Source organism: Pollachius pollachius (assembly GCF_949987615.1).
Source record: "Pollachius pollachius genome assembly, chromosome: 6".
Taxonomy (NCBI): Eukaryota; Metazoa; Chordata; class Actinopteri; order Gadiformes; family Gadidae; genus Pollachius; species Pollachius pollachius.
In genome coordinates, this window is record NC_136939.1 from 11865691 (window position 1) to 11936153 (window position 70463).

A 70463-nucleotide genomic window follows, 5' to 3' on the forward strand; every position below is an offset into this window, starting at 1 on the left:
TCAAGAAAAAGAAAAAAGTAAACGGTTTAAAATCGGTTTCCGTCATGAATCACACTACCTCTGGAAATTATTTATATTTTTCTAATATGATGTAACCTGGTGCTATTTTACACATTTGTGTATTTGTGTGCGGGAGAGTGTATTTGGTCAGGGAGGGATGGGTAGATGTTAGACAGTCTGTCTGTGTGAGTTTGTGTGTGAGTGAGTGAGTGAGTGAGTGAGTGAGTGAGTGAGTGAGTGAGTGAGTGAGTGAGTGAGTGAGGAGAGTGAAGTGTATGCAGGGAAAGAGGGGTTGTCTTATTTGTTACAAATTTATGATACTATGATGATACTACTTCATTATTTTTAAAACACTAATCAGGAGTGGCACCTTTAATTTTGTTGGGTTAATACACTGAATTCAATGACAATAAAGCTTCTATTCTATTCCACCTAGATCGATAAGGTCTACGCAAATATGTAGACCTTATTCCATTGACATATTAAAAAGGAACGCACAAAGAACAACAAAGGGACTTCTAGGGCACCGGCCCACACAGACTACTACATTCAAACCGATGGACTCTCCGGCTCTTGAGTTTCACTCTGAAGCGCTGAGTGAGCCGGATCAGGGTGGACCATCCAGGACCTGAAAACTCTGGCATATTCCTTCCTGTAATCCTATCGTCCAACATTCAAAACGGTGGCATGTGAGAATGATGACGCTGCTGAGGGAAGGAGCTCTGCCAGGAAATCTCAGCAGCACTATTCACCCTGTGTGCAGATGGGAAGGCTCTTCCCGGTCTCATGGCCTGGCTCAGCAGCACCACCTCGGCTGTACGCTACATTTTGTTGACATCACTGGCCTGGGTCAAGCACCAAGTAGACCTATATAACAAACCTAGAGCAACACACTGACGTAGTGCGAGGCCGGGTTCCTGTTGGGGGATTTTGGGGGATTTTAGGGGGGCTAGATGGTATTTTAGTAGGGTGAGGACTCCAGTGAGACTAGACTGGTCACTGGCACTTGGCAGAGACTTTTTCTTGATAAAATTCGATAATGTCTAGGTTTTATGAGTTTTACATTAGAGGAAATATTTAAAGAAAACAGAAGTCAGTCTAGGTAGCCAAATGCCCACATTGAAAAACATTATTTTTAGGACATAAATTGCTTTATACAGGCTACAATAACATCACAATGCTAAAGGTGAAGTAATTCACACTTTAATAATGAACTCTTACACTATAATCCAAAAAAAAAAGGTAAGAAATAACACAAAATGAAAAAAAAAAAAAGAAAATCTACTAATAATTTCTCTACAGAATGGTGAGGCCTCCTCTTAATGAATAACGTTGAACATTCCAGCTGCTTGCACTGATGGGCCGTTCCCAGAGCGCCTGAGAGCACCAGTGGTACTCTGGCCCATTCAGGCCAAATGAGCTTTAGTTTGGACACTTGGGTAGGTAAGTGCACTCTTCAATGAAGGCAGTTACGCAGTCCATTATAAACCTTTTACGGTCCTGCTCGGTCACAACCCCTGGGAAAGAGGGAGGAGAGGTTGATACTGGGACCTGCTGGACAATATGTTTCCCATGTCTGGACTCTTGCCATACATTCCTGTGTGTTGGGTCTGTAAGCTTCAATTTCATTTCTAGCTAGTCATCAAACATGATGCGGCAAAAGACTAAAGGAAGAAAACGCCATGAATCACAATGCAGAAGCATGTCTTACGGTGTTCAGAGACTGAATATATACATAATGGGCAATAAAAATGTGGCCAAAAGCCTACAAAATAACTGTTATTGTAATTGCTAGAAAAACTGCAATAAAACACAACATCTTCAACTTTACTGTAACGAAAATCATCAAATTTATAATTGAATAATTATCATTCCAATCAGGGGTATGCATTCTCATCAGCGACTCTGGCTACGGTGTGATATCCACCAACGTGTCTTCCTTGCACCAATAAAGCGAGACACATTTCTCGTAGCCTATGGGTAACCTACTTGGCACTAAATCAAATCCTGATTACGATTCCTCTTTAGCAGTTAAAAATAATATCCACATGCCACAAACGAAAAACCCTGCTCTCAGATCCACCGACGCAAGTAAAAAAAACAGAGGCATACGACCAGGCAGACAACGTCAAGTACTGCCCCGTCAGCAGAGTTAAAAATAACACAGAGAGTCTGAAACCTGGAATTATGCTGCGCCAGAAAAGCTAAATAAACAATTATGGGACACACGACAATGATGGTTGTTGTGACGTATTCGCTGGCCTTGACGGCACTATTGAGCTGTCCCAACAGATGTGGTAAGACACTAAAAAAAAATCAAGGCGTCTGTTTCTCCATTACCTGCTCTTCAATTCAATTTTGAGGAGTAACTATTGACGGGGTAAGTCCTACCCTGTTGGTTGTGAAAACTCTTTCTAGTTTTTTATTAAACCAGTGGGAACCCAAGTTCCCAATGATGCTATCTATTATAACCAAGTGTAGTAATAATAGTCGCTGTTGCATATTTTGTATTTCTTTTCACAGAAGCGTTAATCGAAAGACGAACAAAGGTGTTGCTCAGAACACTAATTATGGGTCTGTAACATTATGTACAAGGGCATGGATAGTGGACTTCACTATTGACGACAACTCACATTCGCTATTGCTGGTGCTTTGACGCAAATCAATTCAAAACAACTACCTCCAAAATTGTAATGTTGTGCGCTACACCCGTGTCTGCCCTGTTAAGATGGCTCTGTGAAAAGGGTCCATGTTCTTCTAATCACTAGTTCACTAGTTTAGTGTTCCAGCTATGCCCTGGTATATGACAGTAGCAGAGTCCTAATTAGTGTGATGAGCGACACCTGTGTCTTTCCTACCATGACACTGTAAAAAGGGTCTGATGTGATTATAGATAGATATCCCTGGACGCAGTTGTTTTGAGAAACCAACACCACTGAATGGAAAATAAAACAGGGAAGGGGACAAGGGGGTGTGTGTCGGGGGGGGGGGGGGGGGGGGTTGCCACGGTGCCAAGCTTCCCACAACTTACCGAGAAGAGCCTCAAAGAGGTTGCTTTTGAAGATCATCATCACTCGTTGGATGGCCGTGCGGAGCGCATCCTCCTCTGGCTTCCCTAGCCGGGAGCAGTACTCCTCCAGAAGCCCCAACGCCCGGGACGTGTCTGCAAGCAATAGGGTGGGGCGGGGGGGAACAGACAAGGCATAGGTTGTTCACTTGGAAGACTCAAGCACTTTCAGCCGCCTTGTCAAATTGGTGGGGACATGTTACTGATGCCACTGTTAATATTGATTGGCTGGTCCTTGCAGGTATAATGCTGACATTTGGATTCACATTTTTGTGTGCACATTTTTGTGGGCTGGAAACAGAAGTCTTTTTTCACATTGTCACATAGAATATCAGCAATTCAAAGAATCTGGATAAAACAGCATTTTAAAAAGACTGAAACTTCAGAAGTCATCCAGCTCACCCTCCTTTTGGATAAGCAATCAATCCGAAGTCATGAATCATCAACATCATTATTTATATCCCAAGACCAAAGAGAATCTCACCTACTGATGCATATAGGGCTAAGTGTGTAGATCCTGCTCGTTTTACAAATGTGTGGATTAAACATGTGTAGAATGTTCGAGATCTCTTAGAAAAAGTTACTTCATGATCAAAATTAATTCTCCTGCATATATGAACGTAAATAATTCCATAAAATACCAACTAGTCAGGAAGGAAACGAATGTCACATTAGGGAGTCAGATTGCTTTGTTTTGTATGCTACTAGTTGTGGGTGGTGAATGTAACTTACCTTTTTTCCTAACAGGCATGATTGACTCCGTACGCCACTTTTGCTTTAAAAGCACGCCAGTTCAATCCTCAGTTCATACTCAACAACTTCATTTCGTCTGGAGAAGTAAAGTCATCGGGGGATCGAGGGGGAAGTGTGCAATTTGCAGGAGGGAAGTTCTACTGCAAAACAAGCCCGTCTGCGGTAAGACGAGCGGCGGATAGGATGGGGTGATGAAGGTTATCCACTGCCATGACTCTCCTCGTCAATAGTCCACAAGCATTTCACCAAGAAACGAGGATACAGGCAGCGAAGAGACCGGCGAGTGCACACACCACAAGCCGTAAAATCCTCCTCATAGTTGACCCAAAAGTAAGCTGCAGCTGGTTGTGCTATTCCATGACGAGGGGTGTGTGTGTGTGTGTGTGTGTGTGTGTGTGTGTGTGTGTGTGTGTGTGTGTGTGTGTGTGTGTGTGTGTGTGTGTGTGTGTGTGTGTGTGTTGACAGGTGCAATAGGCTTGTCCGAGGTATGATCCGGCTGATCCTGGTGGCTCACTGTGCACAGTAGGAGTTATTGATGGTGTCGCCCGTACCGCCTTTCATCCACACCACATTTTGGTATTGAATCGTATTGGCGTCGTGCCAAAATCGTGTCTACACCTGAAACTTGTTATATTCTGTTATCCGAATATTCCCCACCCTCCCCTCAAGAAAAAAAATGTATATATAGTATTGTGTACCACGCCCCAAAAAAAGCCGCAAATCCAAGCAACTAAACATTAAAGTTCACCCACACGGAGAGCTGGACGATCAATAAGAGAAACAGAAACAGCGTCTTTTTCGGCGTGTTTGCTTCAGAAAACGTCTTCGACACGCCAGCCTCCGGGGCTGGTCGGGCGCCTTTAACTTGTGCTGGAATGCGTTTTTCGCTTCAGACAAGTTATTCTCATCTTTTAGATACAACATTTACAGTGACTAACTATTGTCGCTTCAATTTAAAAAAAACATGCATGGCCCAATGGGAGAGCTAGCCATCATCATGCTAAACAACAAGGCAACATTACAAATGAAGAGATAGGCTTTCCCGGCAGTGCGACGCCTGTAGGAGAATACCTGCCTGCCAACAGTGGGAGAAACACAGCAAATGCATGGTTCTCCAATGTAAACCCGTATTTACATGGTCCATGTATTTATGTGTATTAGCTAGACATGTCCCCAGACCAAAGCGGTGTTCCCCGGCGGGTCGCTGAATCCTCGCACTGCCACATTTTTATTCCTTAATAACGTGCAGCGGCATTGGCAGTGGGAAGTGACAGCATCACTACCAGTTTTAACTTACCTTAGCAACGACGCACAGGCTGGTCGCTCGTTATCTGTTGCCCGCCTCGATTGACAGGAGGCGACGGCCAATCGGACGGCGGGATTTCTTGTCGCATCGTGAAGTCTTAGCCAATCCTAAGAGCTGGCCTGTGGAGAGGTTAGAGTTTAACCGTAGCACACGTGTTTGGCTGCATAGTGCATCAGAAAGGAAAGGAAAATGGGAAGGAGTAGGATTTGCCTGGAGCACAGCTGTCAGATTGAAGGGAAAGTCTGCTGAGGAATAAGGGCCGACGTGTAAAAGATAACAAGACATTTTACCTTTTCAAAAATCATGAACCGTCATGAGAATATTTTCCTCATAATATACTTAATTTGAGAATCTCCCATACTTCTCTGAACATGGTAGCCGAAATAAAATATATAACTTTGATTAGCTGTTTAATGTTGAGCACTAAATATTGACCCAACCTGTTACCCATGACGATAAATTCCTCACTTGAATACTCATTTCGAATATTTATTCAAATCGCGATTATTGAATGCCCATCATGAATTGTTCAGTGGCTCCCTATTTCAACAACCGAATCAACAAAACACAATATTGATTCCATTGTATATGATACTTTTATTTGGCATTATGGCAGATGCAGGTTCATCATGAACATGTTCAAACCATGGACCTAGGACCTATAACGGTTAAAACACACGCAGTGCATTTGCCTACTTCCTGTTTTGTATTATTTCTGAACAAATATACATATATATATATGGATTTATCGTTTAATGATTAGACTATTATTGTTTAATTTTATGAATGTAAACTGCTCAATACTGAATCCAAAATTTATCGTGGCGATGACTTTTCTCCTGATTGTCAGGACCACCACACTGCCCCCAAGTGGATATAATCAGAACTTCAAGGATTCTGAAACGGGTATCAAACAGTATAATAATCTCATAATCAGGTCTGCAGAACACTGTGATTAGCACTTCAACCAATTTTACCCAGGACACGGCTGTCATGAACCTTTTTAGCAAAAAATGTCTGCTACATTTAAATACCAAAGTCTGCCAAAATAAATCTTAAAATCACGAAGAATGTTAGAATGAAGTTACTAAGATTACACTTCAGTGAAGACTGTTGTTTATTTTAGGAAGAAAAAGGCCTCACAACAACAAGAAATCATCCATATTTTTTCTATAGTACAAATAAGATGCATATTGTGCCCCTTGTGAATAGTACAACTGCATTATCAGATTTAAAATTTGGAAACGCATTAAATTGCTTTCGAGTTCCTAGTGTGGGTGAAAACCTTTACCAAATTTCCATTTAGCCCAAGCTCTTCTCCCCCCTTTGCAGCTTTCTGAGCTAGTCAACCACCAATGTAGAATGAGTTGCCAATAAAAAAAACCTCACCAGGTAGCATGTCTAATGCTTCCCCGCATTACTACCGACATGTTTAACCATACCTGGATTATTTCTGTGTGTTTGATTTGAAGATTATTAAACAGAATTTTCTTGTTTTGCCCCTTCAACAAGCAGCTAATCCTAATCATTCCCCTAGGGGTGGTTGTTGGTGTTGTCACTTAATGCTTGGAACATCCCAAGTTATTACTAAAAGCTGATAAATCCTTACTAGAAAGCTCGCACCACAGCACATGCATACACAATTTTGTCGTCTATGCAGTCTCATTTAATGGAACTTGAAAGTTTCTTATCATAGCCATGAGGTAACCAAATGTACATGTATTTCATTCCATATCTTCACTCCACTTGGAAATTGTTTTCATGTACTGTTTATTGAAGTCATGAATCGTTCAAATAAGGAGTATATGACAATGGTCTTTAAACAAATCATTTATGATCATAAATCAGTGATGTTTTGATTCTAGATTAAAGTGATTTGTCAATATAAAAATGGTATATCAAATGGTGTGTGTGTGTGTGTGTGTGTGTGTGTGTGTGTGTGTGTGTGTGTGTGTGCGCTCTACTGGAATGTTAATCATGCAAGTATCATACATAGGAATGACTCACTTTGCCTTGTGAAACAAATTAACAAGATGCACATTACAGTCTTTAGTTAATGGTTCCATCTGTTATGTTCCATATATATTATTGCTTCCACACACGTATTTTTTAACTTTCCATTTAGTTTAAATTCACTTGGCCCGGCTTTTTGCCACAACAAATGTTCTCAGAGGCAGAATGTCTTCCACCCATTCTCCCTCGGAGCCCATCATCTTCTCCCATAGGTTGGTTTCAAGTTCAGAAGAATCCATCCAGTCTACTTCTCCTCCATAACTTTTACCTGAATGGGCCGACAAAGGAAATGGTATTGTTGCGACTTTATGATCAAAACACTATTTCATTACAATTTAACAGTACATTACACAGACATTTAGAAACACATTAAAAAAAGCCTGCATACCCATAAACACACAGTACTTGCTGCTAACGTGCCTATACAATAAAAAAAGTCACCTCGCTATAATGGTTTCCATGATGGTGCAATAGCATAGCTTTAGAGTCCAGTAATATATGGTTAAGGGTCCGTTCACTGCGATTCATAGGCTAGTAACCTTATGAACATTAGCTCAATGTCACAAAATAACCCTCGATCAATGCCCTCCGGACAGGTTCTGGTCAGAGAAAGGCACGTCAAGAACCATCTAGCAGTGGACCAATGGACGACCACAGTCAACTGCTCACCTGTTCCAAGACCCAGCCTGAGGCCGCCGATGTAGTGGTTCTTGAGCCGATCGTGGTCCCACACCGTGATCTCGGCGCAGGCCTCTCTCAGGTCCTCGGGCCGGAAGCCGTCGTACACCATGGTGTGGTTGAACATGGGGTTGGCCGTCCGCTTCACCACGCGGGTCTTCTGCCGGCTCTTCTTGCTGGTGTCAGGAAGCACAGTGCTGCCGCAGTGGGGGAGAGGTGATGCCTGGTTAGCCCTCGGTCACACTTTACCAACAGTGAATGTAGCATGGCGGTATTTGTGTCAGATCATGTAGTAGGGGCACTAGGGCAGTGGGATTGAGTGGAAACTAGAGTGCTCCACTTTCAGCGGAAAGGTCCTGGGTTCCATTAATCATTTCTGCAGTCTACCCGTACCTCCTTAATGACATGGATCTGGATTCACTATTCGTCGCTTTGGATTAAAGTGGTTAATAAAATAAATTAAAAAGCCAATAAAAACAGTCAAAGCAGGTACCGATATTGATACTACATTCATAAGAATATGATATAAATCTTGGGAATCTAACAAGTAAGAAATGTAAAAACCACACCATTTCACAAACGGGTCGATGATGACCCCTCGGGCCGGCGGGAGGTCTTTGCAGTCCTTCACCCAGATCTGCACCTCACCCGGCTCCATCTTGGATGTCTTTTTGCCTACAGGTAGAGATGTGAGGTCAAAACGTAAACAAAACACTAGTGAACCTTCCAGATGACAAAGAGTATGGAGTTAGGCTTACTGTGGGAGGGCTGGGGGAGGTAGCGCAGGGCCACCCTCATCTGCCCCGTCTTGTTGGTGGGCTTGGAGCGAACAGCCAGCGGAGAGGGAAACTGTGTCAATGGCTGGAGAAACACATTGTAAAGGTAAATTCATTTAATTGTAAATATTAAAAAAAGGTGAAGTAACGCCGATATCCAACCTGAATTTAAATTGCTAGATCACCCATACCCGTGGTGTAAGTGCATAGTCGTTTATTTGGGTGTTTGCAAAGTCCCACTCGGATAAATCCAAGCTGATCTCGCCAAGGAAGCTGTTCCGTCCAAACGTGTCGTTGTGCCACACGGAGATGTTGAGGTTCTGCATTTTCAGCACTTCCATAAGGATCTTAAACTGCAGGAAGAAGAAAACTGAATAAGAACAGGATGAATAGGATAAAGTACAGTGGAGAGAGTCTTACCAATGAGTTTGATACTCACCACTGTGGTTTTGCGTTTTACAAAAGACATACTATAATGAAACTTCAGTTTTATTTCACCCATTAATATGATTTAAATTAATTTGAAACATATGTAGTCTACAGTTGTTGCTAATCTTGTATCGAATGCCTTGTTCTGGCCTTTGGCAAATCATAGCATAGTCGTTTCTAGTTTTGTCAAGTTATTTCAATGATGTTCTATGATATCCAGCCAATCTATGGCTTTAATGTCATCACACTTTAGAAACAACTGGCAATATTGTGCCTGGAGTGCAAGCAATACCAAAATTAAATTAAGATAATTTTGATTGTTGAAAGTTGATCTTTATTTCAATAATATTTCTTTGAAAAAAAGGGCTGAATATGATCATTTCCCACATCCTTTTCGATTTTTTTTATGACAAGACAAAACTCTCCCAAGGATATCATGAAACATGATTGTATCAACAGCCTCACAAGAAGATATGTTTGTAACAGTCTGTTGTCTACAGAGGAGTGTATGTGTGAAAAACTTTGTATGAAGACAATTCAGGATACATTTCTTACCCTGAGTATTTCATTATAGGAGGGATTCAACGTCCTCTTCTTCACTGTGGTCTTTCTCTTTCCCAACTTGGTTTTATCAGGGACAAGGTAGCACTTTACATACCTGAAATTAAAAATAAATCATGTATCTAACATAAATTTGTTAATACTATATTGCACTGTGATGATATATATACAGTGGGGCAAAAAAGTATTTAGTCCGCCACCAATTGTGCAAGTTCTCCCACTTAAAAAGACGAGAGAGGCCTGTAATTTTCATCATAGGTAAACCTCAGCTATGAGAGACAAAATGAAAAAAAAAAATCCAGAAAATCACATTGTCTGATTTTTTAAGAATTTATTTGCAAATTATGGTGGAAAATAAGTATTTGGTCACCTACAAACCAGCAAGATTTCTGGCTGTCACAGACCTGTAACTTCTTCTTTAAGAGGCTCCTCTGTCCTCCACTTGTTACCTGTATTAATGGCACCTGTTTGAACTCCTTATCAGTATAAAAGACACCTGTCCACAACCTCAAACAGTCACACTCCAAACTCCACTATGACCAAGACCAAAGAGCTGTCAAAGGACACCAGAAACACAATTGTAGACCTGCACCAGGCTGGGAAGTCTGAATCTGCAATAGGTAAGCAGCTTGGTGTGAAGAAATGAACTGTGGGAGCAATTATTAGGAAATGGAATACATACAAGACCACTGATAATCTCCCTCGATCTGGGGCTCCACGCAAGGTCTCACCCCGTGGGGTCAAAATGATCACAAGAACGGTGAACAAATATCCCAGAACCACACGGGGGGACCTAGTGAATGACCTCCAGAGAGCTGGGACCAAAGTAACAAAGGCTACCATCACTAACACACTACGCCGCCAGGGACTCAAATCCTGCAGTGCCAGACGTGTCCCCCTGCTAAAGCCAGTGCATGTCCGGGCCCGTTTGAAGTTTGCTAGAGAGCATTTGGATGATCCAGAACAGGATTGGGAGAATGTCATATGGTCAGATGAAACCAAAATAGAACTTTTTGGTAAAAACTCAACTCGTCGTGTTTGGAGGAGAAAGAATGCTGAGTTGCATCCAAAGAACACCATACCTACAGTGAAGCATGGGGGTGGAAACATCATGCTTTGGGGCTGTTTTTCTGCCAAGGGACCAGGACGTCTGATCCGTATGACGGAAAGAATGAATGGGGCCATGTATCGTGAGATTTTGAGTGAAAACCTCCTTCCATCAGCAAGGGCACTGAAGATGAAACGTGGCTGGGTCTTTCAGCATGACAATGACCCCAAACACACCGCCCGGGCAACGAAGGAGTGGCTTCGTAAGAAGCATTTCAAGGTCCTGGAGTGGCCTAGCCAGTCTCCAGATCTCAACCCCATAGAAAATCTTTGGAGGGAGTTGAAAGTCTGTGTGGCCCAAAAACATCACTGCTCTAGAGGAGATCTGCATGGAGGAATGGGCCAAAATACCAGCAGCAGTGTGTGAAAACCTTGTAAAGACTTACAGAAAACGTTTGACCTCTGTCATTGCCAACAAAGGGCATGTAACAAAGTATTGAGATGACCTTTTGTTATTGACCAAATACTTATTTTCCACCATAATTTGCAAATAATTTCTTTAAAAATCAGACAATGTGATTTTCTAGATTTTTTTTTTTCATTTTGTCTCTCATAGCTGAGGTATACCTATGATGAAAATTACAGGCCTCTCTCATCTTTTTAAGTGGGAGAACTTGCACAATTGGAGGCTGACTAAATACTTTTTTGCCCCACTGTATATATACATATATATATCATCACAGTCTCTTCTCGATCTCTTTTGTTTCCTATACTGAGAACTTACGGGTCGGAGCGGCTCTTCTTGGGTTCTGCCAGCGCCAGGTCTTTGCACTGGACCACGAAGATCTGCAATTCACCCAGCTTCTGGACATAGTTCAACGCAAACTGCATTGTGCCCTGCACCTCAATGTCTCCAAAGTCTCCATGGCTGATACTGTTCATACTGCCACTGACCTGTCGTTGGAGAGCCAAACAAAGAAGGAAATATATTTATGTTATCACATTCAGGACGCTAATGGTGCGCTTTGTGGTGGGGTTTTACTGTGTTCACATGCGTATAAGAAAGATGATCGTTAATTTATGTCACGTTTTACTTTTCCATTGGTTAAAGTCGCAATGTGGGAAATTTCAATTAGTTTATTGCTTACATTTACAAATCTGTAGTCAATGCTGTTCGATATTGATTTCATTAGTGTTATATATTAAATCCCATCCTATAACTGATACAAACTATAAATAAAAAAAGGCTTATCAGCCTGACCTCTCTCTTTGTTAACAATAATCTTTACTATCGACACGCCCAGTACCCCTACCACTCAGGAACTGCAAATTCTGATCTTATATATTGCAACTTTAACAAAGCAATGACAGCCTGTAATAATTGAAAATAATTAAATAAAATACGAAAATACATATTGAAGCTGATTATGAATTCAAGCTAATGTTAATTATTCAACAGACGTAATTACCGGGACATTAACCTATTCCTTAGGATATTAATGAAATGGTTCAGCAAAATGATTTATGAGAATGGGTTTTTCTCATCTGTCCATATGATCATGTGACCATTTTAATAGCTACTGCTCCATAAAAAGTGAAAACCCCAGTGGTATAAATGTAAGATGGTGCTCCTTTTTTGCCTCTACTCTATTCATCAAACATAATCAATGGACATTTCAGATACATCAATAAAGTGCAAGCATTGCAGTAGGGCGTGTCAAAATGGCGTGTGTCGGGTGGAGGATATACAGAGGACATGGAAGCCAGGCCCGAGGAGAGGCTGAGGTTCGACACAACGCTGGTGGTCCTCCTTCTGGGTTTGGTGCCAAATGAGTCGTCGTCATCGTCGTCGTCGTCCGTCTGCAGAGTAAGGGACAAGATGAGCACACAGGGACTCACAAGCAGTGCAGCGGTGAACAAAGCCATTGAAGTCGGTGTGTGTTGGATGAGTCGCGTGCTATCACCACTTCCAGCTGCAGCGCGGGCACAGATTTACTCATCCTCCGAGCCTGCAGGGGGTCTGGGTGGAGAGAGGCAGGCGGCACTGCAGCCCCAACTGGGGGAAGAAAAATGCTATGTTTAAAATCAGTATGTTTTTTACCGGCTGGTGACAATGGTTCACACCACTGTGGTATTAGCATATGTTGTCTAGCAAACATACGTTTACATGAAATAACGTTTGTAGGTGCAGTTTCAACAGAAGGGGGGTTCATTCTGGACATGCACCAAACGTCAGATACTGAAACTACAACCGCTCAGACAAACACACACATCAACAACCATATTTTGATTGTGTCCCTGGTTGACCTTTTGTTTTCAATGTGTATTACAACATTGATATGATGGTTCATTCTTACCATCATCCATACTCAGATTCAGCTGTCCCAGAGAGCTGCCTTGGCCTTTGTCTTCTTCTAAGAAAAGTTTATTAGGGATTAATCTTGGTATACCAGGCTCACACAAATCAAAGTCAAAACAGGGCATATTTTACCTGTGCATGCGCCAAGATTCTCCATGCTTTGGGACATAGACATTTGTCTCTGTTTTGAGGCTGACCTGACAGGGCTAGAATCATCCTCATCATAACCTGCCAAAAACAAAACACAATCAACTTCGGGAAAACGACACCTACAGTTTGAGATTGCACTGAACTGATTGATGTCGTCTGTCATTGAGTTCAATTGGTAATCAGTTGTTTTGAAAAATATATATTGGAATGGATATATACATTAAATTGAAACTTTTTATGATTTCTTACTAAATATGTTAAGAAAATAGGTACATTTCTAAATCAGGGTGAGTTTATTTGCAGATATATATTCACATAAGGGGTTAACCAGATGACCTCCATTGATGGTTGGATTTCTGAAATCACACTGAACAATAAAGTAGAAGAAATTAAATTTCAGGAGTATAGAGTATCTTTGAAGTAAAGAATTTGACCATTTACACTCAACAGGTTGTTAATGGGTTAGCCTTGAAACCTTGCAGTTATTCAAAGTATGCGTTGCTGGATCCATCAAGGCTATTATGATTTGTGTTGAAAATTAACACCATCAGCGGGAGTTAAGTAACATCTCTAAGTTATATCTAGAGGAATTGAGCATAATAGTTTTAAAAGCTCACTGCCTGAACTTGCCCGAAATTCGGACTGGGCGCTGGTGGTTTTGTCTTCGTGAGAAGAGCTTCCAGCGTTTTGTGCAATCCAAGATCTGATGCGAGAATGATTACCCTCGATCATAGCCTTGCCATAGGTTGCCCCTTGGCGTTTAAGAGGACGTCGTGCCTTACTCTTAACATCAGCCACAGAAACAGGACTGGAAAGGTTCTTCTCTTCCTCTTCAAACGGAGCACGATGGGCCTTTTCGGGGGAACCAAGATAGTGCTGATAATCATCAGGAACAAAAGATCTAGCAAGAGGGTTGGGCGTTCCAGCTGGTGTTTGCTTCTCAGAATCCTCAGGAGATAGTGGGAGAGATCGGGAGATGATATCTTCGCTGGGTATGCTAGTCGACACCGTTGCTTTTGCTTCATGTGATGGATCTGTTCTACGCCTTTCGCCCTCTTTCTTGTTGTCATTAGGTTCCAGAGCAATGTCAATCGGAAAGGTTTTCAAGGGAGAACCGTCAACAGCAGATCCCCTGGGCAGAGAGGATTCCCTGACTAGGACCTTGGGATGACAAGCCTTGGACGGACTCCTTCTGAGTTCATCGTCAGAAGAGTCTCTGGATCGTGATGACTGAGACAAAATAGGACTAAGAGGCCTTTTGGAAGACTCACTTTCTTGGCTGAGTTTCCTCAACTGTGATTTCCCAAAACTCTTAGTAACAAAGCCCTTTCCAATCATGGGTTTAGTGCTTGATATATTATTAGGGTTCTCTACCTCTTCATTCAGGTCTCGTTGGGAGAGGCATACTTGGCTAATGAGGTCTTTTGATTTGTCTGGACTAGAATGATCAGCACCGCTTGATGCCTCCGTAACATTTGCAACAATGATCTTTGGTGTGGTGTACTCTTTCTCACAATAACCCTTGAGATCTGTAATCGTCGTGGGCTTGTCTTCAAGAAGTAGTGGGGAACACATCTCAGGACCAGAGAGGCTGCTTTCCTGGAAATCTTTAACTGATCCTGCAAGAGAATCATCTGTCTCGTCATTGATGAGGATTGGATGTGCGCGATATGTGCCATCTTCTTTAGGTAAATCCAATAAGTCGTTACCACTTTCATTCTCTTGAAAGACCGTCTCGTCATCAGATTGGGCTGTTCCATGGTGCCGGGTCAATTCTGTTATAGACCCTGCGTTATCATGGGTTATGTCTTCGGCCGAGATCTTCTTATTGCCATCAGTCATAGCTTGCTCTCTGGTGAAGATCACTTTCGGTCCACTATTTTCTTTTTCCCAGAAGGCCTTGAGGTTGGATAATTTCCGTGCCACATCTTCTTCACTTTCGGTTGGTTCCTGTTGTGGATCTGAGCCTGTGTCTAATGATGACGCATCGCTGTCTTTAAAAGCTGTGTTTTGGAAGGCTGTGGGCTGCAGTGATATGACCTCTTTTGGCACTGGAGTCTTTACTTCTTCATTGATCCAATCAGGGTTGATTTGATTGTCCAATGGAACACTGTGGGCTGATGTTGGGGAGATCCGGGGTTTTATTGAATTGTCAGCTATCTCCTCAAGGGAATCCTCTTCTTTAGAATTGTTGTCCTTGGCTTCTGCTTTGCTAAATGTCCCAAGCAACCTGCTTCTGGGAATTGGCAAAATGGTGTGCAACGGCTCCTTTGAGCCATCATTGATCTTGGGCATGATATCTGAAGTGGCCTCAACAGCAGGCTGTGATGTTACGTTGTCTCCTGCGCACATTTTGAACCATTCTCTGGCTTTGGCCTGGGAATGGGCATCCTCTTCAGTACCGTTCTCCAGGTAAGAAGCCTTACCTGACTCCTTCTCAGTTGAAAGAGGCTTGGACACTTGGGGGAACTGGTCATGATACTGCTCTGTTAGATCTGCAAAAGATGGGAAGTCATCGATTGGGTGAACATTTTATTATCTAAAGTAAAATAAATACCAGATACAATGTTTTGATTATCAAAAGTATGGTCAAAGCTAAATCAAAACAGAAGTTTAGGTAGGTCTTCATCCGAATAGAATATCACAATTAATTTCACATTGATATATTAATGAAAAGATTCTACGTGTAAAATAAATCAAACACAAACAATTCATAAAATAACTGGCAAACGCTATTGTAAACTGTCAATACCACTTAGTCTTATACTAAATGATGATGTCTGTTTAACAATAAATCAGCAAAAATCAGCGAAGCAATAAGGAAAGTGTGTTAGAAAATACATAACACGGAAGAAAAGCACCAATATGAAATTCGCATGGCAATGAAGAATAGGTGCACATATAAAGAAGGTTAATTATAGTTCATGCAGAAAAAAAAAAAAAGGTAATAAGTAGGGAACAACCATCGTAAAAGGAAGACTTTTTTTGTGATTTTGCGAAATGATTTATTCAAGCTTTTAAATTGTACTTGATCTGTAGTTGAGTCGGCGGCAGATGGGTTTGAAGGAAACTCTTACCACCAGGGATCTGATGTGCACTGAATTCTGGCATCAGGACAGGCATCTCCTGAGAGCCCACAGCCACCTGTCTAAGTAAAGGCCTGCACACGCCCGCGGTACCACCATCATTGTTGTCCTCCGCTGACAGGGAACCCACCACATGATCCAAATCCAGCAGACTGTGTTCTCGGGGCTCCATCTCCCCCTGCTGGGGCTCACCTTGGCCCACCGCAGGGCCGAACCTCACCTGTTTCCCCAGGGCGTCCCTCCCCGTGGGGGAAGCGTCCTCAGCAGCAGAGCCCCGGTCTGGGGAGCTCTGGGGGACTGCGCCGGTGGAGACGAGAGAGTCTGTGGAGCCCTGGTCGGACATGACCTTAAGGATGCCCCTAGGGGTTGGATAGTGAGCCTGACTAGCACCGTCCTGCGATAAGTAAAAGAGTGATGTCCTTCTGTACAGGGGGAAGGGGCTGGACGTGTGGATGTCCTCTTCTGGGATACATTCAAGGGGCTCTTGGTTTGGGTTAGCAGAATGAGATAGGGGAAATTCAGCCAAGGATAAAGGCTCTGAAACAAACGAAAGGGAAACCAGAAACCACATTACTTTGAACAGAAACCTTTACTTAAAAACAAAGTTAAGTATCCTCCGGTTTCTTTTAGTTTCTATTGTATATTTTATTATGTTCTTTGCCTATATGCTTTGTTTTACATTATATGGCTACTACTGTAATTAAGTAACTAAATACAAAACAAAATAGCTCTGTGTTTCAAATACAAACACAGACTTTTTGTTACAATGTCTTCCTAGAACGCTTTCCTGCAGAGAAAAGTCATGCAGGGGAGATTATGCCCCTGGAATGTATTTCTGTGTAATCCCAGCTAATCTTGGACCTCTGCGTATTAGAATATGCATTAACGACAATCCCTGGGAAACTCTCACTAACAATCAACCCTCTCCCACTCCATTGATCTGATGACCTGCATGAAAACACAGACTTGAAACTCTAAAAGATTGTCCACAAAATAGTGAGGCCACTACTAAACAACATTTCCCAAACTGTTGAATTGACACTTTCAAGCTACCTTCAGTGTTAAATGATTCCACCAAAAGCTACGATTGCAAACTGCGGATGTCAAAACTATTTGTGTATCCCAGACAGATTAAATGCAGAGGATGTAATGGTCCCATGTAATCATCTATGTAAGCCTATTTTGGATAAGAAAATAGAAAACGAAGACAAAAACATTTCAGGGAGGATATATCAGAGACGAGGGTAATGTACATTAGAAATTGCAAGTATATGCTTGTCAACCGCCATGCAGTTAATTTTCATGCTAGCCGTCGCAAGTTAATATGTTAAATATTTAGCAACAGCTAAAGCACCCATAGAACCAGCCATGATACCACTATATTACTTACACTTGTTTGCATAGAAAATGCTCTGACCGTTTTGACTGTCAAGATGCCCGCTTTGTCCAAAACATAAAAGATGACATTTGTTACAATATATCTGAGCAAATGATGGAGTGCAACCACATTGATGTTCTTCGGTTGTCTGAGTTCATTGATCCAATCAGGGTTGATTTTAGCGTTGGCATTGCAGAGAGCTCACCCGCATGACGTGCAGGCGTGGGGTCGCGGGGTTCGTCCACCGCTTGCTCGTTGTTTGCACTCGCTGGGTCCCTAGTCACTTCTGGGGCCTTAGTAGGGGCAAGGGCCTCCTGGTTGAAAGGGTTCTTTCTTAGCTGCTTGGAGACAAGGGTGACGATGACGCAAGAACAAAGGTGACTGTTGTTTTTTTGTAGTTGTTTATGTTTGGCAGAACTGAATACTCTACCTTTGTGGGGGACTGTATATTCGATTTGGGTGTCTCTTTTGAAGATTCAAATGAACTCCAGTTTTCATTTCTTTATGAATAGACAAAATACAATCAAATGACTACAAAACATCAAGTGTAAAACAATAATTATCAGGTTCTTCCTGCAGACACTCACGTGTCACTACTCTCTGTAGACTTAGATAACCAATCAGATGCTTTAGGCCTGGTTTAAATCAATATTCAGGCAAACAAGTCAGGCTTGTTTACGAAGTGGCGGGTGGGTCCTTTGGAAATTGTAATCGCATGACCCAAACAATCAGTGCTTTCTTTTGTATTTCCAATGCACAGTAGTTAGGCGTAAAAAGTAGGGTACCAATCTGTCTTTCTCTATCCTGCTTAAATGATCTTAAGGGTTTTTGTTTGAACAATTTCCGGAAAAGGCTAATACTACGAACACCTGACACACACACACACACACACACACACACACACACACACACACACACACACACACACACACACGTCAGCCTTAGATGACTAACCAAATACAGCATGAACTTTATACTTATTTTTTACCCTTTTTTACACACATGCACGACACACTTTGTGCGTGCATGTGTGTCATGCATGTGTGTGCATGCATGTATGCATGTGTGCGTGCGTGTGTGTTTGTGCATGCATTTCTGCATGTGTGATTAGGAGTATGTCTGCTCCTCAAATTCTGTGGAAAAAACCCAGAGCATGTGAGTTTGTGACCTTACAGGCGGATTAATGAGTCGAGGGCTCTTACAAGTGTATCGTTTCTCTGCTCTCTCACTGATAGCTACAGCCATGTCATTTGCTGTTATGTGAAACAAAACCAGTAAAACTCGTGATGGACTTTACGACAACATGACGTTGTTTGTTGCATATCATTTTTTTTTGCATGTGTCTCAGAACAATTAACATAGTTTTTAGCAGTTGAAACTGATAGTTGACGCTCTGATTTCCTACTAGCACAAGAAATGTAAATAAATATGCAATATATAAATGTAAGAACTAATATGTTAATAAGAAATTAAATATATGTAGAATTGCACGCACCACTTTGGATCGCTTTCACAACTTTCATAACCAACGGTAAAAAACATTGAATCAATCTAAAAATCTATAAAGCTATTCATTGTGGATGGTGAGTGATGAATCGAATTGGGTTCTGAATAACACAGTCAAAACATGTCACACACCCTAACCCATAAAGAGGGAAAGTCTCACATTCTCCAATCATATCCTGTTAAACACACAACACATTTCGGATAGGTTATAAGGGTGTGGATTCTTTTTTTCTGGATGCATAAAAACAGCTTTGTGTTAGCTTCTCACGAGGGGGCCGGTAATTGACTACAGAGGGGTATGGGTCGTCAGACCCAGCAGTTTTATTGCACTGATGACCGGTTAGGAAGGCATTACATCAGCAGTCAGGGCCCCAATGTACCAGCCTGCACTATAATGACTGTACAATGCTTTTAGTTTTCTACTAGAACCTGCAATAATCGCATAATTATCCTTTTTGCTCTGGATATTATGCAAGTGTTGATTGCGTTCATGGCTAGGCCTCACAGTACAAAGCTCAATTTTTTTTTTTGCTTTTCTAAACCAATGTAACTTTGAATGCTTGCGTTCAAATAATCGGTCCGGATAATCCAAAACCAATCCGTAAACAACAAAAAACGTGTTTGGCTCTTTTGAGAACATGGCTGAGCGTAGGGCCAGAGGCTCACCTTCTGTTCTGAGGGTCCTCCGGGATGAGACCACAGAGCTCAGGGGGAATGTACACCTCCTGGTTAACACTGGCTACAAAGCTCGGTTTCTCAGGGATCATCTGTGACAGCTCCACTGAAACACAGGAAATAAACCCATGCACACACCAAGGTTAGTAATAGTGTACATTGGTCTATACTTTTGGCTACATATTGTTCTATTTCAATGTATTTAAAAAAAATAGATATACATCCAAAAAAAAGTAATTCTAATACTTTTGCACATCCCATATCTCATGAATAAACGAAAAAGCTATATTTCCACTGATGTTTTTGGAATAATGATGAGATGTTTAATACATTTCTGAAATGAAAAACAGGGACATTTGTAGTTTGGCGGTCCATATATCAACAAAATATCTGATGATATTAATTCTGAAATAATAAAAGTGGACATATTAACATTTTGCCTATTCTTGTCATGGTAAATAGTCAAATATTTGGCAGTACACGTCCATTGGTTTAGTAGGATGTGTTTTAAGTGTTGGTGAACAAGGAAAAAACAATCCAAATTTGAGCCCTCAAATACGGAATCATTCTCTTCCATTCAAAAATGCATTCCTATATTTTTCCAATCACATTTTTATTGAAGCGGGGACATTCCCGGGGACAGCCCCGGCCAGGGACAGGCCATCAGCAAATTGGACTGTCCCCAGAAAACTGGGTATTTAGCAACATACAACCAAGCCTTTATGCACTTCAAACAATAACCTGTTTTTCAACAGCAACATTTGCATGCTAGTCTAGTTGGGTTAAATGAGTAGGACTACATTAGTAAGTTTATTTTGCAGAACAAGAATAATCAATTGGCTCAATCTATGAGGTAGGCGATAACATTTTAATAAGGCTCAACATTGTAATCCCAGGATTTGGAACTCACCCTGCCAACGGCCGGCTGCATCCTATACACACATCATTCTAACCGGTCAGCACTTGTTTTTATATCCCATGGCTTAGCTTGATGACTTACGATGTCATTTAGTAAATAGCGTTCAAGGTATTTTTTTATAAGTGAGCAAATCTTCCTTCACTTACACTGCTGTTCCAGACAAAACCTCGTGCAAATCCGTAGAGCTCTTTAATTTTAAAAAGAAAGCAAACAAACACCCATATGCTTTCCAAAACCTGTGTGCACATGCCCAAAAGGTGTGTGAATTTGTGTGTGGGTGGTGTGCACGTTCACGGTTACTCACGCAGGGTGACGGGTTTGTGCTTCTGCCTTATCGAGGCCCGGATGATGTCACAGCCGTGGATACGGTCTCGATGGCGCAGCAACTTTCTCTCGTAGAACCACTCCCCGCTCAGGTACTTCAGCAGGCCCCTGTCTTTCACAGAGCGTTGGAGGCTCCTAGGCACCAGGTCGGGAGCATAAAGCGCTATTTATAGCCGCTTTGATGTGGCACTAGTGAAATGTGCGCACAGTCCATGGTATTCATAGTCATTTATAGTGTTGCTGCGGTTGGCAGTTTTTTATGCATGCTGTCTTCAGGGCAGCAACATTTCAGAGGACTTTAAAAAGTCATGTTGCTTATTGTTATATAATTTAATTCATGATGGAGATACATCTCAATGACAGTCTCATAGGGCTTCAGATTGACATTTTAATTAAAACTCGCCAATATGTTGCTCAACAAGAAAAACAATAAACAAGCACCCACACCCATACACCCACAGGCACACACATTTTGTCATGTTCAGCAACTACCGTAATGTCGTATTTTTAACCCACTTCAGCATGCTCTTCAAATAAGGCCACACTTGTTAGTTTGAGACCTGTTTTTCAATGCTTTTAAGTGGAAAGCTCACAGGCAAGTAATCCGTCATCAACAGGAAACGACACAGGAAGCAGCCGGTGTAGATATTTGCTAATATCTACACCGGCTGCTAATGTCAATCATTGATGTTGCGTCATTTGTAAAATTGCAAACACAGGGGCTGTTTGTATACAGCCACTGCATACAAACAGAACTCTGAGACCACTCTGATTGGGCTACCGGGAAGTTTATTAGGTTAATGTGGAAATTAACCTTTTGAGTGCTTAAGGTATAAATTACTTGTTATACCTGCACTTTACATTACCTTGCAATACCTGATTGGATGCTAACTACATTTGGTTGCATTGCAATTGCACCGTGAGGATGAATCCTAAATCCCTAAATCCCCTACTAAATCCCCCAGAAACTAAAACATATCTGATAAAAATATGTTCACAACTATGTCTGTTCAGAGTACAAATAGATAGATAGATAAGAACTGTATTAATTAAAAGCTATTCTAAATGATCTTCTACATAAAATAATGATAATAAATAAATAATAAACATCTATATATAAAATAATAAACATCAAATCAATTGATAGCCAGCCGATAAGTGGCATCAACATGGCGGCGGGCGAGCGGACGCTTACTTGATGCGCTTCTCCTCGGCCTGCTTGAGCTGGGCGTCCCGCTGCAGGACGCAGAGGATGGTCTCCTGCTCCTCCTCGGTCAGGAAGCTCAGGTCAATCATGGTGCTGCTGGTGGTGCTGCTGGTTAGGATGGGGAACCTCCTCTCTGATGTCCTCAGCTCTGCCTGCTGCCCTGAGCCTCCTGATCAGGTTCTCCTCACTCTGCGTCCCTCTGGAGACAACGCAGGGTGGAACATTTTTGAGGACACAGAGGAGACACGGATCGTCCGTCCCCGGATTGGAATCGGAGTGTGATTCACACACTTCCTAGTTATAAAAGTGAAGTGAAAGAGAAAGGGAACGTCAACCCCAAAGAATGAGGCCCGGGGAAGTGGGCCTGGCTGACTGGGACTGTGGTGTTTTGTAGTGGGCCTGTTATTCAGAAAAAGACTTCAGTGCACGGAGTCAGTATTCACAAATGTGTGGCGAGTTCCCCAGGGCACACAAAGGCGTCTGTTTTTGCTGAATGGCTTGCAGTCATACTAAAACATGTTGTAAATATTCATACATTCATTGCATTCATATATACTCATAATATTTGTTCAATATTGTTTGTTTGATTTTGCATAAATGCACATTATCTGAGGATACTAACATTGACTTGTATTATTATATTCCGATTTTGACTTTACGCCATGTGATGATTCAGAGACATGTCATTTATGCCTGTTACTGTCTAGGGCCCCTCATAAAATTTGCAACAGCTTTGTAGCAATGTATAAAAATATCTTGTTTGTTATGCATGTTCCACGTTGATCACATGGCCATAATAATCATTTGCTGCTCACCTATCAAACTTCATCATTTACATATGTTAAACAATCTATTTCTCTCTTCCTCTCTGTGTCTGGATTTGACGTCAGAGACCTTTAAACCACATCCCACATCTTAATCACTGTTAGCCTGCCATTTAACCTATAAGCCTGCCATTAACCTATAATCCATGGTACATGAACAGCCTTTTGCCCGACCACTGCAGCGGCTGTTTTGGTCATGTGGAATGTTCCCATGGCCTTGTGATGAATAAGCAGTAGAAAAAAAGTTTTCGGCTCCTGCTGCCCTGCAGAACCTGTCCATCCGACGTTATTGATTCCATAACATTGTGTCCACAATCATGCACAGCCTTTTCACTGGGTCAGCCTCTCTGCAGTCCTACACAGAAGGATGTCTTGAAAGCCGGATCTTAGCAAGCCTGCATTGACCTCTACAAATATAGCCATGACAGTGAAGACATTATAAATTATCGGCTAATGTATTGCCCATCAAATGTTTAGAATAATATACCTTTGGTAGATTATTCGGTTGTTAATGGAAAGACAAGCAGCATGCTTGCGAAACAAATCTCTATCCACATAGCCACAACAACCACCCAAAGTAAACGGTGTATTTCCTAGGTAATCATAGAACATTTCCTCAGAAAGTAAGAAACAGCCTTGTGTGTACAGTAGGCTCTTTGGAATGCTTGCATGTTATAACAATGTCTCTCCCCCCCCCCCCCCCCCCCCCCCCCCCCACTAAAATTATTGTTCTCTCTCGTCCAACTATGTGTGAGTTTATGATTAACGCATAAACAAGTAAGATAGGAGAATTCCACCTCAAGTCAAGGAATGTTGCGAGTCTTCATTTCATTTCACAGCAAAAAAACATTTCCTTGTTGGCGTTTTACTTCCTTTAAAAGGTAAACAGAAATGTTGGTAGAGGCTATTGCTTGCTGTAGGCGTCGGGGCTGCAGTGGGAGAAAGATTATGGTAGGTAGTTATTCAATCCTGATTAACTTGTTGGCTCCTAGTAGACAACTACTGTGAACTGTGTTCATTCACAGTTCGATTGAACCGTTTGTGAGAAGCACGCATGTACCCCTTTCCCAATTAATAGGTAAACACTGAACAAAAAAGACAATTGTTCAATGCAAATGGTAACCGAATGAATTGATTATCTAATTGAATGCAATATTAAAGTATAGATTGTTAAATCAGTTATGAGGATTAAAGAATATAGGAACACTTTCTGCGCTCAATTTAACATTTGCAGTTTATCATATTCCAAATTCCGTGCTACAATTTGAAAGATTACTACCTTGAATGTCAGCTTCGAAATAAGTCCGTACAATACAATACATTTTAATATTTAGCATTAAAATAAAAACGTACCGTGCCGAAGTTGTCACCAGCAGACATCCAGTTGAACCTGAAACCAGTGGGACGTCCGGTGCGCGTTTGGTACAGGAGTGCATATTACCATCAGTCGAAAGGGGCGCGACCTAAACTGCCGTAGGACCTTATTCAGAAAGGGGTTTAGGTAATTCACTTTGTATTCTCTCCATGTTGAACGTAATATAATGTTTCAAAAAGCGTGAAATGTCCTCTCATATTTAAATCGTAAAATGTAAGAAGGAATGAGATTTAAAAATAGATTAGAAAAAAAGCAATACATATAAAAGTAATCGGAAAATTAAAGTAATGATGGCTAAGTTAAATATTATTCATGTCAAAGACGGCGATCACCACGACAATGAAAGGAAAAAAGAATGACCCCGACGTGATTTGAACACGCAACCTTCTGATCTGGAGTCAGACGCGCTACCGTTGCGCCACGAGGTCTGTGCCGAGAAAACCGCAATTATTACATTTTGTTTACTTTTAGTTACGATTAGTATTTGGTGTTAGGTTTCACTAGCAACGACATAGCAACGAACCACCTGACATCTAAATGAACCAGTACACGTTATAACATTATCGCCACTTCAGGTATTAACCATAGCTGTATCGGAAATGTCCGAACCATCGGTTGACGAAAAGAACACGCCTGCAAAGAGTTACATTGAATTTCGGTAAGTATACGTATTGAGGTTGGAACGTGAAGTAAATGCAAACATAGTTAACGTTATTATGACGCTGTTTTTCATACAGTTTTCTTTCCAGTGTACAGTTAAAAAGAAAAGACATTCAGGACCTTCTCGGAGAGATAGACCAACTAGAAACGAAGAAGCTCAGAAACGTCAAGTTGGTACGCACATTAATAAAGACATCATGTAAATTATTGTTTTCAAAGATTGTTTAGCGCAAACTCCTTTATTTAACGACCTCTATCGGTTTATACCACTGTTGAATGAATGACCTTCCGAAACACACGCTGTTTAATAAATTGAGCGCATAAACAACATTATTCCCTCTCATTCCCTTTCATGGTTGAGCTTGACTGTGACCATTCTCTTAATAACTTGGTGCTGAACATTGCAATGAACATTTTTGGTGATGTTGTGGTCAGCTGCAGCAGCTGAAGTCGGAGCAGGACAACCAGATGCGTCTGCTCCTGAAGCAGGTGAAAGAGCAGGAGAAGGAACTGGCGCAGAGAGAGCTGGCACACCTGAAACAACTGGAACAGGACAAAGACGCGGCCCTGTCAAAGAAGGCGGAGGTGGAAGGTAAACAGGCCTTCAAGTCCCCCAGCCAAACACGAGACCACCAAAACCACTGACCACGCCTTAATGATGTTTTCAGAGGCGTCTAATTAGAACCAACACATGGGATTCCCATAGCACTTATTATAGGCCTCCCTCTTTTATGTGCCAGGGCACGGATAGTAGACTAAACTAGAGAAGGTAATACATATTGACCATTGCTAGTGCTTTGACATAAATGAAACGCCTTCCTTCACACTACTTACCTCCCCAATGATGATGTTGTGGGCTAAACTTGTGTTTTCACTGCTATGGCAGCTCTGTGTAATGGGTCCATTTGTGAATCATCTTCACTAGTTTCCTAGTTTTCTAGTCTACTACTACCCGTGCCGTGGTACATTAAAGGGGCTGACCTATAATTAGTGTTATGAGCAGCACCTGTGTATGTCCTACAATGGCTCCACTGGGACACGGACTCTTATGCTTAATAAGCAGGTGACCAGCAGGTAACCACATCAGCCAATCACAGGTTATGCCTGCCATAGCATGTGTTCAACCAAGAAGGGAGTCATCTAATGCAAACCAATGCACTGATGGTGTTGGTTCTCCTTTCAGTACACCTACGCCATCACAACCTCAGTACAACATCCTCAAATCTGCTCAGTACCTCTCTCCCTTGCGGTCGAACAAGTATCTAAGGACTCTTACTTCTGTTTTTTTTGTTGTATTTGGAAGACGTCCGGAGGAGGCTGAGCGACGCGGAGAGGCAGGTCTCGGAGCGGCTGGCCCAGTGCCAGGAGCTGCGGGACTACAAGGACCGGGGCGTCCATGAGCACCAGGCCCAGATCACACAGCTGGAGGAAGAGCGGGAGCGCATGCAGCTGGACGCTGCCGCCGCCGCGGGTGTTGTATTTTAGCTAGCAGTCAAAGGGGCTTAAGGCGCCTTATTCACCTCCCATCATGGAGGGGGGGGACTCGCCTGTGTAGGTTTTGCATGGGAGAGTATTGGGATGGAGGTGACTGTGAGAAAATAGTAGTAGTGCGCCGTCTCCTTTAAAGTTTGTCAATTATAGTCTAAGTAGCCCCTTAAAATACTGTCAGCACTAATGTACATTAGCGCCACACATATGCATTCAATAGATATTGCTACAAATATGGCCGATACAAGTCGAATGTAGATTTGAATTATATCAATTACACACAATTCTGTTAGGGTTACAGTAGCACTCTGCGCTAACCTTGTACAAGATGAGGAAGTCATTAGTTTAGTTTTAGTGAACATCCTGAATAGAACCCGAGGTGTGCAGTATGTAAGAGCCGCTTTCTCATGTTACAACTGATGGCATGGGAGGTTTCCAGTCCGTGTTTCACAGCACTCACAGGCTACTGCTGTTATGAGTGGGCAATAATGAATGCTGATGTTGTGCAATTGTAGAGCACATCAAGAGCCAGCTGTCCCTGACCCTAAGGATGATAGAGATGGGGACGGCCCAAGCCATCAAGGACAACAGACTGGCTGAAGAGGTAAACAACTGAAGATGGTTGACCTCTGTGTGTAGCGCTGACACACAGGTGTCGCTATTTCTGAGGTTATCTTCTGAGGTTCTCCCTGCCACGTTTGGTCTTCCCATTTTTTCAGATGAAAACTAAAGAGCTCAACATGGACGAGTCGCAAAGAGCGGCCCACAGAGATAATGAATGGCTACGAGAAAAGGTAGTGCTCCTCTAGGGAATGTCTAACGCTGTTCAACACTTTAGAAACCAGGATTTACGATATTTATTTTGACACTTTATTTCGGGGGCCTAAGGTCTAACCCGCCTACTCTGTGAACTTTGACCCCAGGTTTCGGCCTACAGGGAGGAAGTGTCGGCCCTGGAGCTGTCCGTGCAGGGTATGGAGGAGGAGAACGTTGGCCATTGTGATTGGCTGTTTGACCAACGCCTCAAACGCCTCAGCATCTCCCGGTGAGTGAGGCATAAGCGCCAACCTGCCATTACTAGGTTTAATACATGCAACAATTAGGTTAAATACATGTGATAATTAGGTTTCATACATACAGTATACAATTTAATACTTGCTTTATTAGGGTTCATACATGTAATATAAGGTTTAATACAGGGAATATAAGGTTTAAAACATGCTTTATGTTTCATACATGCAGTATTAGGTTGATTGCATGGAGAGAAATACATTGTTTTCCTCTAAGGAAATCCGAGAGGAGAAGTATATATTTGGCGGAACACAATGAACAGGGAGGTGATAGGAAGAGGACGATGGCATTAACATTGTTATAGGATCTGGCACTGGGAACAGAACAACGAGTGAAGTAGAGAAGGTCACCCGCCGGTGTCCAGGGGCCTTGGAACCCTCCAGGCTACGTGCAGGTTGTAACGTGATATTTGTTTTTGTGTATGATGCTTTTTTGCATCATTACGCAAGTCATGATAATGGTCGAATATAGTATTGTAGAATATACTATGGTAATATTATGTCAGGTTGGTCCTGTTTGGACATCTTACCATTTCACCCTAACGCATCCTCCATGCAGACTGGGCGGCGCAATCTTGATTAACTTCTTCTGCATTCCTTTGAGTGTGTATTATTCAATATATGTTATTTTTTTTAAATGAGGGGGATATGACAGGTTACAGCGTGCACAATGCCCTGACATGTAGCAACTCCTTTGCACAGGAAATATACTGCTAGACCTGGGTCAAAACCGGGTTCAGACCTGCGAGAAAGCCCCATTGTGTATCCAAAGTCAGGTGGGTTGACTATGTACACATTCTTAAAGGAATATTGAATTTAAAGTGGAAGACATGAAGGGTAATTGTCCATGCACTACCATCTAAGTCCACAGGGTTGCAGCAGAGTTTAAAGAAAGTGTGCGATGTAGTCACTTTTGGGCAGACATACTCAGAGCAGAGGGCCAGGGTTACCCTAACCCTAACGTATAACTATTAGGAAGGTAAAACTACAGGTCACACTGCCTCCCAGCCTTTCACGGTTAAAGATAAAAGATTTACCTTTACAGGCCATTAACAGTATTGTCTGCCCAGAACTATGTTATGCAGGAGACAGTGAATCTTCAACCAAAGAAAATCTTCAACTCACCGTATAGAAACAAAAGGCAGTTTATTGTTCATGCAGCTGTCATTAAATGAGTTAATTGGAATTATAGTTAAACGAACAGGACTTAGGAAGAAACTAGCGTTGTTCATATTTAAGAATGTGATGTTTATTATATTTTTTTAAACACCTGCACAATTCCAAACATCTGATGTCCATGGTTACCAGTTGCAGGATGTGGCGCCGTTGCAGCCAGCGACCGTCTGGAAGGGGATGAAATAGACAGCAGCTGCATTGGATCAGCGACTCCCGACCAGCTGAGGGTGAGGGGAGAAAAAGTACTGTCTGTTCTGCAGGTTCAATAGACGGCTTCCTGCTTCACTCATCCAAGATGACTCAAGTCTGCGGTTTATCAAAAGGTTCTCTCATTCCAGAAATGGTGTGAAAAAAGCTTTCCAAAAATATTTGTTATGCCTTCCATGGCTCGAGAGCAATGCTTACTAGCATTGACTGATGGCTGGTATGAGCAGTGAGAGCTTTCAATCAGAGATTCTGGTTTCCAGCCAAACACACGTGGCTAATTTAGCCATCTGAGGGCCATTCAAGCGATGTTAACCATCTATAGATCACTGAGAAGGGGGAACAAGACCCAATTCAACAGAGAGCCCTTGATTAACTTGTTTTAGTACGGATCACGCACACACAGACTAGTGTCTTGTCCCAGGCAAGCTCTCTACAAAGAACCCTGTTGTTCAGTGGTTGACTCTTTGGTGTGAGCCCTGCTGCATCCTCCTTCCTGGCTCTCGCATCAAACCTTTTTATTTCTTGCCCTCAGGCTTGTTTGTGTGTGTTTGCTCATGCGTGTGTGTGCGCACTCGTGTTTGTGTTGGTTAGCCTCGACACAACCTGAGTGTTGGCGAGCTGCAGCAGAGGCTTCTGACCGTGGTGGGGCAGACTGTGCCGCTGCACCTGCCTCCCACTGAGGACGACCGATGGGACGAGGGCATGACCTACAGCAGCACGGAGGTGGCCAGCTCACCCCTCACCCGCAGACCGCTATGAACCTAATACACTTGGTCATTCATTGGCGCCATCTAGATCGCTTGAATTGCATTTCATTCTTTAATCAAACATTTATTAAAAACATTTACAATTTTGACTTGTTTTTAATCTTGAATATCAAAATGATATGGCAACCATGTTGCCAGATCAGAACTAAAACATGGGACAGACAAAATAAATACCAAGTCTTCAAGAAATATATATTTGAGAAATAACTACAGAAAAAAGAGGAATTGTGGAAGCTTGCACTTTATTAAAAAAACAACCCAAAAAAACATATCTATAAACTGCCGCAAATGTGAAAAACAAAAGAAAACAAACAAATCCCCATCGTGTCACCTTCGTGTTCGGACCATAGTTTTATCATCAGCCCCGTCTCTCGTGTTGCAGGTCCAGATTTTATATACACAGAGCCCCGATCAACAGCGCTCCACCCTGCCTGCAACACACGTTAACCACTGCAACCACACAGTCTCTCACACACACACACAGTCACTCACACAGTCACTCACACAGTCACACACACGAAGGCTCCCACATACTGAGGTTGGACAGCCAAGCAGCGTTGTTAAATGAAAATACATGGTTTGCTGAAAGCGTTGAAAACATACATGTGGATTCCTTTCAAATGCAACTCATTGTTTATTTTTTTTATTCTTCGGGTTGGTTCGTTTTATTTACCTGCGATGAAATTCTTCCCTCACCCAATTGTTTAATATTAAACTCACCGGATCGATAGTGAGCAATTTTCTTTTATATAGTATCTTTATACATCCTCAACGTGACCCAATAGAACTATACAAGGCATCATGCGAATACAAGGATTATTTTGTGCCTTAACAGCAAAAAAGTGTCATTTTTCCCCTCCCTCAAACATTATATTATTTTCTCTTTTTTTAACACTCAAAATATTAAATTCCAGAATCATTCATACCAGAAACCTGATGCCCTTCCTCGATGCATCGGGAAAGGGTGATGTCATTTGTTCAATTGAAAAAAAGAAAATAAAAATAATCTCATGCGCTCTGCAGGGTAATCATAAATAAATACAAACAAGGAATGTTTACTGCAAAAAAAATAAAATACATACAAAAACCAACATTGTTTACACTGGAATTTCTTTTTTTTCCTCCCACAATAAATCTGGGTAAGGTAATCGTGATTGACAATCAAGAGGCGGCAGAACCTGGTCGATTTACCAGGCTAAAAGGTCTCTCCCTTTGAAGGGAGTATTCCGTTTCCCCCTTTGTCCGGGGTCTTACAGTGAGTTGGTGGGAGGTGGAAGAGGAGGAGGCGGCTGGGATGCACACAGTGCTCCCTGTCCAGATGGTTCATGTGTGGCAGTGCACAGCCCCTGCCACTCCCCTCTCAATGACAAGACACTGGATCTCCATTGGCACAATGCCCACTTTTAAGGGCTTCTCTGTATGTATCGTGGGACTGCTCAACCACATCCCTTGCCAACTTACTCCCTCACTCACTCAGCATCCAACGCCCTCCGCCCCTACCAAAGCCCATACAGTCTTAATCCAGCCCTACTTGGGAATAAAGAAAGCGATTGAGAGATGCAAGGGGAAAAACTGCAAACACTTGAGGTTTGCTTCGACTTCTGTGGTTTTTCATCATTAATGTGGCAAAGGTCAGGCTGGACCGCTAATGCCTTTACATGAACTGCATCTGAGGACGAGAAAAGAAAATAGAAAACCAAATCAGCTGTGGGAGATTGTTGTTCTTCAAAGAGTCAATTATAGGGCTGCTCGATTATGGAAAAAAATCATAATCAAGATTATTTTGGTCAATATTGACATCACGATTATTCAAACGTATTTATTCAGCATGTCTCTCCCAAAAACACTTTGTAACTGAGAACTTTGAAATTCCGTCTTAAAAAAAATACACAAAATGGTCAAAAAGAAAATGTTCAAATCTAAACTAATGTACAGATATGTATCCAGCTGTTCAGCTACACTTTCTATAAAAAAAGAAAAAAATAGAAAAATCGATATTATTTTTGTGATCGTTTGACGCTAAAATCTAAATCAACATCGAAATTCGATGAATCGCCCAGCCCTAGTCAATTAGAAATCATCTTTGACAAACCCCTCTCCCAAAACGTGGCTGTACAAGTTAACGGTCACATGGGAAGGCCTGTGCTCCGAAACCCATTACCTGTGCTCCGGGGCCGAAAGGGTTTGCGGGCCTCATGGCTGCCTGGTTGTACATCATGGTGGGCTGTGTCGTGGTCATCATGGAGCCCATATTGGGAGGCTGAAGGGAAGCACGGAAGAAACCTGTTAGTAAGAGGAGGTGGAGGAGGACGACAATCGTAACAGCCTCCACGTCACCACACATGGCAACTTGGTGCGTATAAACGTTGGTATTGGGCTACCATAGTGAGCATCAAAGATGAAAAGAGCCTTATTATTAGGTTGAGGTGCGAGTCTTATTCCCTGGGAACAAATGATTCATATAATATGTATTCATTCCCGGCCTGAATGCTGCAAGTGACCCAGTGAAAAAATACATTGTGTGGCAACGCAAAGGGGTTAGTCACCCCGTGCGGTGATTCATTAGACCGCAGAGGTGTAGCGCAGAATGTCGTCAGCATCCACCCGGCAAACACAGCAGCCCTGCTGTCTTTTTTGAGGGGATTTCAGCTTTGCGTGGGCGGTGGCAGCAGTCTAGTCACACAGTGACTACCAACACCAGCCAGATGGACCAAATCAACACAGACAATCCCGTGTTCCTTATTTCTGTGTTGAGGGTATGTTCAAAAACATAGCAAGTGTCTCCACTTTCACCAACAACTACCCTGTCCAAAAGGACTTGATCGTTGTGATGGGATCGCTGGAGAAGCCCCCCCCCCCCTCCTCACCACCCCCATGTATCCTAAGGCTGCATCATGTTTCACATGGCAGTGAAGAGGCGCATCGCGGCTAACTCACCATTCCATATGCCATCATTCCCGTCGGCGTGGTTGCGGGGTAGGCCATGACAGATGGTGCCTGAAGTGACACACACAAAAACCAGATCATTTCAAAATCAGAGCCAAGACACAAGCTCTTTAGACACAAGCATATACCACATGAACTGAAAGTGGATTAAAATAAAATCTACAGACAGAGCCCAAGAATTCTGTTCATTTCGGAATCTTTAACACAAAGGGTTTACTTAACGCGGCATTATGTCAGTCTGAAGCCCTGACTTTTGACCAGATGTTGGACAAATGTCTTTCAAACGTGTACCGCTTTCGCTGCCTTCTCTTACCGGCAATGTATATATTTTTTGATTTCCTTACATTCAAAATGAAACTACAATAAAACCCAGGGCTTTTATCCAGTTTTTCAACAAAGCAAGGGAGTTGTCAATTAGTTCTTGGCTTGAAAATGTGCATACGTCGGGATTTAATTCATGTATAGGCTCTGACTAAGGGTATCAAGCGCGAGAGTGAATAGGAAGACTACCAGGTAGATGTTGTACACCTGCCCAGGTAAAAAGCTAACTATAGTCCTACTCCTTTTTGGAGGTCAACACCACGTCTATGGCCACTGCCATGCATCAGCGACAGGGATATATGGCTGGATCTTCCCAGCCCTCCCCAAGCACTTTACGCACAAAAGTACATTATTTTTGATTTCATACGCGATTCCATAACATGCCTGTTATAATGAGGAATTTTAGGGCAGTCAGTTCCAAACAGCATACGTTTGAATATGACAGACTGCTATCCCCATCCATCATACGGCGATGAATTCAATCACGTAAAACGAAACGGAGTGCACTACCCAATGACAGCGAGTGGTTTTAGGCCAAAATACTTTTAACCTCAGGTGGGTTACTGTGCTGGTTAGAGGGATACTCCATTCACCCCAAACCATACTCACCCCCCATGCAACATTATTTAGATTAGGAGGTAGCACAGCAGACGTACCAACCACTGTCCTCTAAGTTGATTACAATTCGGCTTGATTCTTCTTTACATGCATATGATACGATTTTGTAGTCCAGCAGATTCTAAAAACGCTGTATAAATGAGGGCCTAGGGGGGATTGAGGAGAGAGAACCTATAAGATTACAGTGAATATTAGGGGGTGTGGGGGGGGGGGAGGAAGAAGAAGCCATGCTGGCAGGTGCACGGCTTTGGGTGATCTGAAATGGGAAAGAAAAGGGAACGACACCGTTCTTGCCAAGAGCTCTGTGGGGACGATCCAACTGCCCCCGCAGTGATAACCAACCCAGATTTGTCTGTCAACCAACCCCTCTTTCCTGGTGACCCAAGCGTTACGTTATTCTGTACTATATATGAGTCAGTCGCTGTGGCGGCTGGGTCTGCAGCCATAATTGAACACAAAAGATAAACGGTATTCTGTTTTATGCTTTCTTTGGTCCGAGAGCGCGAGTATTTGGTCCTTGAGGGACCAAATGGTGTGCATAGCATTAGCTAGGTGAACGTGAATGCCGCATGCTGCTAATGAAGTACCAAGACCCATGTTCTATTTACTACCGATTGGCCTGAGGTTTATCATCATTTAAAATCTGAAATGACTAATATGCATACAGTCACAGCTCACACTGATACAATGCTTCCCCCAAGAGTGGGAAGTGTCACCCACTCACAATTTATTTTGAGTGTATGAATGACACATCTTAAGATATTAACATAGTATGACGAAAGACGAGACGATGGAAAAAGGAGGATGTGTGCGTATGGCAACAGTAAAATAAATGTCATAGGCCTCCATCTTAAACAATACTTAATTTGGGGGCTATGACCAATGGCTAACTACGTAATGCATTGCCATTCCTAAGCGTCCATTGAGCCAGTTGCCCTAGCATTGGTGCGACCCACTGTGCGGCTAAGAGACTGACGTGAGGCAGGCAAGTAGGTGGTGTGTGTGTGTGTGTGTGTGTGTGTGTGTGTGTGTGTGTGTGTGTGTGTGTGTGTGTGTGTGTGTGTGTGTGTGTGTGTGTGTGTGTGTGTGTGTGTGTGCCCATGCATCACTGCAATGCAAGGCTGCATGTGAAGAGGGGTTGAAGTTAACCGGTGCATGCTTGTGTTGCCAAAAAAGGAAAAAGGCCAGGGAGTTGGAAGTGAGGGTGTGTTCAGCCCGACAGTACAGAAGCATGGACTTACGTAGTGTTGGAAATGCATGTCGTTCTTTGAATTTGGACCCCCAGAGAATAGACAAAAAAGAAATGAAAGAAATGGACATAAATATACCAGAAGAATCATGGGTTAGGAAAATGATAACAAACAATCAAACTATTGATATGGATCCTTCTAGCAGCTAGAACTGAGGTTGACATCTGCACTACAGAGGCATTTTCATTGCACAAAATATTTGCATGGGGTGGCAACAATCAACGAACCACTTTCAATGTCTACTTGAGAACAACCAGAAACAGGAAGTAGGATTGAGGAAGCACCATGTTTGGAGCGCTCCATGTGGTGGAAGGAGCCATCTTGGGCTGCCAGTTGGTCCCACCCGTCAGCTTCTTCTCCCCGGGCTGACTCCAGTGTAGATCACTACATGGGGAGGAAAGAAAATAAAGAATAAAATACAATAAGGCCATCCAATAGGAGATGACGTACCACCACTGTGAAGCCAAACCAAATACACCTGAGTGGTGCACTCACTTCTTGGCGGTGCCGTTGCCGATTCCCAAATCTAGTGGAGAACAAGAGAAACAAGTCGGTTAATAGCCCAGAGTTCTTCCCCCAATATTAAGGACATCGTATATGTATGAAGTATAGCCGTCACGTACTGCCAACGAGATTGGCCAACGAGGAGTCCAGGTCGTCTGACACGAGCTTGCTCGGCAGATGGGAGATGGAGTGCAGGCCCTGATTCGGTGAGGAAGCCACTGTGGGTTTGAGGATTCCACCTAAAGTGTCTTGAAATAAAGGGATGCAACAGAGACAAAAAACGGGGAGGCCAGGGTGGATGGAGGGCATGACGACACAAAGTGGACACAACGTAACGTGAACAAAAAAAACGCACAGACATGAAGACACAGAGAGATAGGGGGGTGGTTAGGAGTGAAGGAAGCCAGTGACGGGACCTGAAACGGTAGAGTAATGCGTGGTGCGTACACGGGGTGTGTCCAGTCAACTCACCCAGGCATACATACGCCATGCACAAGCCAACGTTTCCCCCAACAGAGAGGGAGTTCAGCCCAAAACAGGTGGGGTTGTGAGGAGAGGAGAGAAACCGTTAATCAGCTAGCAAGCACACCACAAATCCAAATCACTCACGATGTGCAAAGAATAGTGTGAATGCGCCGAGTCCCGACAAAGATGTACGCCATCATTTAAATATGAAAAACTCTTTTTATTAAGTGAGATGGAGTTCATCGTCTCCTTTGAAGAATATAACTAAGGGTTTATAGATGAAAGCAGACTGCAAGGTGGTTGATGGAAATATGGTCATCAATGGAAGCAAGTTGGCTAAAATTGTTAAAAGTCCTTACAAAAGTAAACATTACACTTCCATTTAAAAGTTTCCAGATGTGCACCTGGAACAGTTGATACTTTATTCCAGAAGCATTTCCAAGGACAAAACGTTTATGGAATGGCAGTTCGTGGCATCATCTCCAAAACATCCTTAGAGTTAGCAAACTACATATGACGGCTACCAGGGGTATTTTGTTTAATTATTATCAGAATAGGTTGCATTAGATTGTATTGAGACATGGATGCTGTCATGGTCCACGTCGACGAGTCAAACAATGATTTCCCAAAGTCCAGATTTCAACTACAGACTAATCTCAGCCCCCTCTAGGTGGCAGCAATGCACATGTGGCATCAGGGAGGGGGATGAAGTGTGTAGAGGACAATACCTGTGTGTCTTTGACTCATAGCCAACCTGGGCGTTTCCCCCTCATCTATATACAGCTATTCCCATAAGCCTATGGTTAGGCTCTAAAAGCGGTCATCATATCTTGACAAGTCCAGTGAAACAAAGTGCAGAACCATCAACACTTGTCACACAACGCTCGTCTGCCGTGGATCTAATTTCCAAAAACACTGATTTTTCAGGTGCTACATACAAAATAAAGAATATTCTATAACGGCGATGAATCAAGATGACACCGGTTGGTCCTAGGAAAAGAAAGGTGTGATGACAGCGCATGTGGGTGGAGAGCTGAAGCCGGGTGTTCACCTGTGGGGTCCATGGTGTTGCCGTTAGTCTTGTTGCCAAACACAGAGTCAAAGTCCACGTGAAGGCCTCGGCCGTTGGCCGCCTGCTGGGAGGTCGGGGAGGCGGAGAACCCTGGTGGGGGATGGCATCAGACGGGAGAGGGAAAGGGGAGGCATCAGATCCAGACACGCAGAAAACCCCAGAGCCAGGAGTGGTTTGTAGGAATTAATCAAAATGAAAGGAAAACCCAAACTCCTGTTTGGGTTTTCCTTTCATTTTCATTTCATTTTCAATCTAGTGTCTGATGACTAGTATCCGAGGGAATACGTTTGGGACAACTTGTGTAGGGGAGACAACCAGGAAATATTTTTGAAAGGGTAGACGCACACATTTTTATGTGACCAGCCACAGCCATGAGAGTCATGTGAAATACACTAAAATTGCTGATGCCACCCTAGCTGTTTTCATAGGGGTCACTGATGCCCATGTGCGGTGCGACCCCCATAAAGGAAGTGTCCGTCCGTCGCAGTGTGCTAGTCAGCATCTAGTGCGGACTCATATTCATAACGTGGCCTATGCTGGGTGCCGAGGTCAGCAGAGGATGTGTGCATACAGCAAACTCATTTCCTGTTTGGATTCCTTCAGGGCAGGGCAAAATGAGAATCTGACCATTTATCGTACAAGCCTGCGTTTTATTTATGTGGGTCACGTATGCTAGGGAGGAACAAAAAAAATAAATAAATGAACGCATCATGCTGCTCTAGGATCTGCAGGACCTACCTCTGAATGCACCAGCAACAGCAGGGGGCTCAGATTGGAAGAGGGAGGAGTTGGAGTAAGGGCCGGGCCCACAGAAAGAGTCTGATACCCGGACAGAGAAGGACCCAGGAAAGCAGCAGAACCAGAAGGGGCGTGCGGAGAGTTGGGAGAAAAGGGAGAGAGAGAGAGAGAGGAGGAAGAAGACGAGGCACCATGAAGAGGCAAGCACAGAAAACAGGGCACAACACAGCGGTAATAGAAGCAAGCTGAAACCACCAGTGGTGAGGAATTGCAGTCCAAGTCGAGAAGGGAGGGGGAGAGAGCACAGGGATTAGCAATAAAAGTTTGCCGAATGCTCGACCACATGGCGATAAAAAAAAAAAAAGGCAAAGCACACAAGTCTGCGAGTTCATTCAAGTGCTTTGGAGAACCCGAGGGGGGTTGGGGGGGGGGGCATCGAGCTCACCAAAGGCAGAGGCGTGTGGTGCATGAGCTCTAAAGAAGCATCCCACCCAGACGACGGGGCCAAGCAGAAAACACCGTGCCGATTCCGCTCTTACCCGCCGAACACTGCACAACACAGCAAACACCCGCGACTCTAAGAGCTGCATGCTCTGGTACCTGGGAGAATATGCTCTAGGTGCGCTGAGCTATCATGATCTGATGTCAGGGAGGAGGAGCTGGACTCCAGAAAGGGATTGCACTGATCTGGAGGGGGGGGGGGAGAGAACCAAACACAAAATGAGCATTTCAAAACATGGTGGGCCCTCTAAGAACGGGCTGGGAACATGGGTCTTATCTGTAGAAGGAAACAAATATTTACAGTAGCACGGAAGCGTGCCAGGGCTTGAGATGAATGTGAGAACAGCTGTGTCACTAAACAGGAACATAGTTTAGAGACAGAGTCGTTCTTATGGTAGCCGACAGGAAGTCAATTGGGCCAGAAACATCTGATGCCTAAGGGGGTTTCTTTAACAGTTTATTAGAATTCTTTCCAAACCTTATCGAAATAAAGAGAATTAGTCCACATAAATGGTATAAGCTAATTGTTGGTACAGGCAAATTAACAACCTCATATACATTTCATACCTGCAGCTACAACTGAAGTAAACCTGATAATAAACACAGGTAGTAGTAGTAACAGCGGTAACGATGTATAGGAAGTCGCGTGCCAAGTGAACGATTATCAAAAGCCTTTTTCCGCACTCACTCATTAAACTGAAATAAATCAAAACTAAATAACAGATGAAAAGCAGCAACAATAAAAATAATTGAATAGGCTAACAAACAGGCAGACCTCTTAATGACCACCAGCTTACTAGTTCATAAGAAACTAAAGAACCACCACCACCACCACCACAACAACCACTAACTTCACGGAAGCACAGGTGGCATAACTGAGTCAAAGTCCAAGGTCTAGGTTTGTAGATAGTGCTGTAGTGTCGTAGGGACGGGTCGAGGCCAGGGTCCGAGTGGACTGGAGCTCACTCGCCGGTTTAATTGAAACACTGTACTGCCATACTGAATTAACAGAGCGGTGAGATTTTGTGTGAATAAGTGCTTTCATAATAAAACACAAAAATGATCGCATCTATAAAAAAAACGACATGATGTGAATAAGGTCGTCTACACTCTTCTTGTTACACCAAACAATGAGCTGAGCCAACGAAAAGGCTGTTGTTTTGTTTAAATGGCAAATAGCACCTTATCTCTGCACCTTCGAGATAATGATTGTTTGCCTTACACTTCAGTCCCACATTAAAGCTAAGTACAGGTCACACAGATGATAAAGCAAGAGTTGACATAAGAGTGGAGCACACCTCTTGCCTGAAGGGAGGAGAACACAGAGTCTGAGATTCTGGTTTTATTTCACCAGTCTCTAAAGATTTGTATATGGGGAGCAGAGCACACCCTAGGCACTAAATTCAGCGTATGCAATCTGCCTTGAGTAAAATTCGTCTATTGATAGATTAAGACGCAAATAAACCATGTTTTCTATGCATAATTTAAAAATGAATTGATTGAAGCCCATGAGAATGCAGTCTGATATTCAACTTGTCGAATTAGTTTCACTGGTGAGTGTTTATAAGAAGATCTCGCCTACACCCCACTGTGGCCCCAAAGTGTGTGCGTTTGTGTTTGCGCAGAGGCTTGACTGTGTGAGACACCACCAAACAAACTTCATGCTGCCTCTTTCAGCAGGAAGCATGACCTTGGTGAGGGTTTGCGACTAAAAATGTGCAAGTGTCACGAGTTTGTGTGTTCCAACAAAAAAACGTGACAACAGCGAGTTGTGTTCGTTCCAAAACAGTGTGTGCACGTGTACATGACGGGGGGCTTTGGTGCGATTGTAGAGTGAATAAAAAAACCAAACAAACAAAAAGACAGCAAGACACATTTGCCCTCCAGCAGTTGTTGGGGAGAGGTGTAGGGCCATGTGGGGTCCGCCACGCTGTGCGACGGTGTGCGTCAGTGGTGTGCGTCGCTGGTGTGTGTGTGTCGGTGGTGACGGGGAGCGCTCACCTTGCCATGTGTTGCTGGGCGTGAGGCCAACGGACAGGGGCAGTGCGGACTGAAAGGAGGGCTGGAGGTCCAGCAGGTCGTTGGCTGCCTTGGAGCTGCACGGAGGAGGACAGGGACGGGGGAGAGGTCAGTTTCTCCCTTTTAAAACGGGCAAAGCCCCACAACAATGGTTGCCGCTTGGTAAAGTATTTATGGTGGCAGGACTTGTGCGTTTCTCCCAACAAAGGCAGATTAGTGGAAACTGCGGACCACTGCGGGATGCTGGATACAATTTATTAATTTAACTTCAGAGTATTTTAAGGCTTTTTTTTAAGCTATTTCTGCAGCTTCATTAAATGCATCATATCTTTATTCAGCTGGGCCAATGTTTGCTCTAATATCCTCTTAGATTTCTTGGAGATATTTAGCGGAGTACATATAAAATTTACAAGAGACTAATGCGCAGCAACCGGAAGAATCTGGTGCATTAATAAATCAAATCAGATGAATACAGAGAATAGTAAAGCGTTTAAAACACAATGTCAAAACATGCATTGATTGACACTTGGACGTTCATTTGATGAGGTTTATGTGAAAGTGATGCCGGCAGCGGCAGTTGTAACCTTTTTACATTTTCCATGAATTCATTTACCTCTTGCTGTGCGACCATAGCCTGATGTTGCACTGTCACAGACGACATTAAAAGGACATGGCAATGTGTGGCTCACCTGTGGGTGGAGCTGGGGGTGGAGAAGAGGTCGATGGCTGCCCCCGAGGTGATGGGGGAGGAGTCTGTGGTGGAGGGATTCTTGTGGAGCTCCTTCAGGCGCTGCTCTTGCCGTGAGAGGTGCAAACCATTTGGTGTCAACGCGGGTCAACAACACACAACAACTGAGATCAGCTCTAAAAACGTTGGATACCTATACCACACCTATGAAAAAGGGATGTTTAGACACCCATTACCAATAATTACAAATCCAGTTTTATTGAAATGATGTGTGCGTCTACGGTATTCTAGTATTAAATTGAAATCCATCCCTTCAATGTGTTTTTGGCTACATTGAATGGAAGGGTTGGTTTTAATGGCCCAACCAAGCCCTTTCCGGGTGACTCGTCACCATTATCATGCTTCTCCAAGTTGATCATTGCCACAACCTCACCTGTCCAAATTAATAGTACACTAATTAACAAAAGCGCTCCAGAGAACAACGTCCCCAGCTGCAACATGGAGACAAATCGCCAGATATTGGGGTGGGGTGGTTACTAGTAAGCCCGTGCTGGACATGGCTGGCTCAGACGAAAGGGAGCAGGGTTACAGAGTGAGGGGGGGATGTACCTTCAGGGCTTTAAGGCGAGCCTGCTCTTCCTCAAGGGCCACCTGCTTCTCCCTCTCGTCCACTTTGGTGAAGGATATGCCAGTGCTGGCCAGGGACGACACGGCGTGGGACAGAGTGGTTGCCCTACACACACACACACACACACACACACACACACACACACACACACACACACACACACACACACACACACACACACACACACCTTAAAAACGACTGATGTCTTGTAGAATTGTCTGCAAATATACAAATGGATCTGCCCGGGCACACAGATGCCATTGGACTCTTGACCCTACACAACAGAAGGAGCAACAGCAAAATTTCAATTGCCGTTCCTCTCTGCTTCGTGCCTTCTGAGTTGTGTCAAAGACCAGCAAAGTTATGCAAAAAGAAAAGCTACAACAATCCAACAATTTAAATACAGCACGTGATTGACGATGAATAAACAGTAGAAACTCTGGTACTACCGAGAACGGCCAGGTGTCATGTCCAGGCCATGAAGAAAGAATAAATCATAATAATGCAATAAAGGAGTTGAGTGAGTGGATGAGATCAGTTCAGGGTAAGGAGACCCACCTGCTGGCAGCTGTCGAGTCTTTGACCTTCTTGCCCTCCAGAGAGGCCAGGTGCTGCTCCAGGGCATCCAACAGACTGCTGGGGGCCTGGAACCAGTGAAACATCACGTCACGCACAGAACACAGAACAGAGGAACGGGCGAAATGGGAGGTCTACAAAGACAACATGAAATCTCTTTTGTTTTCTAGGTTTGCATATCTACCAACATATTCCATTGTATTTTTAATAGTGCAGATGCTATTGAAATCCAGAACAGGGCCATGCACACCCATGTCCCGTCAGGCTTAAAGGATTAGTTCAGGGCTTTTTGGCCTTCGTGATCCTGGCCTAGGCAAGAGCCGTAAAACCCAGTTTTTGGCGATCGGTTCAGCGATCCCCCGTACGCACCGGGTAGCGGGTACCATTGGCATGTTGACGTGAAAACCCGAGTATTAGCTGCACAACCCTAAATAACATCCAGGTAGTGAAAACATGAATCTATTTACACGTGTATATCTGGAATGAACGTTAAAAAAGAAAAAAGGCATTGCTGCTTCCGATGCAGGCAGCCTGGACAACGAGACAAATCATTTGTAAAAATGGACAAAAGTTCTCAATCTACTCAATATAAAGTCTGCAAGTGGACACTTGCTCGAATATTTAGTAATTTATAGCTCACAATAACAAAGTAAGATACACTTTGAATGCCATTTCACGTTGTCTTTAGTCAAAAAGACACTGAAGCATGCCAGGGTGTGGGTCAAGAGCACAAGAGAGTGGACAGCACGAAAACACGGGACACGTAACACACAGAAGATGGAGGAAAAGGTCCAGATACTTACACAAACCGTGAACTGACAGAGAAAAGCAGGAAAAATACAGAAAATAAAAGGTGATAACTTATCGACAACTCTTTAAGGAAAGGTTTGAGAAAATTAACTAATCTAACATTTAAGACAACGAGTTTAGTTTTGCTGGCGTCTGGATCATTCCTCAACAATATGAACTGAGCAAAGCTAATCCTCATCTCTATGTGATCATTAAAAAATAAATTCATTCACTCAATCTCATCTATCTTGGTGATCAACTTGCTTTCATATTGAACAGTAATAGGTTACCACTCTAAAGCTGGCTCTATTTTGCACCTTTATTTACTGTATGAAATGCAGGGTTAGCAGTGAGTTGTAGCATGAAGCTTATTCAAGACTTGAGCTTTGCCTGTATGGGTGTCTGTCTATTTGTCTGTCTGTGTGTGTGCGTGTCAAGCTTGTGTGACAAAGAGGTAGCAGCCAATTATCAGCAAGTAAATAACAAGAATACATAGTGGCACCCAGACAAAGAAATGCTACAGTGATTGCCATGGAACAACAATACTTTGAACACTGAAAGACTGAATTTTGCAGGCTGCACACAAAATGTGTACAAACATTTGTATTCATTTTTCTGATAAAAAGCAAGCCAGCGCGACTACAAGAGTGAGGTTAAACAATAGGCTGGGAAAAAACAGACCCACTCAAGCTACTGCGTGCCCGCTATAAGACCTGCAGCATTAAAAAGTCCAGAAGCCTGCTTTCTTCTTACCTGGGAGAGATCCGGAATGTCCCCGCGATCGATTCCCACTTGCTGTAGTGTAGAGGGATGGGGGGCGGGAGACAACAACAAGCACAACCACACATGAGCCGGTGAAGTGCAGAACACAATCCGAGGCATTCATGAAGAAAGACGACCCAAGATGCTCCGGGGCAACAGCCAGACTTGCCTCGGCCACTTTGAGGAACTCTGAGATTCTTGTCATCCGCGTGAGGAATTTCTTGTAGATATCTAGACCTTCTTTGCACTGGACTTTCTTCATGTCAAAGTACTTCTCTGTTTTGCATGAAAGGGAGAGAGGAAAGATGGTCATTACGACACAATGTTGAGAAATGCACAAAAATCGTTTGTTGGCACGGCAGGGGTGAGGGCAAACCCTGGGAGTATGTTTTGTGCAGGAAAACATGGAACATACTTACGCATGCACTTTACAACATAACTAACGGACTTGATTAAATATACATGGGAAACTATTCATGCTGCTATTTCTGCTCCTCTCTGAAGAAAATATTTGCAGACGAAGCCTTTGAAACCAAGCCCTGAAAATGTGTGGAAAGGTGCATGGCTGGCATGCACAAACAGAGGAGCCCTAAACAGCATATTAAAGTCTAGGTGAGGAATGGGCAGGAATTCACAACATCCCTTTAGAAATGTATCTTTGAAACAGCCTGCTCATTGTGCGTGCTTGTGCGAAATTGGAAATATCCTGACAACCGAACATGACCTGCCATATGATAGCATTGCGTGTTATTTATTTCAGAGAATCCATCTGCAAAATGACTAATTTATTGGGGGTTGTATGAATTAAGTAAAACATTGATGCAGTCACTTGACGTGTGTAGACAAATGACGTAGAGGGACATATTATGTATAGGACATACAGTAGACAAAACATGGTTTGAAGAGGAGCCAGACTAGCCCTTACCTAGAAGGTTGATGATGCCTTCGTTATAGGCAGCAAACAGTCGAATGGCGTCTTTGAAGAGAAGCATAAAGGCTGCATTGATGACACCGTTCGTCAGTTCGTTGGCGTTGACCTGTGGGCCGGACACAAACGATTACATCCAAAGCGAATGGAAAGGGACGTTGGGGGTGTTGAGGTTGACTTTGTCCTTACATTGAAGTCCAGGAGTACATCCATCTGGTTCTGTATGATGGGGATGGTCTTCAGGAGCTTCTCAGTGTTCACTGTCCTCATCACTCCGTCAGATCTTTGCAAAAAAAATGAATAAGGTAAAGAGCCCCAAAAAAAGAGAGCAGGCATATCCCACCACAATCTAAAAGTGCATCCTCAATGTTGTGTAAAGAAGCTCCAAAAAAAAAACAACACACAACTCTATTCGAAAGCATTCATCATCATGTGTAATCAAACCTAAAAATAACTTCTAAATCTGAGCAAAGCTATATTGCTCATGAGCATTTCAAATTGGATCGCAATAACAATTTAGCCAATGCCCCTTCCTTCCGCCACAATGCCCAAAGTTAAAGAATCACTGACAAATGGAAACCACACCACTCCTTACCCTCGTTTGACTTTAGTGAAGTCGAAAGCGACTTGTCTGTAGGACACGGCCTTCTCATTTAGGTAGCGGCTGTATCTCCTGATGAACGTGGACATGTCATAGCCTACAACAGACAACAGGACCCGAAGGAAAGAGAGGTTAACACGGATTGATGGACAAAAGGACAGAAGCCTTCTGAGGCATGTGGTTTATAGACCCTAGATGGGGCATGTACCTTGTAGGCCACTTTTGTCCAAAAAGTTGCTGAGGTTGAACAGAGTGTTCCTTGAGGCCAGGTACTGTATAAATCTCTGCGAAAAGAAAACACATAAGCCTTTTGTAGGCGCGAGAGGTGCAATGCAAAGTTTCTTTTTTCATCTTCCCTCAGATGCACATCTGGAAAAAAAAAAAAGAGACAAGCCATAGGCAAGCATCTAAAAGGAGGTAGAGTCGCTGTCCAACCGTGGCAGACGTAATGACAGTGAAGGAAACCCTTTAATATCTGTGCACTAGCCCTACCTCGTTGCCATAGACCATCAGGTTGTGCGTGGCCGTCAGAGACTTGAAGACCACCACCCAGCTGGTGCTGGCAGTCCGTTCGAACAGAGTGTCGGCCAACTGGGGGATGTTCACATTCATCTCGTTGGTGCATTGAATCAGATCTGAACAGGAAAAGAAAGAAAAACACAATATACATTTCCATCCATCTATAAACGATATCTATATACAAACGCATGTGCGTGTAGAGCTACAAGGAAGATCCAACAGTGGAGTCCCACCTCCAGGGAAGCATGCAGTATAAAGCTTAAAAACACGCTTCATACAAATCCCTTTTCCCTTTCGTGCTCAGAAATTGCCCAAAACTATTTAAAAAGGGATAGCCAGAGAGTGGAGGTTAACCGAGGTTCTGTGGCCATAGTTCCTGCATGCAAATACCCAGAAACCGGGGACAGGGTTTCACACCACCCAAGCCCCTGCTTCCTCCACCATTCCTCACTCACTCACTGGTTTGTATTAAGACCGCAGATTTAGACGTACCCCCTGAATAAATCCAAAAAGATTGGCCCGGAGCACACTGAAAGCACAACTATTTGGTGTAGGCGCAGAGCATGAAGGCCAGGTGAGGTGTAGTACAGCTGCCATCTGGCCTGCAGGAAAAGCGTGTACCATAGGCCTTGGCCATATGAAATATTTCTGACTGACTAAGTACCTCAATATTGATATTGCGAAAATATTGTAGTGCTGGGACCATGAGATTTGTTATAAATTATCAGTCATGTGGATATAATTTATAATAGGATAGAGGAAAATAATATAACAGGTAATACAGTTCAGAAAATGCCAGTTACATCGAAGAGGATATGCAGTCTCATCACGATAGAGATAATATCGCTATATTTCCCAGTCCTAGTGATTGACTACTGATTTTGTCCGTGAGAATATCTGAGGTTCTCTTGTCAGGCAACCCTGTGCACTTCCACACGTAGGGTTCCTTCCTTTTGCACCAACTTGGCACCAATACCACATCCGCAAACCTTTGAAATGAGAGTACACGTGATAAGTGAGGACGAGCGTTCCCCTGCCATTCGCTGTCGACAACAGATGAGATGCTGGGCGAGCACACTGCAGATATTAAGCAGGAAGCATTCTTTGTTGATGCCAGGGATTTTTTGGACCTTCTGATATGTACTCAAATAGAATCCTATTTTTGGACTCATCCTAAAGATGTTTAAATCAATCCTGGGAATGTCAAAGAGGCAGGTACATGCTGAATATCATCACATAGGTAGGCCCACCATGTTCTACCGTGCTGTCCACTGAGGCATGAGAATCCACCCACCATGCCCATTCTCATATATCCAACACCGAGATATCCAACACCAAGCTGAAAACATTGGGACTGAACAGCCAGGATGGATAAAGAATGGTCTCACCAACCAAAATCGTAAATAAAAAACATTTACACAGTAGTAGGAAAACTATTTATCAGGAACGGCAAATGGACAACCACAGAAACGACAATAATTCATCCATTTTGTCTGGATCCATATAAAGTATATTCAGGTGGACGCTGAAATCCCACCTGTGCCAGAAAAAGCAACTCTAGACTCAACGACTGCAACCAAAGTGAGTAGGCATGTGTGTCATGGCACGCACAAGGTTTATTTTGTGCTGCTCAGAACTAGCCCTCATCCAGTCAAGACCGCCTGCATCACCGCCCCGGCCCAGACAGATTCCCTTGCACACCGGCACATCATCACATCGAGATGGAAATCAGGCAAAGCGATTTCCCCCCCAAAATCCAAATCAATCTTTTAAAGCCTCTATATCGATGACGTTGTGGTAATCCACAGCTCCAAGGCCCTGATTGTTGGAAGCACTACTTGCAATCCGACACTCCCAATAATAAAATATTCATGGCAATCAGATGCCACACTTGGCAGGGAAATGAAACTGAATATTGGAGTGAAACATGTCCACGTGTACTGTGTAAATATTATATTGTTCTACCATTGGGCAACACGGGGGAGGAGGAGGTGAACAGCGTCGTGGTGCTAAAAAATACACACGATTCACAATAATTAATAAGTCACCGTTTAGTGCTGTGTCGACAATCGCCTCGGACTCAATGTTAACCTCCCGGCAGCACACATGAATAGATGTCGGTGTGTTCTGGAAGCCAACCCCTCGTCACAGTCGCAGGACGCCCGTGGCCGTAGCAGCGGGGGCCGCGGGGCACATGGGTGGTCTCCGTGAAACCTCCTCAGTGTTTGTTCGAATGCAAAAACACAAAGGGCTTTTTCACTCGCCATTATTGTGTGTTCACAATAGGCCACCCATGTGACAACAAAAGGTCTTTTCACACAAGACAAAAATGACATTGCGCCGGGGACCACAAATACAAACTCCGCTCGCAGCCCGTAGCGGTAGAACATCCCGTTTTTGACCACGCCTGGCCGGATGGGCCGTGGCAAACTTTCTCATATCAAACAGACAAAATCTCAGCCACTGCCACTGAAGGTTAACAAGACTGTGGAGCCCTGCCTTTGTACTTCACTGGGTGCCAAGTTTAGCCTTTGAATGGGATTTTCCATGACTAAGGGATTTGCTGTGTAATATTAAAATCAGAAGTAGATGGCAAAAAGAGATTGACGCTGATGCCAATGCACACAGAATAGTCTCGAGCTAGCTCTCTTTAACCTATGGCTCTGGACCTACGCTCTTAGAACCCTAGCCGTTGCCTTGAGAGGAAGATCCATTTTGGGCTCTTTTGCTGCACCTATGGCGGAAAATTCTGTCTCCACGCACACATGATTAAGAGCAGATAATGACTTAACTGAGAATCATTTAAAAGAGAGTCTTTGGAGTTTGTCTTTAAAACCCCTCTATTTCAGGATAAGTAGAAAGAAGTATCCCCAAAAAAAACCCGAAAAGGGAACAGAACTTCACCAAATCCGGATTATGAATCGTTAATCCCTTGTCCAGTTTAGTGAAATAAATACATTCATAACAAAATAGACCAGGAGATTAATTCCATTGATTTATAATTTCTGGAGTGCTATTTAATGACAATTAAAGCAGTTTCTTAACTTTAATATTCTACCACTGCTTCTAATCCAGGAAATTCTACATGAAGCCAACAATGTGCCAATGGCTAGAAATGTATCCCACACTCCCTACATAAAAATGTGATGCTCACTGTACATTTGCAAGTGAAGTGACTAAATGAGATGGCCCAGGTGACAGGTGAGATGCAGACAACCCAAGCCTGTGGTTTCATTCGTTGTCTGTTATTTTTTTCTGCAGGTTGGGCGGGTTAGGCCTTTCGTTGCTTGGCTACCGGCAGGAAGTGAAAGTAAAACCATGCAGCTGGTGAGAATCGCACAAGGCCCCGGTTGTGAGATCCAGTGAGTCGGTCCGTTGTTGCGTTCATGGAGGAGATCCAATGAGGAAACGCTTAAAATCAGGGCGAAGGGTTTGACTGGCCCAGTAGCGGTTCCTGCAGACAGACACAGGCTGTAGGCCGCTATCAGAGAGTAGTGGCATTTCCTCCCAGATCCCCAGAGACACAGGCTTAGTAATATCTCTCTCACACACACACACACACAAAAATCAGGACAGAACTTGCACTCAGACAAGACAGCTGAATGCGAGCAGAATAAAGCTGAGGCATGTCGTCTCCAAAAAGGATTACTTTCTCTCAATTGCCGCCCTTAAATTAAGACAACAAATGATCTCACCAGAATGTTATCTCTTCTAATCGTATTGTTTGTGTAGCATTTGAATAGAAAAACAAGGATCATAGAGCCAAAGATAGTATCAAACACGACAAATTACAGCCGGTTTACTTGCATTGTAATAAGAGACAAATCACAGGGCCCTTCTGATCCTCAATATACACAACTGCTAGCCACGAATCTTAATATCTACATGCTTGTAAAAGCGCAACAGAAGGGTGTTCATATGTTCATTATGGACTAGTCAAGACTCTAGAGTAAATTTGGCCATAGCACACCGCTATTGAGCAAAACCAGAGCTGCTGGATAAAATTCATTAAAAGAAAAGGCTTCACCAGGAAGATGAAAGCCCTCCATGTTTGTAGATAGCATGCAAGAGGACCACCATGGAGGAGGAACTATATCAGGCTGCAATAACATTTAATTACCAGTTTTGCAGTGCAAATTTATGCTTTACAACTTGCTGTAGGGAGTAGTAATTTAGGCTTTTAATGTCGGCAGCTTTGCCAATGAATGATGGGCCCTCCTTCACTGGTTGGGTGCATGGCGAATTGAGTCCCAAGTGAAATGGATTTACCGCGACAAAGTTGTGTGTATATCCACACACAACAACAAAAAAAGGCCATGATTGAGAATCGGATGCTTGTTCCAAAAATGTATTTAATCCAATGGCCAATGCTTGTTTTGGGATCATTGCATACCCTTGCAGGCAACAAAGTAATTGACGGGAAGTGGATCAAAAGAAATCCCCGCCAATCTGACTTTTGATCAGCTCGACTCCCTAGTGTTCCCGGAAAGGATTATGTAATCACTTCCTGTTAGCCATTTTCCCGCAGCGATCCCAAGACTCGCCTCAGGAAATATCTTTCCGATAACGATCAGGGTACCGAGGATATGATTCAGGCCATTGTGTGCGCAGTGCCCGAGAAGCTATTTCAATACATGCACATACTTTACCAGAGGGACAAAACACCAAAAATACAACCTAGGTCAAAAGGTGACTGCGGTGCAATTGCTCCCAATGTAAACGATTCCTACATGAAGGAATTGGCTGCACGATTGGTACTGCTCTTTGGTACCAGCTGGACCATTATTTGGCACAGCATTAAGGAGTTAAAGGTTCCAATGGTATGGAACCTTGAACATACAACGGCATGCATACTACACAACTTTTTGCCCAAACCACCTCAAACTAAATCCCAACACTTTCCGTCAAACCACAAAGGACCAACTAGTCAAACAAGCGTCAGGCCATGGTATTTTCTGATTGATATTGGTTTTCTAATCTTATGGCCTCTTTAAAATCAATTGTTATGCTTCCAGGCCATTGGCTGCCTGGCCGTTAAAGTTCTAACCAGACCTGCTGGTGGACAGTGTGTCAGGTCAGCACTCTTTAAAAAGGGACTGTCATATGATGCCTTTGCCATCACATGCCTTGTAGCCTGTGCCATACCTTCATGATCTCATGGCATGCTTCCAGTGCCTTCAACGGGGAACCAAAGTGCAGATGTGGGCTACATTAGCGACTGCCACTCAGAGCCTTTGCGTAAAACTATTCTTATCCCAAAAGGAATGCAAACAGCATGAGGGCCACCAAGCCAAGCCATTGTTGTACTTGGGAAAACAAAGACACATTCATGAATGAGGTGTTCCCAGGCACTGTAGGAGTCTATGCTAGGCTACAACAAGCTGGTTGGTAGACATCTGGAAGTGACAAGTGTAAAGGATTTTTCAGCCCAAAATAAACAGGGGAAAGGAATCTTATTTTCCTTCATTGTTCTCCCCTCTAGCAATACCCACACAACTCCTCCGTCTGACCTCATTTTGTAATTTCATGTGCAAATGCAACAGTCATAAAAAAAAACAAGTTGAACACAACCTGCATCTAAAACCTGTTGGGGACATTGTCAGTGTACCACCACCACATGTTGACTTTATGTGTGACCACCACTGCAGCGGTCAAGAGTTTTACCAGTGCCAGTGGAGAAGCAGACGAAAGCCAGACCACAAGCCCCGCAACAGGTGAGAGATGAATGAGAACATTCATGGAGCCCCAAGTTTCAGCCCAAAACACATTTAGATGCAGGTCTGAGACGCGTGTGAGATTTTCAGCAGATTTCCCCCTCTCCCACCCTCTCCTTATTCAAGGCTATGGCAGTGAATTTGCTGTGAAAACACTCACAAGAGAAATCAGCCAACGTAAAACCAGGTTACTAATTATCCACACTTTCTTGTCGATCCACTAAACAGTTGCCAAAAAGAAACCACTTATTATTGTGCAAGTTATTGAAAGTTTTACTTAACCTTTGTGTATTCATCATTTCGATTTCCAATAAAAAAGGCACAGGTCTGTCTGAACAGCTGACCTAGACAACAGAAGTTAATATGAAGAAGGGGACCGGCACACAGTAGAATGGTGCTCCTTTAAAAATACAGTATAGCTGCACTACAAAAAGGTTTGATTAAACAAATCTGCCGTAACAAGTTTTTCCTGCTAAATGTTTATATTTGATATCCAATTTACAAAACATTAACATATGCTGGTCCCACTTAGTTTACCAGTGGGAAGGATACAAATGAACACCATGACATTAGCCAGGCCGCCATGTTCATAGGTTATAAATCATGAGGTGAAGTTGCAAAGCCTCTGAGGTCAAAGAACCTTAACAGACCTTTGAGCATGTCTGCAACTTGAGTGTGCCCATAGGATTACATGACGATAAACACATTGAACCAGCTGAAAACTTTAATGAACCACATCCCGTGTTAGTGTTTTTGTTTAGTTGAAATGCTCCACTGCCATTTATTATTTCACACCTAGCGAAGCCAAACAGGAAATGGAAATGCAGCACTGCTCTCCTATTGACTATAACCAACATCTACCTCTCTGCTCGGTAGAGCAGAGAGCAGGCAAGTGCTTGCCGTTTATCGAGCATGGTCGTGTTGAAAAGCATGCCCAGACTAGGATGGGCTTCAAAATCAAGAAGCCTGCACACTGGATCATATCGCACCTTCACATCAGACAGGACAAAGACTGACAGGGGGGAGAGAGAGTGGGATGGGAGGGGGTTGGTTTAAGGGTCTGAAGTAGACAGACCGCTGCTATTTTGGGTCGTACAGGAAACTTTCAAACACAAGTGCGTCACCTCCCTCTCTCTCCCCAACCTCCTTAAATACCTCCAAACGGTGAGCGAGGGAGCACTGCCCTGCATTAACTTTCTAGATTAACTCGTACCAGAGGTCTGGGCCCGAACTCATCCATTTGGCTACTTGCACAGAAAAGCATGTAGGAGGAGCTGGATTGAGAATGGAATGGTCAGTGTTCCATGCTATTGCCGTTTCTGTTTAGCATGTTCTTAAGACACATGGCATATTGTCGTGGAGCCAATACTAAAAATAGCTGCCAAGAGGACACCGCGTCATACTCGAGGAAATATGCAGGTTCTCCAAATAAGCACTCTAGGAAGAACAGGTATTTTAGGGTGCATGCAAACTAAGGCCACTCTTATCCACCCACCCAATTATTTTAGCTTTACGTGTGAAGCGTTACAATTTGTGAATTTCTGAAATGTACTTCATGCTGCACATCTTGGTAGTGTTAAAACCTAAGGGCTCAGTAAAGAGATGCTGAAATCACCTCCTTTTCCTCAAAATTAAACAGGTTGGCTGTCACTCACGACAGCACCACTACTTTAAAGATGCTCCTGCTGACCCTTCCATATAGAGGAGAATTACTTCCCAACCAGAATGGACAATCTTAGACATTCAGTTTCAATAGGAACGCAAAATAATTTAAATTGAAGAAAAAAAACATGGTTCATAGTACGTGAAAATGTACACAATTAAAATTCCAGAATATAAAGTAGGTTTTTGTCTTTGTTATCAGCAATTAATGTACGTCGTGCCAAGGCAAAATTTGTATGTCAAAAAAAGATAAACACAGACCGATAAACACAGGACTGTTGATCCCTGTATCGTCATACACACAAGTCATTCTAAACTGTGTCATGTTCATAATGATTGAAGCATGAGTCTCTTAATATAGCTACACAAAGACTACATGCATCGGTGAATGGTTGCTCAAAGGAAAAATAGGCCTTAACTTTGCATTCATTTCAGTGAATCATTTCAGTCAGTCCTTCGCCACTCATATCGGTAAACCCAAACAATCCAAAGCCTTATTCTGGATTCATTTTTGACATGGCGCTTTGCATTGATTGTGGCTGAGAGAACAGAGATGGCGTCTAAAAAAAGAATTACGTAAATTTGGCTATAACAGTTCTAGGTTTCAGAATAACTGCAGCAGAGGGCAAGGGGTGAATATGATACATTTGACTTGCAAAGAGGTCAGCCCCTAATAACCAACATGCAGAGAAGTCTGAGAACAGACAGTGGCTCAAACTGCACCAAATGCCAGGAAGTGCAAAGGCTATGTCAACCAGCCAGCAGTCGAGCTCTTTGCTTACAACACTGGACAATAACACTCATTATCTTGCGCACTGAAACATGTACTTCTGAAAACAAACAAGAACTTAGGTTGTACAAACTAGAATACTAGTATAGACATCTGGTGACCAACTACACTATTATGTTAACATAATAGTTTCTTAAACAAAAAAAAGAAAAAAAACTTTTGTTCACAACAATACTGTCAAACTAGTTTTGGAATTATATTGGCTCCGGCATATTCTTCTGCTTCTGCTTCAGTTTGGCAAGGCAGGAGCAAAAGCAACACACTTGAGTTCCAGCCAGGGAAACTGGAACTCTGGTTTGTGAAATGTCACAAGTACAGTGGGCGTTTGATGTGGTTAATGGTTTCAGAGAAGTTGAAGAGTGTAATCAAACGGGACCACTCCTGCAGAGCACTGTGGCTGAGAAACAGTCTAGATCGCATGTTGGTCTTTTAAAGTTGGAAGGATTTAACGAAAATCGAATAAATAAATGTTTGTTCGGATTGTACAAATTATATATGTATTTGTGTGGTTTTCTTTAATACAGATGCACCTACTAGCTGGTGTTTTGAGTAGGCCTCACGGCCAGACAATCAAAACGAAGATCTGACAATAGAGAGTCGACATAATGGAGGGGGTGGTGAATGTGAAACAATGCAACAACATATGCGATACTTACAGTCCAAATGTTTCTTTTTTGGCCCCATAATTTCATGCGTGGTTGCCTTGCATACGGTTTTGGATATCGCCGAGCCAGTGACACTGTGCTGAGCGGCAGTGATCCTGTCTGTAATGCTTTGCCCCGACATCCTTGTAGGTAGAAACAATGAACCACGATACGCTTTTTAAAACAAATCCAGTGGAGATCGTCTTTCGTGTGTCGCCTTGTGTGTGTCGTTCCCACGGTCGTTTGCCACCTGACACAAGACAAGAGAGAAGAAACAGCAATGAGACGACCGCAGGCGTTTCGTTTAACTTGTAACCCTACTCAGTCGGATAACACAACACAAGATCCAGGGTGTACAATTAGGAAATTGCAGTAACGAGTGATTATATTGTGGCAAAGCACCACGAGGATACGAACCACAGAGTCTCTCGATGGATTTCAAACGTCTCCGTCCCTCACCCTCTCGCTCTCTCTCTCCCATGTAAGTCTTTCTCTCAGATCGAATCCCACTTCTTTCTCGCTTTCCCTGGTTCCCACACCAACTCGGTCTGCTTTCGCACCGCCTCCCCCTGCTGGGTTTAAATGGACTGGAGGTTTGCACTGAAAATGGCGGGGCCGTTTCCTGTCTAACTAACCCCAGCCTCTCCCAACTTTGCATACAACAGCGTCGAACAAATGCTGAAAGATGGCGGCTCTCTTATTGGATGTCTAGCTCTCGTAGTATGATGTTAAAAGTGAATAAGGAGTCAAGATTATTAGCTCACGATATCCATCAGACATGTAGAAGAATGCTGGCGTCTGGTGGCATTCTTTTAGTCCTCTGAATCAGGAAAAAAAATGGCATGCATTGAATCAGCTATAACTGAGTCCTTATTGTTTCAAACCAAGCACTTTATCAAGATATTAGAGAATAAGTATCCATCGTCTAGTTCTACGTAAATTCCAACATGCATGTGTGGTCTTCAATATTGATGTTGGATAAAAATAATAGCCTGGAGAATGGTAAAATGGTATTCATAACCGAATTACATAAATTCGTATTTGACAAGTAAGGAACATCTCTAACGGCATGAACAGGCAACGAGACTGAATAAAACGTCACTACAAACGTTAATAGGAAGGCTACCTGAACACCTTCAAGTACCGTATTTAAATACCGATGGAGCAGTTTCACAGCAGACTCCCTGGTGGTCTAGTGGTTAGGATTCGGCGCTCTCACCGCCGCGGCCCGGGTTCGATTCCCGGTCAGGGAACTCCGCTTTTGCGCAAGCAACTTGTGTGTTCTAGCTTTATGTACTGTTCTAATATATATATATACATTATCTTCAAATATTTGAATGGCTGAAATCCAGCTATAAAATATGTGACAAGTTATATGCTGTTTTAGGGATCCCAGAAGCCTACAATATATATTTATGTTAAGGGATGGTTGATTTGCAAAGTACTTGCTTCATATTTTTATATTATTTATTTTAATTAAAATTCAATACATTTCAATAATACTGAAATTAAGATATAGGAAAGAATCGCTTTTTTCCGCACCATCGTTTGACGGCACTGTGCTCACAATTTATAGAAGGAATTGTGCTGTCACCTAGTGGTCAAAAATGCAAGAATCATGTGAGTACATTGAATTAATGAAATAAGGAAACAGCCTCAAGTGCTAAATTATATATCAAGCGATAGGGCCAAGATGCAGTCTGAACAGATGATCTTTCTGTCTCGCGGTCTGATGTCTACTCTCCTGATGTCAGTGGTGAGTTGTTGATGGAGCCAGGGCAGCCAGCATTTGTTGAGCGGCAGCTTTGGCCCTCTTGTGGTAAGGGAGTTGCAAGCTGTAAGCCAATCATAGAGCTGGGGTGTATGGTTTGACAATTACTGGTTGTTCCAGTGGCACAGAGCCTATCGTGCAGCACGATAGGCAAGTAGCGGTGACTTAATTGGACTGGAGCCGCCACCAGTAGCCAGTGCAGGGTGCATAGGAGTCGTGTTTGTGTAGGAGAATTTGGGTTGATAGAGAAGAACATCCGTTCTACCGCATTCTGTTTGAGCTGCAGAGGTAGAATGGCACAGGCAGGCGGACCAGCCAGAAGGGGGTGCAGTAGTCTAGATGCAAGATAACAATAGCCTGGAACCAAACCTGAGTGGCCTTCTGGGTGAGAGAGGGACGTATGCTTCTGATGTTGTGATGAATAAATCTGCATGAGTGGCTTGCCGTAGCACTGTTGGCAGCGAAGGACAGCCCGACAACCAGCGTCACACCCAGATTCCTGGCCAGACTGGTTCATATTTATCATAACACAAACCGTCCATTAATGATAAGAAATGTACATGTTAGATGGATATTTTCCCCAAGACAATTTACATCCGTGGTAACTTGTGGCTTACCATGCTAAGAAGACTGAAGAGTGTATGTTTTTTGTGGTCTTTGAGCCTGAGTCTGCATATGATTTCGGATACTTTTCGGTCTCCAATATTTGTGTTCAACCTGCTTTTAGTACTCCGTCTTTGTGATCTTGCGGTCATCCAATGCCATATTGCTTGATTCTTCCAAACATAATCTCTGCCCCTTCAGTAAGTGCATCACTCCCACCACGACAAAATGCATAACATCAGACGTGTTCTGTATGACAACACTTTTGCATGGGAGAGTTAAGTTAAAGGTTGCTATAAAAACTTGTGGTTTTCATTGTTTGGATATATTACTTAATTGTAACCGTCAACTTGTTTTATATATTTTTTTGTATTCAATTAAATTAAAATAAACCTCAATAAGAAAAAATGGATGTAGCATCCTGACTAAATACAGTGGCATCTTCATGGCACTTCATCACAAGACGTGTGCATAACAGGGTAGGAAGAGCTGTGTATGGAAAGTTGCCATGTTGTTGAGCTATGGTAGGACTGGGCTGCAGGTTTGGAGGGGGGCAATTCCCTATGTCATTCACAAATGCCAAAGCAAATTAAACATGAGGTCACAGATTAATCTGGTTCCCACACTAGATGTTTTCTACATCCTAAGTGTGTTTATTCCCCCATCGACCTATTCCAGAGTCTAAGGGGGATAGAGAATACAATACGCCCTTTAGCTACTTATTAAAAGTAATTTGCTGATCTGATTGTAATTCCCAATGTAGGCAATTGAAACAGGATTGTGTAACTGAATCTTGCCTGTCCAAAATAAAGCGTGAATAGAGAAATACACCGAAGCAATATGACTGGATTATTTTCCAAATTACATGTTTGGTTAAACATTGGTTAAGTAAACACAATAAACACATTCCATCAATGTCAGGCTGTTGCCTGTTTGGTACAGGAGCCCCAGGTTCCAATTACCAGCTTGTCAGAAGTGAGGAAACACGTTCTCTTTAATCAAACCAAGAAAACATTAATATACCAACAACGTTGCTGCCTGAAGTCAAGGTCAGCAACAATTCAGAAATCTGTAATTATTTTCAGTGCTAAGGATATTAGAGTTCTTACGTACTAAGATGATAATGTTTTATTAACCTTTTTTAATTACACAATCATGTTTGAGTTATGCATTAACAATGTAGTATCTTAGATTAAATTGTAATACATTGTTGTCTCTAGTCAAACAAACATCCCTGAATTATGTTTTCCCATTTCATTCCACTGTTGTCTACACAGACACAGACAAACAGACAAAAATAAAGTAATGTAGATAAGATTCAAATCCCATTCTGAGGGAACAAATGAAGGCCTTCAGCATCCATGAATTTAAAACCCATTTAACCATCCATGGAAACTCACAAACCATACACCCCAGCTCCATATAAAATTAAACAAATGCAGGCGACTTTTGTAGTCGTGTTTTCAACATTTAAAGTTAACTCTTTCAGTATTTTCTGCAGAAGAATTGACCAGGATCATTATTTTCAGGCAAAAGCAAGAATAGTATTTATACAGTATAACATCAGTTACTTAGATAATAAATAAGCACACAACGACCCCCCCATGCAGGCCTATCCCTGGTTTCCATTGACCCACAATGACCTACTGTATACTCATTGACCTGCACAATAAGAATCAGAACATAGATAAGAGCTTTGTTCCGATGACACCAGCAGTTGCGAACGTACGCTGTCTTTGCGGATCGACTGTCACCTTCTCTTTCTTCTCCTTACCAGCAGCTGAGAACGAAGATGCGGGTGATTCACACAGGTGGGCTCTGAGCTGACGTAGGCCTCATCGCGCAGCATGATATAGAAAGCGATACAGTAAGCGATGAATGTGGTGATGGAACGAAAAAGATCAACACTTTCCATTCGGACACGAGGTTTCCTTGGTGGAATATAATACATCCTATTGGGGGAGAATGCGTTTATCACGTATATAATGGGCTCCTGTCCTCTGGGACCGCCGGCTTATACACAGATACTCTCCGAGGGACCCGGCGAAAGGATGCAAAGAATCGGGAACCTTGTGTTATTTGTGCCAAGTGATGACATTTCACCAAACAAAAGCCCAGAGACGTGCCCTTTCATGTCTTCAAAGACGCAAAGCCGTTTGTGTGCCATTCAAAGATCCAAAAGATGGCCCAGCCTGACGGCATCCAGTCTAGATTGATTTCAGCCCGGATAAAAGACGCTCAGAGCGTGTTTTAGGGCTAGAAAGTGTTCAGCAAGACTCTGGAGACACATCGTCGCTTGAGGTATAATGTGATTTGTTGTTTTTCCGACCATATCTGTGTATTTCAGTTCCCACTTATAGGACAACATATCGTGCAATGCTTGATCTGATAAGATGTTTGCATTGTGTTCACATTCCCTTTGTCAAGGTGGGAGGAACTCGAAGGGCCTTCCCATACTGTTAATCTTACTTGATACACACAGCCTCATAAGATATGCAGCTGAGGGAAATTATGGAGTAGAGATACAAAATAGGTATAGACTGTTAACAAAGCTACTTTGTGAAACTCAATGAATATTTAATAATTATAAAAACCTTAGAGGTACGAATACAGTAGCTTGAACACCTATGTTTATGTAGTCGTATTATAAATAGTATAAGATAAATGACAATATGTTATTTAGATAGTAACAATATACTAATATCAAACGACAGTGACAGCTTTTTTTCTTGCTGCTCTGTTGCATGGGCATGTTTCTACAGTAGCCCAGAACGGTCAAATGGCTCTAGAGATGTCACGTTTTTATGTTTTTATAGACCCATAATTATCACTATCTGTAACATGTTTAGTGATATTTTGATGTCTATGTCCGAGAGAGGTTTAAGCTTTTCGGACACTTATAGTATTATGCCAGTGTGTGGCGCATTTCATACAACATCGCTCATTGTAAAACTCCTACACAGCGATGCTACTAATAAAGTATTACAAATGGGTCATATCCATGGGGATAACACGCCCCTACCTTCCTAGTACCCTTATCCAAAAAACATAAAAGCGTGATCTCTAGAGCCGTTTGTCTGGGGAGCCGTTTGACTAACCCTTTTGGGCTACTGTAAATCAGGCCGTTCAACATAGTGGCCCCTATGGAAGAGGACCCGCTCCCTATGTAGATATAAAGAGCTTATTCTTAGGGAATGAAAAACATTACCTGAGAATTTCTCAATTTCTCATTTCATGGGATTATAAACTAATTAAAACATTATTTTAGATAATATATAACATTTCTGTCATGTCCGTTCTGTGAAATAACCAAAACATAAACCCTACTTCAGTCAGGAGGAGCGAATTACACTAAATCATTTCTGGGGAAAAGTCAAACAAATATGAAGTCCCTCAAAATAACATGAAATCATGAGAGACACACAACTGTACAGCAGTTCAGCAGGTGAGTACTCAGATATGTTCCACCCCTGCATTTCAGACTACAGTGTATTCCCTGATCAAAGACAGGTTGCAGTCTATTGTAGCCTGTGGGGGAAAATCAACAATAGCTGTCGGATTCATACTCAGCCTTTCCCACACCTGAAAAAAACAACCATTACACAACACGTAAGTACTGTGGAGTAGAATATGTCCCCTTTTATAACAAACAATAACCCCATCCTAATTTTCCAGTTCCACTCCTCTACTATTCTTATCTCCTCAGGCAGTGCATTACGATAGCAGTGACGTAATCACTCCTGTTACATGACCGAAGAATTACCTGACACAAGCCACTGTTTGGTTATACATAGATACGTTGATACAGTGCGTGCCAGTCATTCTACATACGTATATACTCCACACTCAAAGACCAGAGTTCAACAAGACTGGGGCTCCCTTGAATATGTCATCTGATGAAAAGGGGCTTTATACCATCGTTTGTGAATTTGTTGTCCATGTAAGATGCTCTCAAACTGATAAGAGCCACCATCAACCCAGCCATTAGTCCTATATAAGGATGCCATTCTAGGAAAGACGAAAGAAAGGATGAATCACTGGCATAATTGAGGTCCTTGGGTAGCTACTTTAGATAGCAATCAGCCTGTGAGAAAACAATTTGCTCTAAGCCTTCTTGGGGACTGTGATCATAATACACCTCAGATTAGAGATCCCTCAAAATATGAAATTGCCGTCTCCGGCAGATCCTACGTTAAATATCGCTGCGGGACAGTTCAAAATGTCTTGAGTCACTCGAATGCGACTCATTTGCAGTACGGTTCCTTGGTGCGACTTTCAACTTGTTAGCCATGCATCAGGTTGTATGTGGGATCAAATAGATGGACCGATGGACCCCGCACTGCAACTACACATCTGGAGAGTTGAATGTATAGCTTAAATTATATTATTGAGATTGTGTCAAAAAAACGACAAAAAGAATGTGGACCTATTTAAAAATGCATAAAGGTAAGTGCAGATAATAGAATTCTTTTCTTGCCCTGACCAGTGTAACTTGAATTACTTTAAGACCTAACAAATGCTGCCTCAGCACTTTTGCAGCAGACAAAAGATACAGGTGGGGATGATAAAAATCAATTCTGAACCGACAGTTGGACTGATTATATTTACAAACACCTAAAAGTTATGTAATCCCAAAGAGTTTGAGTTATATATGTTTCAAAGTCCATCTCTGAACAGTTGCAATTGATGTCAAAGGAATAAACAAGTGATCCCATTGTATTGACCGTGTTGACCTAAATCCAGGAGGTCTGGACTGAGCCCTCACTGCTGGGGTCTATCTCATGTTCCAGACCAAGCAGGCCGACCCCGTTTGCCCTCAGACAGGTTTCACCGGCTGCTCCTCAAAGCATAACCCCCACACGGCTGGACTTCCTATCGCTACATGTGGAGCTGAACTCTTGGACCCTTACGGATTCCTTTGATACGCTCTCCTCTCTGTTCCTTCTTTATTCCGGCTTTTTCCTCTTGCTGGGATTCTCTCGGGACATGGGGGTCAGTGGGGTTGTGGTTATCAGTGGGGTTGGGGAGGCAGGTGTGAGAGGGGTTCAGGGGTAACGTCTAGCCAGGTCTGCTGCTGCGTTGACTGAGGATCGCCCGACACAAAGTGTGTGCGTGTGTGTGTGTGTGTGTGTGTGTGTGGGGGGGGGGGGGGGGGTCACCACAGGGTAGTGTCCTACGCCACAGACTGGCCTCGGCGATTATGGGCTTTGCACCCACAACCATTCCTCCCCCCAAAAAACTCCCATCGAAGGGAGGGGAGGGTGCACGGAGGAAGGGAATGGGGGAGTGTGTTTGTGTGTGTGTGTGTGTGGGGGGGGGGGGGGGTCCGCTCAGTCAGCAAGCCAGGAGCCACTGAAGCGATGAAAAGATAATTCCCCCCCTCCTCCACTTCCCCCCCCCCCCCACCCTCCACTCGCAGCTACTGGACCTCATACGGCGTTAGACCATTTGTGCGCAATGGACAGGGGCAGATTGGGCCAAGAAGGATATGAGTGGGAAACTTCAAAAAGCTGCTCATGTTTCCCTGCCGCCGTGAAAGGGATTTGTATAAACACAATTCAACCTGTCGGCGGCCCTTCCCATGAGCGCCCAACAATCCAAAGCCCCCGAACCAAGACCCCCTCCAGCGATACCCCCACCACCACTGGCACGTTGAAATAATGAACCTCTTATGTGTGGGGATCCCTCTCTTTACCGCCCCCCTCACCTGATCCTCAGTGCCGTTTTCTAGTCTTCGACCGGGGATGCTGGCCGTGCCATTCGACCACCGGTGGCAGTCCCAGACATATGGAGAACCGCTAAGCGGGGCAGGCTTCAGGGTGAGTACCCGGGGAACGGGGAGCGAGGACGGCACTGTACCCAAGCCCAGTGTCTCCCACACCACCTTCATTGGACCGGATGGCGCGAGGCACGATGCGATGCAGATATTTGTGATCAGATAAATGCCTTTTATGATGAGGATGGGGATGGGGTCGGTGGCGATGGTTTGGTGGAGTTGTTTCCTTCATAGGGAATCAGTTTTTTATGTTAGGCCATCCTTTGGTTTATATTTCATGTTTGTATAGGTCGATGATATGTGAAGTAGAACAACCTTTTACCTCTCTTTTGGTGTTTATTTGAAAAGTTTAACAAAGTCATCTTCAACTTCGATATCGTAATTTGTCTAGACAGACATTCACCTCCTCTGTGTTATACTTCTCAACACCTTTTGTGCTTGTTGTCTTCCAGGTGCTGAAATGGAGCAAATACTGTTGATTCTATTACTGTTTATCAAGGCCTTGTCAGTTGGAAGTCAGTTCAATGGATACAACTGTGATGCCAACTTCCACAGTCGCTTTCCTGGTAAGAAATACCTATCTTAAGAAGCAGCCATCATGAATGACAATTTAAATAGCTTCATATGTTAGCTGCATATACTACTACCTATCTTAATAATGGGCTTATTCAACTTATTACTTTTTGGACACAAATGCAAAGTTTTCACCTTCATTGCAAGTTGCTTTTCCTAAAAGTTTCAACTTTATAACACAATTAAATACAATTGATATCATGTCTCAACATTCATCATATTTACATTTTCGTAAATATGATGGATATTTGACATGACATTTTAATGGAGTGTATTTCCACAGTTTGACACATTATACAAACTATTTATCACCATTACCAAAATCTGTCCAAACTACTCCACATTTGCTTCTAGAAGATAATATTCATAATGAAGATCATATATTACAAAGAAAAGGGCAACTTTTGGGTCTGATGCCAGTTTTTGTGTGTGTGTGTGTGTGTGTGTGTGTGCGTGTGTGTTTGCGTGCGTGCGTGCGTGCGTGTGTGTGTGTGTGTGTGTCGGTGTCGGTGTCCGGCAGCTGAGAGGGACATCAGTGTGTACTGCGGGGTACAGACCATCACGCTCAAGATCAACTTCTGCCCCGTCCTCTTCTCCGGCTACACCGACACGGACCTGGCCCTCAATGGTCGCCACGGCGACGCCCACTGCCGTGGCTTCATTAACAACAACACCTTCCCCACCGTAGTGCTCTTTAGCATCAGCCTGGCGACGCTGGAGTCCTGCGGCAACGCCCTGGTGGTAAGGAGAGAATGCCGTGGTTCTTATCGTCATAGAAACAGCAGTGTAGTATTCAGCTTTAAAGGGTGAGTTCCTCTGTCAATACTTACAGAGACAAAATGGGTGACAGTATTTTAAGGGTTTTCAGATTCAGCTACGCTAGATCTAAAATCCCTTAAAGGGATGTTTCAGTTTATAAAAGATCAAGATTTGCTTATCAAGATTATGTTCAACGTAACGTTAAAAGGTTTTCAGAGACTTTTACAGCCAAGCAACATCAAACAGATTAATGAACTGAACATTAGTAGGCCTATTCCATGTGGCCTATTCCATCCACATAATGAATCAAATACGAAATTCAAAATACTATGTTAATATTAAGAGGATATACTGTGTTGCTTTGCCACTTCAATACCGATGGTCAATCCTAGGTCAGTTCCTTTACCCCCATTACACATATTTTGTTCTTTGTTAACAAATGTTCTACGGTTCACAAAAAACCTTGAATCAGGTTTTGGGTTGATTGATTATGATTAATCAAAAATAACAAGGCTATTGTCCGCCGTACAGCATTTGGCAAATCCTGAAATTGTATATGATTAAAATATTTTTTTCAAGCAGCACCGAGGCTACAAAAAATAGGTTTATCGTTGAATGGATGGAACCGGCGGCCTGTTATGGTGGCCCCTACTTTCTACCTGAAAGCCTTTGATTTCCCAGCACAGAGTGTGTTTGATTGCATTAGCTCTTTGTTCCACCTCTGCTCCTATCATTTACAGTCATGAGTCGGGCAGGGTTTCCAAACTTTCTCTGGCATCAGAGGACAGACAGGGAGAGACGGGGGATTGGGGATTCGCACCGTGGCACAGTGCATTAGTATTCCAGAATGGTACGATGCAATCCCCCCGGCAGTATTGCGGAGGGGGGGTACATCATTGAAAAGCTGAGTGTCCTCTGGCTTCACCGCAGGTCTCCACAGGTCAGGGGCCCAACGCCTATGGGAACCTGTCGCTGGTGCAGATCGGCAACGTCTCCGGGTACATCGACACGCCGGACCCCCCCACCATCGTCAGTTACCTGCCCGGCTTGCTTTACAAGTTCAGCTGCAGCTACCCTCTAGAGTACCTGGTCAACAACACTCAGCTGGCCTCGTGAGTTACACACAAACAACACATTGCTTGTTTCAACTAAAAGGCTCAATGTTACATTGTGCCTTTGGAAAAAAGGTATGCAAACAATCGTATGCTTGCTACAAATGTTTAACTCAAGATAATTAGGAGAGATGAAACATACGGGACAATGAAAACGGGATTGCTGTAGATCAATGTTTACTGGCAAATTCCTGACTATTGATTCATGACTTACAGAATGAGGAACTTCTTCCCCGGCTTGACTCAAATCCTCTTTCAGCAAAAACTGACACCGAAATGTCCTTGATTGGTGTTCCAGCTCTCAGTTGTCGTTCAGCTCAACAAAGCTCTGCTCTTTTGTCACAAAGGTCAGCCGCAGCCATCTCCGTGAAGGAAAGCAATGGTACCTTCATCAGCACCTTGAACCTGATGCTGTACAACGTAAGTTCCACACCACACTGACCATGAAGGTAAACTATGAATGCTTAGTTGGTAAAAGTGGAGGTATTCAAACATATTTCGCTGGTTTATTGTAGGTTTGGACCTAATCGTCGGTTGTTTTTATAATATTCTATTATTGTCAGGGTTTGAATGAAAATGTATTGCTGTATAAATAAAATGGCATTTATATAGGGCGTTGAGGCGTTGAGGCGTTTTATTCATAGAATCCGTAATCCTTTTGTATACTTTCTAAAGCGGAGGACAAATTGCCTCTAATCCCTTAATGGCCGCAGTTTTAACCTGAATCATCCTGTATTCAGAGCTAACTGCAACCTCATTGGTCCGCTTGAGTCCATTCAACTGGTGGCCCGTGAACAAGACTCAATGGCGACTAGATACTCTATTTTGATGGAGTAGATATGCACCGATTTATCTTTGCACAGGGGTGAAAATGGGAAAGGAAAGAGACAGAAAGCGAGAGAGAGGATAAAACCATTACAGCTGAATGAACCTTTACTGTTGTGGCGTTCTTCAGGACTCGACGTACGTTCAGCAGCTGTCCATCCCAATGGCGGGACTCACACTGAAGACACGTGTGTTTGCAGCTGTGAGAGCCTCTAACCTCGACAGAAGGTATTTCACAAACACTGGTCTACACTTTTCCATTTAATACAACTGAATTGAACAGGGGTTCAGAATAGGGTTCTAATCTATTCTCACAAATGGCTGAAGACCTCAAATTTGGGTGAATGTAGCGTTTCACTTTCCTTGTTTTAATATTTGTTTCGACCAATCAAGTTGGTGGAGGAAGTAAACTGTAAGAAAAATGCCTATGGTTTCAAATCAACACCGTGTAGACAGGCCACTAAACTAATACAATGATGAGAATTCCTACTGAAAACTCAATTTACTGGCGAATTAAGTTTTCTTTGGTACAATATCAACATGACGAAACAGGAATCAAGGTGTAACTCCGCCCCTTGCAGTTTTGGTCTTAGGCCCAGGCTTTGTGCCGTATCCCCCCAGAAGTTCTGCTTTAACATAGTAGGACTGCTTGATGAAAGATTAGGTTGGACGCTCTCCTTTAATTATTATCGTATTTAATTTTTATGAATTTGTTTGCAAATGAGTTTTAACAATGTTACATATTGGCAGGGAATATTGGTATTGACAGTCTCAGTCAATACAATATCAGTATCTAATGTATTTGCTCTAGAAAACCCCCTTGCATTGAACCCAAGTTCGAATTGACTCCCCCATCCTATCCCTTTTATGAAGACATAAAATGAGTATAAGGCTTTCTGTGCAGTATCCTTGGCCCGAGAAATGTGTCTTTTATCTGTAATTATTATATATTTTAAATCCAGCATATAATAAAGAAAATAATACAATTGCTTTATACAGCGCCTTTCAATAATCCAAGGCGCTTTACAGTTATAAGGAGCACATATTACTCATTCCAGTCACACAATATCTCTTCATAACATAGATAACCACTCCCTATCGTGTGTGTTCTTCACACTGGGTAAAATAATATGAAGTGGTAAGGCAACCCAATGAACTAGCACACAATAGGATTATGATGACCTACTTTAAGGACATCCTCATTTTTTATTATGTGTAAAATAAACCCTGAGTCATTGTCTCAAATGTGTTGATCTAAACATAGCCTGATGAGAACGAACATGAACTGTGATGATGGAGCTATTAACGCAAACACTGGTTGCTAGGTGTGTTAATGGGGTCTCTGATTTTGTCTACCCGAGAACTGCACTGGGCCGGATTGCCTTAATAATGTTTCGTTATTTTCGACGGATACAGGCCACTTATGAAATAGCTTTTCTTATTTGTACGTAAGCATCATACAAACAATAAGTGGCTATGACTCTTTTTTATCACTTTGAGTCATAGTCTCCACATTTTTAGCGTTTTTTGGAAGCGACTCAATAATTGGCCAAATGACAGTTGTTCTTTTTGGGGTGGCTTCCAGAAGAAGGGTTTCAAGTGCTTTTTTCTATCTGGTTGTCTGTACCTGTAGTCCAGCTCATGACGTGACTCAGGTCAAGACCTTAACATGTGGCTGTTGTGTGGCCCTTTCTCCTCAATAGATGGAACGTCCTGATGGACTACTGTTACACCACTCCCTCTGGGAACCCCAACGACGATCTCCGCTACGACCTCTTCTTCAGGTAACTGCAAACAAACATTCTCAATCTATTTAACTCTATTCATCGTAATTAACTCAGAGGAACTTTAAATTATCTGAGTTAACTCAAAGTTAACACCAGCCATTGTCAGATAGGTTTGCACATATGGATGTTAAAATATTTAGGGTTACACTGCTTGGCCGGTAGAAAGGGTTAAAGTTAAATTTTGGACCCTGTGTGTCGGGTTCTATTACTTATTTTCTAGAGGTTGCTCATGACTAGTGATCATTGACAGCCCATTTATTTTTCTGTCTCCTTCCTCCTTTCTTTTTCTCTCACCTCAGCTGTGATAAGGACCCCCAGACCACAGTGTTTGAGAATGGGAAAAGCCAAATGGGACGCTTTGCCTTCGAGGTGTTCCGCTTTGTCAAGCACAAGAACCAGAAGATGTCAACAGTCTTCCTGCACTGCGTCACCAAGCTGTGCCGATCCGACGACTGCCCAATGCTAATGCCGGTGAGGCTAACAACGGCAGGGATTTCAGGCTTAAAGTGTGGGCTTATATGGCTCGCCACGACTGTCATGAAAGCACTACATTTCTGAACATGATGAATACAACATTTGAGAGGCCGTTCAACTATTGAAGCAGTCAGAAAAATAAGTTTCTCTTGAAGATACTGAAATAAAATATGGAAAACTGGATACCTGCTCATGCATTTACATTTACATTTACATTTAGGGCATTTAGCAGACGCTTTTATCCAAAGCGACTTACAATAAGTGCATTTGTTACAATAAGTACATTTGTCATAAGAAGTGAAACAATATATCGCTGTCGGTACAGTAAAAAGGTTCATAGAACCAAGTGCAAGTATTACAATCGCTAGGCTAACCCATTCCCCGTGTAAAGCAATGATAGCTGCTACTGTAGATGCTACACAATTAAGTACCTTGAATAAGTGCAATGTACAACTGCCAGGACGTACAACATTCAATGGTGGCTGTGCATTGGTGCCCTTCCAAATGCATCATGCCCTTCCAAAGAGCTATCACCTCATTTTAATTCTGTTGTATTCAAATGTATACTTAAAAATATGTGTTTTGAATGAGTAACATATTGGTATTCTGTATCAGACACATTGGTAACTGTATTGGTACATTATACATGATATGCATAATATCAGATGAACATAACATTATATCCTGAAATGACAGATTTGTGGAAGTAGAAGAAAGAGGGACCTCCTGGATGGGAAGGAGGCCCTTCCCTCAGCCTCTGGAAATGCAGTGATTACAGCAGGACCAATCATCACCCGCAGTGGTACTATAGAACATCTTCCTTTACCTTTGCCAATAGTTCAGCTTTCCTTTCCGCCTCCTGATTCTACTTGCACTATCTCATTTAATTTTTTCCTATTTTCCTAGTTTTCATATCTACACCTTCTGTGCACTCTTTCGCAAATGTCATGACTGTACCCCCCTCTGAGTGTACCTGAGTGCGTGTTTTCCCTCTGCATTTATGCCTTTATATGTACCCAGCCTGTGTCCATGTCCATCCTGTACACCTCTCTTTTTTTGTCCCTGTCTGAGTGTACTATGTCCATATTGTCAGTGTTATCTGATCATGTGTGTGACTGTTATTGACTATGTATGTACTTTTATGGACTATATGCACTTTATTTGTACAGTGTCCTTAGGTACCTTGAAAGGCACTTTTAAAATAAAATGTTTTATTATTTTTTTATTATTATTATTATTATTATTATTGTTATTGTTATTATTATTATTATTATTATTATTATTATTATTATTATTATTATTATTATTATTATTATTAATAGCCCCTTATACCTATAGCCCAACTTCTACAAAGAAATCGAAATTCATTCCTCAGTGCTCTTGAGAAAAAAAATAACATTTAGCCAGGTATATTTACACACATTAAAAGGTTGAGTAAAACCTTTTAATGTGTGTAAATATTTCCAGTGACTACAGTGGCCTGTACTGTGTAAGGTGCCAGTAGGGGCCTCCGAAATGACATGATCGTCAAGGTGAAAAGTCAACGAAAGTGTCAAGGTGTTCTTTGATAGATTCATGAATTGTTTATATTTATACAGAAATCTAAAACTATAGCTCATCGCTAACAGGTACGGGTTATTTCACGTTGAATGTGATTGTTCATTATGGGTATCCCACATCAATGAAATAATTACAAATCATGAAACTGGTATGCCGATAATCCGAATTTTTTTTTATTCATACCAAGGTCGATTTTTAACCGCTTTTTCGCCTGCAAATGAGAGCATGAAACACAGATAAATATTGAACAATTCCTCAAATGTTGTTCAACACTGTCGAGTATAGCGATGTGAAGGTTTGGAGAATTGTCTAACAAAGCTATTTTTCAGGTGTCTAAGATAGCCGACTGTACACGCCTCTCCCCTGACAGCCCATGGGTGTGGTGGTGACTCCTATACTGTTATACAATCCACTGGCCCTTGGCTTGCATCGTATAACAAACCAGTAACTAGTGTCTGTGTTGATCTTTTAATGGTATTTTCTTTGTTTCGCAGATGAAACGCCCACCAACAACTCCCAACTGGGTAAGACAATCGGTTGAGAGTACCCTTTACTACATTCATCAATAAGATATAGTACAAAGTAGTTCAAATTCTAATAATTTACAAATATATGAATTACCGTGTTTCATCCAAAGTGAATGACACATGATTTTCTGTTCACATGCGTTGCATTAATAAACAGGTA

The 70463-nt window shown here is 42.8% G+C and overlaps 4 protein-coding genes across 13 annotated transcripts in view; 2 read left to right on the forward strand and 2 right to left on the reverse strand.

Moving 5' to 3' along the window:
• Positions 1-6879: 6879 nt before the first annotated feature.
• sytl2a (synaptotagmin-like 2a) lies at positions 6880-24516 on the reverse strand. 5 transcript variants are annotated; one of them, XM_079738416.1, is made up of 19 exons: positions 24412-24516; positions 22223-22433; positions 21008-21162; positions 19776-19890; positions 18034-18103; positions 17809-17941; positions 16217-16762; positions 13922-15634; positions 13122-13217; positions 12988-13041; positions 12595-12686; positions 12380-12490; positions 11415-11584; positions 9578-9680; positions 8785-8946; positions 8576-8678; positions 8387-8492; positions 7809-8014; positions 6880-7407 (listed from the first exon to the last, which is right to left on the reverse strand). In XM_079738416.1, exons 2-19 carry the CDS (start codon positions 22321-22323, stop codon positions 7259-7261), a joined length of 4185 nt encoding a protein of 1394 aa, XP_079594542.1. In that variant the 5' UTR covers positions 22324-22433; positions 24412-24516; the 3' UTR covers positions 6880-7258. The 5 variants fall into 5 exon arrangements, with proteins under 5 accessions (XP_079594542.1, XP_079594541.1, XP_079594544.1 ...); XM_079738415.1 differs by having other exon boundaries at positions 12988-13044; positions 24412-24515; XM_079738418.1 differs by having other exon boundaries at positions 15566-15634; positions 24412-24513.
• Positions 24111-29890, forward strand: ccdc83 (coiled-coil domain containing 83). 3 transcript variants are annotated; one of them, XM_079738428.1, is made up of 12 exons: positions 24421-24559; positions 24755-24858; positions 25009-25091; positions 25183-25267; positions 25529-25685; positions 26397-26564; positions 27097-27185; positions 27301-27375; positions 27505-27626; positions 28354-28427; positions 28960-29054; positions 29626-29890. In XM_079738428.1, exons 3-12 carry the CDS (start codon positions 25033-25035, stop codon positions 29791-29793), a joined length of 1092 nt encoding a protein of 363 aa, XP_079594554.1. In that variant the 5' UTR covers positions 24421-24559; positions 24755-24858; positions 25009-25032; the 3' UTR covers positions 29794-29890. The 3 variants fall into 3 exon arrangements, with proteins under 3 accessions (XP_079594555.1, XP_079594554.1, XP_079594553.1); XM_079738429.1 differs by lacking the exons at positions 24421-24559; positions 24755-24858 and adding an exon at positions 24111-24136; XM_079738427.1 differs by lacking the exons at positions 24421-24559; positions 24755-24858 and having other exon boundaries at positions 25012-25091; positions 25171-25267.
• Positions 29891-30024: 134 nt separating this feature from the next.
• picalma (phosphatidylinositol binding clathrin assembly protein a) lies at positions 30025-55190 on the reverse strand. Of its 4 annotated transcripts, XM_079738424.1 has the most exons (23): positions 54954-55190; positions 54549-54786; positions 45700-45842; positions 45416-45491; positions 45202-45304; positions 44796-44889; positions 44604-44715; positions 43848-43954; positions 43670-43711; positions 42110-42195; positions 41533-41656; positions 40925-41025; positions 40218-40312; positions 38316-38402; positions 37716-37796; positions 36957-37067; positions 35560-35688; positions 35432-35462; positions 35221-35320; positions 34928-34951; positions 32739-32798; positions 31963-32061; positions 30025-31470 (listed from the first exon to the last, which is right to left on the reverse strand). In XM_079738424.1, exons 2-23 carry the CDS (start codon positions 54676-54678, stop codon positions 31456-31458), a joined length of 1950 nt encoding a protein of 649 aa, XP_079594550.1. In that variant the 5' UTR covers positions 54679-54786; positions 54954-55190; the 3' UTR covers positions 30025-31455. The 4 variants fall into 4 exon arrangements, with proteins under 4 accessions (XP_079594550.1, XP_079594552.1, XP_079594549.1 ...); XM_079738426.1 differs by lacking the exon at positions 37716-37796 and having other exon boundaries at positions 35560-35679; positions 54954-55184; XM_079738423.1 differs by lacking the exon at positions 37716-37796 and having other exon boundaries at positions 54954-55180.
• A 7950-nt stretch (positions 55191-63140) lies between these two features.
• zpld1a (zona pellucida-like domain containing 1a) overlaps positions 63141-70463 on the forward strand; it is a gene marked incomplete at its 3' end in the record, with an annotated part of 7767 nt that continues 444 nt past the window's right edge. Inside the window, exons 1-9 of the mRNA XM_079738584.1 lie at positions 63141-63252; positions 63780-64000; positions 64949-65130; positions 65478-65550; positions 66086-66183; positions 67659-67739; positions 68042-68213; positions 68913-69018; positions 70271-70300. Of these exons, the coding sequence (XP_079594710.1) occupies positions 63147-63252; positions 63780-64000; positions 64949-65130; positions 65478-65550; positions 66086-66183; positions 67659-67739; positions 68042-68213; positions 68913-69018; positions 70271-70300 (1069 nt within the window). The 5' untranslated portion in view covers positions 63141-63146. The remainder of the gene's footprint in view (positions 63253-63779; positions 64001-64948; positions 65131-65477; positions 65551-66085; positions 66184-67658; positions 67740-68041; positions 68214-68912; positions 69019-70270; positions 70301-70463) is intronic.

Excerpts from the sequence above, each read along its gene's own strand:
- ccdc83 (XM_079738427.1), top strand. The coding sequence starts at position 25,033 with ATGTCCGAACCATCGGTTGACGAAAAGAACACGCCTGCAAAGAGTTAC. Across the intron at positions 27,186-27,300 it reads ACAACAGACTGGCTGAAGAG|ATGAAAACTAAAGAGCTCAA; the intron begins GTAAACAACTGA and ends CCATTTTTTCAG. Across the intron at positions 27,627-28,353 it reads AAACGCCTCAGCATCTCCCG|GAAATATACTGCTAGACCTG; the intron begins GTGAGTGAGGCA and ends TCCTTTGCACAG.
- picalma (XM_079738424.1), bottom strand. The coding sequence starts at position 54,678 with ATGTCGGGGCAAAGCATTACAGACAGGATCACTGCCGCTCAGCACAGT. Across the intron at positions 43,955-44,603 it reads AGGCATCATCAACCTTCTAG|AGAAGTACTTTGACATGAAG; the intron begins GTAAGGGCTAGT and ends CATGCAAAACAG. Across the intron at positions 41,657-42,109 it reads GACTCGACAGCTGCCAGCAG|GGCAACCACTCTGTCCCACG; the intron begins GTGGGTCTCCTT and ends GTGTGTGTGTAG.
- sytl2a (XM_079738415.1), bottom strand. The coding sequence starts at position 22,323 with ATGATTGACCTGAGCTTCCTGACCGAGGAGGAGCAGGAGACCATCCTC. Across the intron at positions 13,218-13,921 it reads TTCTGTGGCTGATGTTAAGA|GTTATGATGAGGATGATTCT; the intron begins GTAAGGCACGAC and ends TGTTTTTGGCAG. Across the intron at positions 12,687-12,987 it reads GAATCTGAGTATGGATGATG|TTGGGGCTGCAGTGCCGCCT; the intron begins GTAAGAATGAAC and ends TTCTTCCCCCAG.